At 39.4% G+C, this 72,089-nt stretch overlaps 1 long non-coding RNA gene across 1 annotated transcript; it reads right to left on the bottom strand.

The window, feature by feature from the left end:
- Positions 1–12,606: 12,606 nt before the first annotated feature.
- On the bottom strand, positions 12,607–64,523 carry LOC134298203 (uncharacterized). Its single transcript, XR_010005154.1, has 3 exons — positions 64,332–64,523; positions 63,314–63,382; positions 12,607–12,711 (listed from the first exon to the last, which is right to left on the bottom strand). It is a non-coding gene; the product is annotated as an uncharacterized LOC134298203 (long non-coding RNA).
- Positions 64,524–72,089: the final 7,566 nt, after the last annotated feature.

Raw genomic sequence — 72,089 nt, 5'->3', positions numbered from 1 at the left:
AAGCCTCGATGTGGTCCTCCTGAGAAAGAAAAACATCACCAGCTCTGTAGCACTCAAGACCATGAAAAACAATTTGGTGATGTGGTTAAAAAGTTCCTTTCATCAATGCATTCTGAACTTTCCTATTGACCAATCGGTGGCCCAATCCAGATAATATGGGTCACCTCCGCCACCAAACCTGGTGGGGAGAAATGATTGAATGTATTCATTGCACCTCAGGTCATCAGGCCTGAACAATTTCAAAATAATGAGCTGCATAGATAATCAAGGTCTTCTTGTTCAGCTACCAGAGGCCATTACCTACCTGGTGATTGAAAATGATGTGTCAAGAGTTTGGAGGGGGTGAGAAGGTATTTCCCTCCTCTCCCCCAGCCTCCCAACACATGATTTTCACGCACCAGGAACATTTGTTGGAGGGGCTTGAGCATGCAGCTAGGCCCATCAAGTAAGTTTGTGGGGAAACAGGGGGCTGGGGGGGGGTGGGTTGGGATGTCATCCTGCTACTTCAGGCTCTTGGGTCTCAAAGAACCAAGATTGCAGTGAGGATTGACCTTTGAAATTGTGGAAGTTGTTCCAGAAATCGAGCCCCACAGGGTTCACACTTGGAAAGGTGTACATTAAGGATCTTTCCAGGTGTCAAATTAATCTGGAATAAATTGGAAATCCCAGTTTACTCTGGAAAAAAAAATCAGGTTTATTTATTTATTTGTTTGTTTGTTTTTTATTTCTTATAACATTTGTATCCCACCCTTTTCACCCAAAAGGGGACTCAGGGCAGCTTACAATAAAACACACATATATAAAAATATAAAATACAATGCAAATCAATTAAAATTAGTTTTAATTTAATTGATTAAATTGTAATTAATTACAACAACATTCATAAAATACAATACTAAATAAGCAGATGGGCGCAATCAGGTTTACTTGAGGCGTCATTTGAAGACCTCAAGTAAACCCATAACAGCTCCCACATTTTAGTCCTGTTTGGAAGGGCCCCCAGTTTTTTGTTTTGTTTTGTTTTTTTTAAAACACCTCAATGGTTCTTTTCTTTTTAATAGTTTTTATTGAATTTACAATTTTTCATACAATAATTACTTTTATCACATAGCAGATATTTAATGTATCATACAATACTTGCATCATTTTTTAATATCTACTGTTGATTTTTATCTACTACATTGTTAACATTTGTCCATCTATATTTCTTCACTACTGTGTATCCCCCCTCCCACCCCGAGCCACTTCTTATGTATTGTCTAACCAAAATCTCATTTCTTCCTGAGGCGGTAGCCCTCCGTCCCTTTTTTGGAGTCCTTTCTCAATAAATTTCCCCCATACATACTCAAAATCATTTTTTTTCCTATATACCTCTTTTAACTTTTAATTTGCATGTTAGCTTATCATTTATTGCCATTTCCATACTTCCTTATACCATTCTTCAATCTGAACATCTATTATTTTTCTCCAGTTCCTTGCTATAAGCAGTCTTGCTATTGTCAATAAATTTGTTATTGCTTCTTTTTTTATCCATCTTATTGTTATTATAAATTGATAATAATGCAATACCAGGGTTTCTTTCCAATTTGATGTTCATTATATCCTCTATCTCTTTAAATATTTTATACCAAAATTTCCTTACATATTTACAATGCCAGCACATATGTATATATGTTCCCACTTCCTGACAGCCTCTCCAGAAATTTTTTGGATGGTTTTTATTAATATTTGACATTTTTAATGGTGTTAAATACCATTTCCAAATTATCTTATAATAATTTTAACTCTTATTGAAAAATTCTGCACCTTGCAGTAAGGTTCAAATCTGTTCAGGTGTCAGGCCTGTAGGGATTGACTCTCAGGACCACCTTCTACAATCCCCATTGTTATCCCAGTTCTTCAGGCTCTTGGAGCTCGAAGGAGCAAGATGGCACCCTCACCCTTCCCTCCCAGGCCCCCATTTTCACTGTAAATTTACTAGATTGTCCTGAGGATGCAGCCAGGAACTTTCTCCGAGGGAGCTGAAGATGCAGTAAGTTTACAGGGAAAGCAGGAGTGGGGGATGCTGGGTGCTCCCTAGGTCCTCTCCCCCCCCATCCCCCAGGATTATCAAAGATTTGGGCCCTATCTGTGGCCTAAATCATGAAAGAAATTTGTCCTGTCTGGAAGGGCCCTTAGACTGGTTCTACACTACATCCCAGATTCTTTGCTCTAAACTTGATTATATAAATCTACACCACAAGATAATCCAAGATAAGAAGATAATCTAAGAACAAGTCCTGGAATTAGGCAGTGTAAATCCAGCCTCATCTAAACTACTTCTAAAGCTACTTTATATTCTGGTAAACAAACAGAGCTTTCCAGGCCCGTAGCCAGGATTTTGATTTGGGAGGGGCTGGAATTTTGGTTTGGGGGGGGGCTGAGTCTGGGTGAGAGAGGATCTGCCCTAGCAAATCTTTTGTATCGTTATCCCAATACCCTCATATATATGGAATATATTGAGCATGGTGATCAGATCATGATATGAATAAACATAACAGTTTAAATAATAAATGTAAGACCTTCTCACAGACTACCCTGAGAATTTGGGGGGGGGGGGGGGCTGAAGCCCCTCAAGCCCTCCCCCTCCCCCCCCCCCCCCCGGCTACATGCCTGGAGCTTTCCATAGCAATGTAATAGAAATAAACCGAGTGAAGGAGATATATGTGGCACAGTTGCATGGAAGAACCTGTAAACTGGAATGAATTAAAACAGGAGCAAAAGCACAAGATCCCTGATCTTGTTGACATGCATTTCATATGTTTTATCACTGCAGTATCAAGTGAATACATCCATGTATAAATGAATCATAACACTACTTATACATACCTTGATTTTCAATGGAGTGAGTTCACAAGTTCAGATGTGTGCAACTATCAATGTCTGAGTAAGCAAGAATTTTAAAACAAGGTGATATGTGCAAATGAGTGTGAACAAGATTTTGCCTCTATTACTTTATAAGTAACTGAAGTGACAGGTCTTTGAAGAATTCCCACTGTGTCTCAACAAGGCTGCTTCCATAAATGGCTCCTTTCTTGGTAATGTCAGGCCACACTGAGAGCCCTGGCTATCAGAATATCTCTGCACTACTGCGACACTCCTCTTTTCCTTTTAGGATCTCAGCCATTTGAAAATGTAAGTAGAAATGTAATTCTCACAATGCATTCTGGATCACTTGATAACCTCAACAGGCAGTACCTCCTAGCCACCTCTGGTGTAACAACTTTTGGAAATAGCTACATGGGGTTTTTAATAGGGAACAAACTTTCATGTTTTGTTTATGAACTTTTCTAGATATTTGAAGGATACAGTCTGATTCCCATCTCTTCACAATTATGAATCCACTCGCAATAGACTACAAGTGAGCCAAATGAAGTGGACTCACCTTTGAACTTCTGTGGAGAATCTGCATGACATACTGTTAGATTTTTCACACAATTACAGTATCCAGACATTAACTCAGCTTATTTAAAAGCTTTCGGGAAACCAGAGTCATTCCAGTAGTTTGGAGGTGTGAACTGCTTAATTAGAATAAATCTGGCCCAATTATATGTCCTTACATCCAACAGACTCACCATTTTGCCCCTGGTCATAAGCAGCTGCTGCACAAAGGCTTGATGATAACATTACTTGTAGTGAGGTCACAACAGGGAACCTAGCTATGTGACCAAGAGGCCAGGAAACCTCTATGAGGAGAAAGCTTGTGGCTGGTGGCACAGTGGCAACAGTGTCATTCTCAACTTGCCCTCAGTTCAGCCAAACATTAAATGATCCTGGGCTGCACTGGAGTTTCTCTAGGGCACTTTACGCCAGAATATGTGAGTAGATTCAGCCACAATCTAACATTATTACAATTTATTCATTTTTTCCTTTAATTGAAAGACAGACGATCCATGAAAATATCATTTCGATTATCTGTTTCAACTTAGAAAACATAATTTCTGGAGCAAAAGTTGTGCTGGTGCATACTTGTCTGGAACCACAGTCTTCAAACTTCAGGCTTAGAATATGTGAGAGATCTCTACGATTGCTCAGTGTTCAGATGCTCTGAACTTATTCTAGGGCACTTTAATCTTTTCATCCTACATATGTCTGGGGGGTTGATTACATACACTGAAAAGAGACTCTAGGCGTTTGCCTTGGGGGATCCTGACACAAATTAATCCTTCTTTCTGTCCCTTTCCCTTTCAATAAGGATCTGAGACAGGTTGAAGGATTTTACATCTTCAATAAACAACTGCAAGCTTCAGCTATGGTGCATTGGGAAAATGTTTGAAGCTATTGTAATTCACTAACAATTGTCATGTTTCAGACATGGCAGTACTTCAAAAAGGAATCATCCTTTATAGTCAGATCCATTTCTTCGTGTCTTACATTGTCCAGACCTTAACACTGCCACAGTAAAACTAGTCTAGATTCATTCTCTCGATGTGCTAAACAACCAAATGAAGAAAGCTATCAATGATATGGAGAATGCCATGATGTTCAATGCTTTGGAGCTCTTCACTATTTTGTGACCATAACAAAGACCATGTCAACATCCTTGGTTCAAAGTCTCCAGTTCAAAGTCACAGTAATGAATGGTAAGATAATATAAGGACAAGAGAAAGTGAAGATGAAAGAGGAAAATAAGGGAAAGGTGCAGGAGGAATAAGAAAAAGAAATAACAGTAGGGGTAATCTAAGAGGGAAATTTGTAAGCCACTTCAATTATACCATGTCTGCTTCATTTCAGGTAAAAATAAAAATGGCTGAAAGTTTAGCCAAATCCTTCAACAAAAGTACATTTTTCTGTATACCTTTCCCAAGACACATGTTTCACAAATAATTTCTCCAATATATTATGTTTCTGAGGTGGATAAAGGCTTTTTCCTAACATGCACATTTTGTGCATTCTATTTTTTCCAATAATTCATTTCTCCCTCTCCTTATTTCTGTAGCCCATAGGAAAAATCAAAATATTCACATATTTATTTAACGATACACATGATATTTTCTAATTAAGATCTATTAGGAAAATGCATATTTGGGACAGTAACCCTAACATAAAAATTGAATGAATTTACTTTGAAGCAGGCATTGATGCTTATCTCTCTCATTTCATTACATTAATGAGGTTTGGAAAGCTCCATAGTTTTAGAAGCAACATTTTCAATAATGGTGAAATATGAAATCATATGATTGATTTCTGCTTAAGTAAGGCATTAAAAATCTACCACATAATAACCCAGATTCTATTGCTTAGCTGTCCCAAATAACATTGTTCTGTCACGCGCTGGGCCTGTGACTGACTGTCTGTTATGTAGGACATATGCTTTACGCCCAGCGGGAAGCCAGGGGCCTAAAAGAAGGGTCGTTGAGGAGTTTTCCTGAAAAGATGGCCTTGAAGTCTTTAAAGAAATAACAAAGTCTTTATTGACGAACAAATAATAAATCTTCAAGGAGTCTTGTCCCACAGGACAGGCGATAGGCTTTGAATAACTGTGAAAACCCTCTTATAACCCCTCCCAGGCTATCTGTTATCTGGGCCTAGCTAGTCTGGGACCCACTGCCAACTCCAAGTGCGTCTGGTTGTTGAGTGGACCTACCAGCCAATGGCTTGCAGATGTTTCTGTGCTGTTCTGTATCCTGGGACGGTCAATATCCCTGGTATTCTTTATCCCTGGAGGTCTTTATCCCTGGTATTCTTTATCCCTGGAGGTCTTTAACCCTGGAGGTCTTGAACCCTGGTGGTCTTTATCCCTGATATTCTTGAAATAGGAAGCCTTTTACGGGACGAGCTGGTTTATGTCCTACAGCTGAGCTTCCTAAGAGAGACTAACTTAAAAATGGCTCCTTCCCTCCCAGAGCCCTGAACAGGGGGCGGAACCAAACTTAATGGTGATTGGCAGGTGGCCTGTCCTATGGCTGCAAACATTTGCAGCAAGAAAGTAAAATAGAAGGTTCTGGTACAGCTGTACCAGCACAAACATATTGAATCAATTACTGGGTGGTTGAATAGTGAATCAACATATACATTAACCCTATTGAACAAACAGGCCTATTCTAGCATCAACTAAAATAGAATTCTGTTCCATGTGATTTGTAGGAGATAGCCTAAATCTTTTGCTTAAAGTTCTGACAAAAATGCAGTGGCTTAAGAATTCTTTGCTCCCCATAGGGTTTGGCATGTCAATCCACCAACACATTTCTTCTCTCTTTTTCCATGTTTGCAATCACAGCCTTTTGCTCATTTCATTAGGAAAAATCCATTGAAAAAGAAAAGGGTGCATTAGAGAGCTTTAGTGAGCAGACTTTTTTGATGAGGAAACTGTAGTTTAGTAAGTACTAAAAGGGAGGGGAATTGATATCTGCATCTAACAACCTTATCACATGCACCTATGCCATTTCGTCACTTTGTCCTGGCGACACTTTCCCCATCACATGAAGGAAGTGTCACCCAATGGCAATGGGAGTACAATATGAGAGCCTTACCATGTGGACAAGGAAGCATAGTAGGATGCTTCATACTGGTTGGAGGTGGGACCTCATCAGAAATTGAGGAATGTTGTGTGATGAATTGCATGTCCACCCATCCCTCATCTGGGGCAGAAGTGTTCTAGGATGCCAAAATTGCCCATGTATTGTTCTTATATTACTAAATATCACAAATTGACTTTTTTGTTTTCTAGAAAGAGGGGAGTGGTTTTTTGCCGAGAATCTAAGACAGGGTTTTCCATCTCAGAAACCCACAATAGACCAGATGCAAATCTTCCACAAGTATGACCATTCTAACTCAATAGGGTGCTGTGTTGTGTGCCTTCAAGTCTTTCTATTTTATGGTGATCCTAAGGGGAAAAAACTATCACAGGTTTGTTGTTGTTGCAAGTTTTGTTCAGAGGGGGTTTCCCTTCATCTTCCTTTGAGAGAATTATGACTTTCACAACATCATTCAATAGGTTTTCATGACTAAAGTAAGGTTCAAACTCTGATCTCCAGAGCTAGTCAAACATTTAAACCTCTATAACAACCACATTCTTTATTTAGAATGTGGGCCTAATTCCAAATTGTAAAAAAATAGCATTTTTAGTTAGATTTGCAACTCTTAATTGTGTTATTTTTGAATTTTGGTTTTACATAGTTTATTGAAATATATCATTTTCAATTGCTTAAGCTCTGTAACAAATAATTCACACATAAACATTAATATTATAAATAGATCAGATGGACAGCACTAACACATAGTCAACATTTTGTTTGTGGTAGTTTTAGAGATAAAAACCATTTCAACTCTGCTACTGACATATAACATACCTGTTCCATCCTCTTTCCTTCCCTGTCTTCTGTTTCCCTTGATACTGTAGTATAAACTTTGCTTACAGCAATATATGTTTCACAGAGTTTTGAATGCCGGCATCAAAGACAAAATTCAGTGGGCACATCACTCATTTGGGAAATTAAGTTTGGATATGTCATGCTGATTTTTTTCTGAATTTCCTTTTGTCTATCAGGGAACTACTCTTTTGATCTGTTTGACACAGCTGTGAGGTTACCCTTTCTGTAAAGCCTTGATAAAAGTGTATTTGTTCTGTAGACTAAAATATAAAGTCAGTTCAGAGACTGCTGTTGAATAACACAAATATTGGACTGCACAGCTAGATGTAGACCAACTTGATTGTAGTCATAGTGAATGACAGTTTGTCACATAGCAGTTCCTATTTTCGATGTGCACTTGTTTTGTAATGAATGGGAGGGGGGGGAGAAGTGAAACAGATGGAACCCTTATGGTTCAATTTTCATTCCTTATCAAACAAAAGCTATTTCAAATAAAGGTATCTGCCTTTCTTCCTCTAAGTCATTACCCATTTGTATGCATTCATCCAAGAGAGGCGGGCATCTCTTCCTTAAATATAATCTTACCTGCAGAAGTCTCCATCTGGCTTATTGAAGAGCTTGGTGAAGTCCCTTCCTTTTGAATCCCCCAAATCTTGCTGTTATCTCCCATAACTATAGTATATCATCAATTTGCCATCAGGATGAATGAAGGAAATACTTTTTTCTTCAGTTATCAACTTACCAAGTCCCAGCAATAAGAGAAAGAAAAAGCAAGAATGTTTTTCTCTACCAGAGCTCCAAGACCCTTAAACATAGACCCTGAAACTTGGCATGAATACTAAGGGGATTCTGATTATGTACAGTCAGCAATGCACATTTGCTTGGGGTTAGGGCACAGGACCCCTGTGAAAGTGTAAAAAAAATGAATAAAGTAATTGTTTTTTAAAAACTCAAAAGCCCACCTTTTTAGAAATTTCTAGGTCTCACTGCATGCCTCTGTAGTCAATGTACATTGGAAGCTGAACACAGAATCATTTTGGAGGACCTAAAAATTCCCCAAGAGGCATTCCTTCTAGAATTATCTAGTTCCTCCAGCATGACTGCATTAAGTTGACCAGAGACAAACCAGAGGGCCTAGAGCACTGATTCCCAAATTGGGCGCAATCGTCCCCTGGTGGGCGCTGCAGCGATCCAGGGGGACGGAGATGGCACCTATTAGGACATGGGGCAGGGGCCTCTTCCCAAGTGCCGGAGACAGGGCTGAACACCTGAGGCACCTGTTAGGACACGGGATGGAGCTAGAGGAGTGGGCGTGGCTTCTTCCCAAGAGCCAGAGTACAGGGCTGAGCCTCTATACTTCTCCTGAGAGGACTTTTAGGACTAAAGGGTGGGGCTAGAGGTGGGGCGGGGCCTCTTCCCAAGAGCGCGAGACAGGGCTGAGCCTCTGTATACCTCCCCTGAGGCGCTTGTTAGAACATGGGGGTGGGGTATAGAGATTCAGCCCCATCAGGCACTTGGGAAGAGGCCCTGCCCCCTCCTCTAGCCTTGTCCCCTCCTCTAGCCCCACCCCCTGTGTCCTGGCAGGCGCCGCAGGACAGGGATAGAAGCGCACCCTGCCTCAGAGCTCGTAACTCTGCCCATCCCAGTCCTGGCCACCCATTTGTGGCCCCGCCCCCTCTCCCTCCCCACCCTGCATCTTGGACTGGGGAGAGGCTCAGTTCCGCCCTCTTGAGCAGGGGCCATGCCCACCCCTCTAAGCCACGCCCTCCTATCCAGGGGGCGCTGAGTAATATTTTTTTCTGGAAAGGGGATGATAAGCCAAATAAGTTTGGGAAACACCGACCTAGAGCATAGTTCTCAACCTGTGGGTCCCCAGGTGTTTTGGCCTACAACTCCTAGAAATCCCAGTCAATTTACCAACTATTAGGATTTCTGGGAGTTGAAGGCTAAAACATTTGGGGACCTACAGGTTGAGAACCTCTGACCTAGAGAATCCTGAAGAGAATATTTTAATCAGATTCATGTATAATCAAATTTGCAAAAATCTTAAGCATGTAAAACAAGCAAAACATGAAAACAGAGAGCCCTTCTCCATGTATATTATATCTATTAAAATTCTGTGTTCTGTCTCAAACTAATACATTCTTGATCTAACTTTCATGGCCTCACATTTCTCTTCCCCATACACATTTGTGACATAAAGTATTTGCGGTTTTCTCAGAATTCATGCTAGACATTGAAGAGGATAACGCGACTTACTTCATCTTCCTCTTTGCAGCCATGATGGCATATGAAATACGTCATGCTTGATCCAGACAGGAGGAAATTTTGACCTGCCCCATAATGTCTAAGATGTTGCTTTATCAACACCAATGCAAGCAGCTATTTACACAACCACAAGCAATGTCAAAAGGTAGTGATTCTTTTCTTTAAAACAAACAAGTAAACAAAAATGTAAGGTATTAATAAGATGAAGTGTTCTGAGAAAAGCAAGATTTTAAAAAGCTAATAAATAAACATTTAATTAATGGATCTGTCATCTCAGGAGTTTTTCCTATGAGATAACTCATGCAGTTAAATGTTTCAGAAAAAATATATAAATATATATTGGGCAGTTTTTTTTTAAAAAAAAAAAACATCCTTTAATGGCACTTAGGGAATTACAATCTGTGTTGCATTAGAATGATTAATATCTTCTGAAATCTTTTCCAACATTCTCTATTAACTTACTTTGGAATTTCTGGTGTAACTTGTGAAGGTTGTTTGTTGAAATGTGGCATAATGTTTTAGCATTTAATGTACAACATAATGCATTTATGTTTCAATTATGAGTGCTAGTGGCTTCTTTAGATTGGCCTAAAGAATAATGGATTCCTGTGATATAGGTCCTTGGAATTTGTCAGTTGTTGCCATCACATAAACTCATTTCATTATTTTTTAAAAGCAGATCTGCATGATCTTTTTCTCAAACAACAGCAACGGGGACATGATTTCCTTTTATGATCTGTGCAAATTTTTTGTCTGGCTTTTTTTAGAGCCTTCCAGCTCCTGTATTGCTATTCCATTTCTCCCATTTATTTAGAAGTAGTCTCACTGAGAGTGAGTGGTAAGGGAAGGTTTGGCAGATGCTTCCGGAAATAGGGTTATGAAGAGACTGGGGGAGGGGGAGGGAGAAGGAGAGGGAGAGAGAGAGAGAGAGAGAGAAGAAGAAGAGGGAGAGAGAGAGATAGAACAGAGTTGGAAAGACAACAAAAGATGTAACAGTAAATACAAAAGTAATATAATTGTACTTAAGATCAGTACTCTAATTCCTCCCAGGGTCTGACTAACAAATGATTACTTCAAGGAACAAATGGAAGCTCAGAACTTAACTGGACTTCTCCAGGTTTTTCCCCAAAGAGATCCTTTTTTCTAGCCTCTTCTCTGTGTCCTATTTCTGGCTTTGACTTGTGTAAACAACTCTTGTTACATCTCTTGTTCTTCTTTAAATTGAAATTTTGGTTCTTCAATATTTAAGCTTGTTTCTCCAAGTCTTAAACTTAATTTCTTCAACCACTGGCTCCTTAAATTTTGATTGAGTTTTCTAAACCTTTGACTGAGGGCTCTTCTACACATACTGTAAAATCTGGAAGTAACTGGGTTAAAAGGGGGGAGTAGCTAAACTAAGTATAGCCAAAGTGCAGGAGGGATTGGGTTAAGAGGTAAAAAGTATGTGTTTAAAAAGTTCACTTAAAATCCTATTTAGCCTGAAAAAAGTGCACCTTTGCATGACTGTATATCTCTGCAGTCATGCAAAACATGTGCTTTTCTTCCTTCCCCTCTGTGTAGACTGCTCCACTGCATGTGCGATTTTTAAAAGCCTGTAACAGCTGATCAAGTGATTGGACTTTTAAATGGACACACAGGTGGTTCAAAGGAAGTGCCAATGGAGAGCAATTAGAACTCTCTGAAAAGCTTTATTTTACACTTTATAATCTCAAACAGAGGTTCAATCAAGAATTGGAGGGAGAGAGAGATCTGGTGGAAGTTTTTTTAAAAAATTCTTTTGTTATGTCTTGGACCTCATATATGCACATGCAAATCTGCTTGTGTTTATATTAAGATATTCACATGTGCACATATACAGTCCACTGCATGTCCACTGCCTGTCCTTCATCTTGATCCACTAAAGAGGAAGGCTGTGAGGATGACAGGGGATCATTTCTCAGGACTGACAGGTCTCTGTGCGAACCTGCTGTCAGGTCCTGGGACTTTTTGTTTTAGATTTAAAATACAGATTTTGGGGCTGTCTGAAAACGCCCTGTGTTTCTTTAAGCTTTGACTAAGTTTCCTAAACCATACACGTGGAAGATATTGCAGCCTCTAGGCTCCTTGGCACCCTTAGGCTGACTAACTGTAAAAGAGTTGTTGAGGAGGACTGCAATCTCTGCCTTGGGGGGGGGGGGGGGGTTCTTAAAGGGACAGGGTCTAATTAAGGTTCCCTTCCACAGAAAACTATAGATAAAGGAACTCAGCCCTTTCTAACTAAAGGGGCAGCCGAGGGCCCTTCCATGTTGCCTTTATATCCTAGGATCCGATCCCAGTTATCTGCTTTAAACTGGATTATTATGAATCTCCACTGCCAGAAAACCCAGAAAAAGCAGATAATCTGGGATCAGATCCTGGAATGTAGGGGCTTGAGTCTCAACAAAGAAAACAGTAAAAGCCTCTTTGTGAGCATGACAGTCCCCCCCCCCTTTCCCTCTGCAAGGTGGGGAAATCTGGTAATATTCCATTTCCTCTCCCTCACACTGTCATACCCAGCTCAAATGACAAGGAAGAGGAGTTACTAAAATGGCCAGCAGAGGAGATTTGCATGAAGAACACCTAGCAGTCTGCTTTGCCTGACTCAGCAATTGCTGAAGATAACCCCACAGCTGGAACAAGCACCTTACAGCAGTCTATACAAACTCCAGTGGGTGAAGCTGAAGCAAGCACATCTCAGCTAGCCTCAAGAAGGGTCAAACTTAGCCATACCCTTAAAATGACAGTTACAAAGGATAGGAGTTTGTAGGTCATACAAAAATGCTCCTTAATCAAACAACAGTTGAGATCTTGAGATGTAAATACATTCAGTGCTGAGACTCCCTCACTGAGGACAATGTTGTTAACTGGCTTGAATCCAACACCCATTCATTTCTAGTGCTTCTGACCTTGGACCTGACTGTATTGCTATTCTGGCTTGATTTCAAAAGAATTCAGAATATCTCTTAAATTCATGGCTGAAAATAATTTATTCTAGCTGCATTGCTCTGCTTCTTTCTGTGTCTCAACAGGTCTTTGCTGTTTCCTCATTAGACTCAGCCCTCAGATAAACAATCTACAGAAGACACACAAAAGGGATTGGAAAGGGAAACAGAGAAAATGAAATATTTTTTATTAATGGTCTTTAGTCTATCACAGATTCTCCCACATTGTTGTCCTTCAGACAGTTTGCACTCCATCCAGACTGGATGTGTTTGATTATATCCTGCATTTTGTAGTCTTCATTTTCCTCTCTCATCTCCATGTTTGAACACATATTACAGAACGTCTCAGTGTATAACTATAACCTTTTATAATTGTAAGTACATCTGAGCTGAAAGAAATTGATCCAGTTAGTATGAATTTATCAGCTGGCAGTCATTGTTTCACATATTCACACCTAAGCAGCCTTTATGTGGCAAAACAATGATTTCATTAATTTTCCTCAGCCACAAAGCAAAACAAAGCTTAATATAACTGGAAGATTCTATATTCTTCTTAGCAGAACTTTACGTGGAATATGGTTTTATTATGACAATGTCACATAACAAGCAATTAGTTACATGGAGGTCTATCCAAAATTAGTAATAGTTCTCTAGCCCTGGAGAGCATAGGCTTACCACATTTCATTTCCTCAAGCCAGACATATTATATAAATATTGTTCAATTCATTCTAATTGTGCAAATTACTTCCATTTGCATTTAATCATGTAATTGCAATACATTAATTGTTGCAGTTTTTTATCCTGCTATGTTTCAACCTTCATATATTTTTTAATATTACAGCTTTTCTGAAAGAATAATGCTTAAATAATGCTTAAAGTACTGGATTTGAGACAGGGAAACTCTCATCTGTTCTTGGTGCTGGAATATGCCATGTGGCCTTGAACCATCACTGCTTATCTGTAAACCTACCTTAAGATCCATTTGCTTAATCTGCTCCCTTGCTAACATTGGTCAGTGGCCACTTTCATTTCCTTCCACTCCCTCAATCACCTTAACAAACTCCCAATGTCTTTTTCTCTTTTTTGTTGGACTTTACAATTACCAATGCTCAGTTTGCCTTTTTTCCTGTTTAATCCCTCACCTCATCTACTTCTCTCAGAGTGTGCCTCAATCATCTGCGAGACTTTTCCCTACATTATCTTGGAAAATAATTTCACAGAAGATAACTTCTATATTTTGACCTGTATTGTGGTTTCTGCAAGTGTTAGAATCTTAATTTCTTTTTCTCTTTCTTTAAAGTTGAAATCCAGTCCAAACAATACTGGTGGTATGCCTAGAATCCAAGTCAAACATTACTAAGTACTAAGTGGCTGACTTAAATAACCTACACAAGCTACATCCCCTCACCCCATAGTTACAAACAGTAATAGTTTCTGGTCATTCCTGGATACCAGAAAATTGATTTACCCCACCTCCATTGCTTTTCAGTGGGGTAAATCAATTTGCTGGTATCCAGGAATGGCCAGAAACTATTACTGTTTGTAACTATGGGGTGAGGGGGTGTAGCTTGTGTAGGCTATTTAAGTCAGCCACATACCCTCATCTTCCTCAATGAAATTCATTGTATCTTGGTGACAACATTTATTGCTACCTCAGGTTTTTGTGGTGGTTCAGGGAGTGATTGGTTGTGATTTAGCTAGCTATTGGTCTGTGGATTCTTCTTGTGTTCCTTAGTTCATATGGTTAATTATTTCATTGGGATAGGGATGAATTGATTTATATATTTAATTAGACAATGGGTATATGCTTCATAACAAATTACAGGGTTTAAATTTTTAGGACTTAATTTCATTATAGCATGTGACTTTGTTGAGGTGGTAATTTTCTCTGGCCATCATTTTGTTAAGATGAGTGCCATTTTGTTTAGGTGCACATTAGTTTCCCAGTGGCCATTTTTGTCAGACCCTGGAAGATCCTGGAATAAAAGCACGCTCATAAAAGGCAAATCCTTGGAAACAGCTTTATTTTCCTTCTTACCATAGGTATTAGAAAGAGAGTTCTGACTAGTTCCCACCAACACCCCTCCCACTATCTATTCATAATGGCTACATTCCATTCTCACAGAACACACTACAGTTCCCAGGTCCCCCCTCAGTCCAGATGGACCCCATCAGACAATGTAGCTTTCCTCCCTCTCCCAACAGAAATGGCATGCGGTGGACAAAGCAGCTCATTGTAGCTGGTACGGACACATCCTGACAATTTTGTTCGGGTAGGAATGCCATTTTCTTGAGTAGGAATGCCATTTTGTTTAAACACACATTAGTTTTTCACTGATCATTTTTGGGTTTCTTACATGTGCAGTGGTCATTTTGGAATGCTACTCTAGGCCTCTTTAAGGTGAAGAGAGTGTGACTTAGTTTTGATATAGTTATCTTGGATTCCTTGAGGCAGTGTAAGAGTGACTTCTTTTTGTTTCTGAGGCTGAGAGTGTGATTTTTGAGGCTGAGAGAACGTGGCTTGCCCCAAATTATTTATATATTTATTTATTTAATTTATATACCACTCTTTTCCTTCAGGTATCTGGTTTATAATACTTGGCAGTTACATTACCAAGCCAGCCTCAGGAAATAATAACTCATAGAATCATAGAATCATAGAATAGTAGAGTTGGAAGAGACCACATGGGCCATCTAGTCCAACCCCCTGCTAAGAAGCAGGAAATCGCATTCAAAGCACCCCCGACAGATGGCCGTCCAGCCTCTGCTTAAAAGCTTCCAAAGAAGGAGCCTCCACCACAGTCCGGGGGAGAGAGTTCCACTGCCGAACAGCCCTCACAGTGAGGAAGTTCTTCCTGATGTTCAGGTGGAATCTCCTTTCCTGTAGTTTGAAGCCATTGTTCCGTGTCCTAGTCTGCAGGGCAGCAGAAAACAAGCTCCCTCCCTCCTCCCTATGACTTCCCCTCACATATTTGTACATGGCTATCATGTCTCCTCTCAGCCTTCTCTTCTGCAGGCTAAACATGCCCAGCTCTTTAAGCCTCTCCTCATAGGGCTTGTTTTCCAGACCCTTAATCATTTTAGTCGCCCTCCTCTGGACGCTTTCCAGCTTGTCAGCATCTCCCTTCATCTGCGGTGCCCAAAACTGGACACAGTATTCCAGGTGTGGTCTGACCAAGGCAGAATAGAGGGGGAGCATGACTTCCCTGGATCTAGACGTTATTCCCCTATTGATGCAGGCCAAAATCCCATTGGCTTTTTTAGCTGCCGCATCACATTGTAGGCTCATGTTTAACTTGTTGTCCACGAGGACTCCAAGATCTTTTTCGCACACACTGCTGTCAAGCCAGGCGTCCCCCATTCTGTATCTTTGATTTCCATTTTTTCTGCCGAAGTGAAGTATCTTGCATTTGTCCCTGTTGAACTTCATTTTGTTAGTTTCGGCCCATCTCTCTAGTCTGTCAAGATCGTTTTGAATTCTGCTCCTGTCTTCTGGAGTGTTAGCTATCCCTCCGAGTTTGGTGTCATCTGCAAACTTGATGATCGTGCCTTCTAACCCTTCGTCTAAGTCGTTAATAAAGATGTTGAACAGAACCGGGCCCAGGACGGAGCCCTGCGGCACTCCACTTGTCACTTCTTTCCATGATGAAGACGACGCATTGGTGAGCACCCTTTGGGTTCGTTCGCTTAGCCAATTACAGATCCACCTAACCGTAGTTTTGTCTAGCCCACATTTTACTAGTTTGTTTGCCAGAAGGTCGTGGGGGACTTTGTCGAAGGCCTTACTGAAATCCAGGTACGCTACATCCACAGCATTCCCTGTATCGACCCAACTCGTAACTCTATCGAAAAAAGAGATCAGATTAGTCTGGCATGACTTGTTTTTGGTAAATCCGTGTTGACTATTAGCAATGACCGCATTTGTTTCTAAGTGTTTGCAGACCACTTCCTTAATGATCTTTTCCAGAATCTTGCCTGGTATTGATGTGAGGCTGACCGGACGGTAATTGTTTGGGTCGTTCTTTTTTCCCTTCTTGAAGATAGGGACCACATTCGCCCTCCTCCAATCTGCTGGGACTTCTCCTGTTCTCCAAGAACTCTCGAAGATGATTGCCAGTGGTTCTGAAATAACTTCCGCTAGTTCCTTCAATACTCTTGGATGTAGCTGATCTGGCCCTGGCGACTTGAATTCGTTTAGAGTGGCCAGGTGTTCCTGGACAACTTGTTTCCCTATTTGGGGTTGGATTTCCCCCAATCCTTCGTCCATTCCATGTTGCTGAGGTTGAAGATGGCTTTCTTTTTGTGAGAAGACCGAGGCAAAGAAGGCATTAAGTAGTTCTGCCTTTTCCCTATCCCCTGTCACCATGACCCCATCTTCTCCTTGCAGTGGCCCTATCGCCTCCTTTTTCTTCCTTTTTCTACCAACGTAAGCAAAAAAACCTTTTTTGTTGTTTTTTATGTCCCTGGCAAGCCTGAACTCATTTTGCGCTTTAGCCTTGCGAACCTTTTCCCTACAGGAGTTGGCTATACGTTTGAATTCTTCTTTGGTGATTTCTCCCCTTTTCCACTTCTTGTGCATGTCACTTTTGAGCTTTAGCTCAGTTAGAAGTTCTTTGGACATCCATTCTGGCTTCTTTGCACTTGTCTTATTTTTCTTCTTTGTTGGCACTGTTTGCATTTGCGCCTTGAGTATTTCACTTTTGAAAAACTCCCATCCATCCTTAACTCCCTTGTTTTTTAATATCGGCGTCCATGGAATGCCGCTCAGTAATTCCTTCATTTTTTGGAAGTCAGCTCTCTTAAAGTCCAGAATGCATGTTTGACTTGTCTTAGTTTCAGCATTCCTTTGTATTGCAAACTGCAGGAGCACATGGTCACTTGCCCCTAAGGATCCAACCACTTCAACTGTATTGATCAGGTCTTCCACATTTGTTAAGATTAGATCAAGAGTTGCTGATCCCCTTGTTGCCTCTTCTACCTTCTGGACCATAAAATTATCTGCAAGGCAAGTGAGGAATTTGTTGGACTTTGTACTCTTGGCTGAGTTTGTTTTCCAGCAGATATCGGGATAATTGAAATCGCCCATGACTACTATATCTCTTCTTTGTGCCTGTTTGGTCAGCTGTTGACAGAAGGCTTCATCAAGTCCTTCATCCTGACTCGGAGGTCTGTAGTAGACACCCACGACAAGATCTTTTTGAGTCCCGGTTCCCTTGATTCTTATCCAGATGCTTTCAAGCTGGTTTCCCGGATTACAGTCTTGCATTTCTTCTGCAACGTAACTGTTTTTGACATATAAAGCTACTCCCCCTCCTCTCCCCTTTGTTCTATTTCTGTGAAAGAGGTTATAGCCCTCAATGGTTAAATTCCAGTGATGGGAGTCATCCCACCAGGTTTCAGTGATGCCTATGACATCGTATGTGTGGTGCTGTGCTAGGAGTTGGAGTTCGTCTTGCTTATTTCCCATGCTCTGAGCATTAGTGTAAAGACATGTAAGCCCCTGTGACCTCCCCTCGAACTGTTTATTTGGGATTATTGTGCTCTCTGTACTTGGTCCTTGCTGTGTTTGTGCAGCCCTCCGTTTAGCCTTTCGGCGGTTCCCTGTGGTCGTGGGTAATATAGTGTTCGCCAGGCTGTTGTTCCCCTCCCCCAGTGGATTTAGTTTAAAGTGCGCCTGATGAGGTTTGTGAGTCTGTGTGCAAAAAGATGTTTTCCTACTTGTGTGAGATGCACCCCATCGCTTGCCAGTAGTCCATCCTCTTGGAAGAGTAGACCATGGTCAAGGAAGCCAAAATGCTCCTCTTGACACCATTTTCTGAGCCAGTTATTGACCTGTACTATTTTTCCGGCCCTTGTAGAGCCGTGTCCTACAACGGGGAGGAGGGATGAAAAGATCACATGTACATTATACAGTTTTAGCTTTGTTCCCAGAGCTCGAAAATCATTTGTGATCTTTTGAAAAGTATGCCTAGCGGTGTCATTGGTACCTACATGAATCAACATAAGGTGGGGAGGGTGATGGGGCTTTAGGAGCCTGCTGAGCCTCTGAGTGATATGGTGTATTTTTGCCCCCGGGAGGCAGCATGTTTCTCGAGCCATCCCATCCGGTCTGGAAATGATGGCTTCCGTTCCTCTAAGGAGGGAGTCACCTACTACCAAGACCTGTTTCCTTTGAGGATTGACAGGGTCCCTTTTGTGCAAGACAGTGTGTATGTCCCCTGAAGAGTGTTCCTGTTGAAGTGAATCATGTAGGTGTAAAGTGTTGTCCTCCTCCTCAACATCCCCAGTGCATTCATCAATGACAATCCATTGAGATACATCCGAGAGCCCATTACTCTCCCAAGGATGTTCCTGTTGCTCCTGGTCTATGATTGGGGATGGAGCATTTGCATGATTACATAAGTGTGACTGTGGTGATGCACTGTCCCTGTCAGGGCTATCCCCTGCGCATTGATCCAGGATGGTCCACTGAGTGGTATCTAAGAAACTGTGGTCCTCCACAAGATGTGTTTCCTGATTGTATGTTAATGATGTAAGAATTTCAAATCTGTTGTGTAAATGCAGCTGAGCAGAGGAGTTCTGTGGAGGCTGCCTGGTCCTGCGTCTCCTTCTATGGGTGACCTCCTTCCAAGCCTGAGGGTTGTCTACCTTTGAGTTGATCTCCCCATAAGGTTCCTGATCATGGTCTTGGTGGTGTTGGTGTGATGCAGGCTGCTGATCTACAGCAGCGTGTTGTGCAGTGTCCAAGAAGAGCTCGAGTGCCTGAATGTCCTTAAGGGTCTTAATACGGTGCTCGAGCTGTTGGATCCTCTGCTCCATCAGAGTCAACTGTATTGTGTTAGTTATTTTTAAAAAATGTTGATGATAATAATCTTTAGTAGTATACTCTGCAACAATTATGCCACCTAAGAAAAGTAAGATTGTTCCTAAGGAGACAAAGAAACAATCTAATAAGCAGCCAGGCCAGGAGCTGTTAGATTTTTGTTCTGATGAAGCGAGTATAAAAAGATAACTAGTTAATAAAAGTTTCCTTTATTTCATTCTACTCCTATTACATAGTCTCCTGTTTACTTGGTTTGTCAGCAAAATTCTGAGAATTCAGAAAAGGAGACTTGTAAGGACAACTTGATGACTAAGTGAAATTGGTCTAAACATGTTCCAAAACACTGGTAGAATTGCATGCAGGAGCCAGCCAGAATGGTTGTCCAGAGGCCCCTTGGATTAAATATAAATTACTGCAAATTAACTGTACATAAGAAAGAGCACATTCAGCATTTGATATTTCTTGGAGGTTGAATTACTTGATAGTTGATCATTTTGTATAGATTGGGGTGACCTTAATTATTTCTCATTTAGTATACAGTAGCCAGATAACACTGACCAACACACATTTTGTTGCCTCAAATGTTAGACCTGTATCTGGGTATAAATGACCTGCTGATTCCAAAAATGGCACCAGTTTCCCTATCACCTCTAGCTTCTTCTTTTTTTGGACACAGAACATATACCATCTACTAGTTTCCATATGCTTGTCCATAGATGTGGTTTATATATTACAATTTTCTGAATCAGTGCCCTTGTCATGGACATCTTGGAGAGCATGGATGAGGATATGCTGGTGGAAAGCCCCGTGGTCAAGCTGGAGCCCAGCAATGCTCATCAGCTACCTAAGCCAAGCTTTAAAGCTGCACCCATGGAATTAGCTACTACTCTTAGTCTGTAAGTACAGTGGCACTTATTTCCCATGCCAGTAAGGTAATGCTCAAGATCCTGCAAGGCAGACTCCAGCAATACATGGAACGAGAGTTGCCAGATGTCCAAGCTGGGTTCAGAAAAGGCAGAGGAACGAGAGACCAAATTGCCAATATCCGCTGGATAATGGAGGAAGCCAGGGAGTTTAAGAAAAACATCTACTTCTGCTTTATTGACTATTCTAAAGTCTTTGACTGTGTGGATCATAATAAACTATGGCATGTTCTTGGTGGTATGGGGATACCAAGTCACCTTGTCTGTCTCCTGAGAAATCTGTATAAAGACCAAGTAGCCACAGTAAGAACAGATCACAGAACAACAGACTGGTTCAAGATTGGGAAAGGAGTGTGGCAGGGCTGCATACTTTCACCCTCCCTATTCAACTTGTACGCAGAACACATCATGTGACATGCGGGGCTTGAGGAATCCAAGGACAGAGTTAAAATTGCTGGAAGAAACATTAACAACCTTAGGTATGCAGATGATACCACTGTGATGGCCGAAAGTGAGGAAGAGCTGAGGAGCCTTATCACCAGGGTGAAAGAAGAAAGTGCAAAAGCTGGGTTGCAGTTAAACGTCAAGAAAACCAAGATCATGGCAACTACACCTATTGATAACTGGCAAATAAAGGGAGAAAACGTGGAGGCAGTGACAGACTTTATATTTCTAGGCGCGAAGATCACTGCAGATGCAGACTGCAGCCAGGAAATCAGAAGGCGTTTACTTCTTGGGAGGAGAGCAATGGCCAACCTTGACAAAATAGTGAAGAGCAGAGACATCACACTGGCAACGAAGGTCCGCATAGTCAAAGCAATGGTATTCCCCATAGTAACCTATGGATGCGAGAGCTGGACCATAAGGAAGACTGAGTGAAGGAAGATAGACTCTTTTGAACTCTGGTGCTGGAGGAAAATCCTGAGAGTGCCTTGGACCGCAAGAAGTTCCAACCAGTCCATCCTCCAGGAAATAATGCCTGGCTGCTCACTGGAGGGAAGGATATTAGAGGCAAAGCTGAAGTATTTTGGCCACATCATGAGAAGGCAGGAAAACTTGGAAAAGATCACGATGCTGGGGAAAATGGAAGGAAAAAGGAAGAGAGGCCGACCAAGGGCAAGATGGATGGATGGTATCCTTGAAGTGACTGGCTTAACCTTGAAGGAACTGGGGGCGGTGACGGCCGATAGGGAGCTCTGGTGTGGACTGGTCCACGAGGTCACGAAGAGTCGGAGATGACTAAATGACTGAGCAGCAGCTTAGTCTTTTAAAAAAAGTTGGAATTACGTTCCTCTGAACAGAATGAGGAAAAGATAACTGTTCCAACCTTTGTCAATATGTGGAGAGGTCTCAGCTATGCAGGTCCCTGAGATTAACTGAGAAGAGAGACAGTAACAGGAAATGCCTGTGAATTTAGGATTTAAAGAGGTCAGGGATGGCTCTTTGTTGCTGGCTGCAATGTTAGTTCTAGAAACTATGCCCTTGGACTCTTGCTATCTCATGTTCCTGAACCCTGGACTTACCTTGGACCTCAGCTTATGGAATCTGATTCAACCTTGCACTCTGGAAACTCTGGCAATCGGCTTACAACCTTGAAATGGACATTTGGCTTCTCTATTTGTATTATCCTTCTAGTGATTGTACCTCTGTTAGTCTATCAGTTTGACCTCAGACTCTTGATTAAGGCTCTGCCAGTATTTGGGTTTGAAGCTTCTGATAGCCCTAAATAACTCCAGGAGTAGGCCTAAAAACCAAGACCTCAAGATTTTTTTTCCCATTGGGTTGTGTTATCTCTGACAAGATTTAACAGCATAGAACTCTTGGAACCCATCTACACAGGCCACAATATGTAGAACTGATCTGAAGTAGCAATCATCTTGACTGACACCAGGGGCAGCTACACTGCCCATCTTTGTTCAATTGTGACAACAGAAAGCAGTTCTGATTGTTCAGTTAGGTTAGACCTTGTTCATCTCTGTGGGATAGTCTTCCTTGCCTTTGTTGTCCTTTGTCACTATGGCAGTGCTAACAGAACTTTGGAGAATCCCTGGTTGTTGCTGGGAACCTTGGCTGACATCAACAAAGATGCCTGGCAACGAACACAAGTTCTTAGAGCTTCATGGCCACTGGAAAAACAGACAAAGAACAGAAAGAGGTAAGTGTATCACCAAGCTCAAGAAAAATGGGATGACGGCTCTGACCCCTGTGAACAACTTGGCTGATTCAAATTAGGGATGCTCCAAAGCTTCACAGAAGTTACAGAACATTCCCCAACTTTTGCTAACGCAGGATAAAATCAGGTTAACCCATTTTACCCTGGGTAGGGGGCTAGAAGTCACTGGATGTCATCAAATTACTTCTGGCCAAAATTGGTGTTGTGAATGAGTCTTCGGAGGCTGTTAGTACCAATGGTGGGATCAGGAGGGGAAGGAAGACTCCTCAAGAGGAAGGCTCATTGGAAAATTTATGCAGAAAAAGGATCAGGGAAATACTTGAGGAATCCTCAGATGAGGATTCATTCGGGGATTTGGAAGGGGATCCTGAGGTGGGAATGACTGTTGAAGACCCGGTGGTCGTGGAAGAGGTTGGCATAGACTGGACACGAGCTCCGGAGGATCTTGGGGAGGACACTGGGCTCATGGATGATGGGGATACAGGAGAAGCCTGGGCACCTTCAGAAGCAGACCCCACATGGTCTGCCTGGAGGAATGACCTTTGACAATTGGGGCCCATTAGTCACACCTGTGGCCCATGCAGATGCTCAATTTTGCTTAATCATTCAATTGAGAGCTCAGATACATCATCTTATTTTTGGATTAAGAATTGAAGACACCCATTCTGATGAAAAATTATACTAGGAAATATTTATAATTGGAGCCCCCGTTGGCACTGTGGGTTAAACCACTGAGCTGCTGAACTTGCTGACCAAAAGGTCAGCAGTTCGAATCTGGGGAGCGGGATGAGCTCAGACTGTTAGCCCCAGCTTCTGCCAACCTAGCAGTTCGAAAACATGCATATGTGAGTAAAACTATAAGTACCACTCCAACGGGAAGTTAATGGAACTCCATGCAGTCATGCTGGCCACATGACCTTGGAGGTGTCTACGGACAATGCCAACTCTTCAGTTTAGAAATAGAGATTAGAACCAACCCCACAGTCGGTCAGGACCGGACTTAATGTCAGGGGAAAACCTTTACCTTTACCTAATATTTATAATTATTATTAAGTGATGCTCTATCCACAATAGGGAGGGGAAGATAAGAAAAAATACCACTTAGACACCACAAGAGGTGATAGTGATGATGAAGCCACATGGTGATAATGAGAAGAACAGGAGATAGTGGTGGCTACAGTTGCAATAGAGGTGCACAATAATGGGGACAATGGAGGAACTGACTGTAAATAGATTCCATATATCTTCTTCAATGAATCATTATCCAAATGTTTGGTTCTGAGAGATCTCTGAATCACAGACATTATGGAAGCAGCAGACAGATTTTTTTTAAAAACCACCTTTCCCATAATACCTTGATGCAAGTACTTGTCAGAGCATGACAATGAAAAAAATGATTACATCCAGTCACTCTTTAGCAAGAAGCACATTGAGACAGACAGAACACCAATTCAAGTTATAATTTTCTAAATTTAAGCCTCCCAAACATAGTTTGAAGCATAAAGCAGAAAAATTAGTATTTTAGGAAATGCATGTGTTATTGAGAGCCTGCAACAGCCCATGTCTGCACAATGTTTGCTCAAGTATAAACAAGGTCAGATAATAAACCTATTTCAGGTGCTCTGCTGACTGATGAAATCAACTGGTTGATACAATCAGGCTGAACTACAAGTCTAGAATTAGCCATGTACAGTTTATTTAAAATAGCTCGAAAATCTGATTGAAAAGAAGGATCTAGTAAAGATCTTTTATCTTATTGGACAAAATGGAACAGCTGATGTGAGCAGATACTAGGGAGAAAATAAAAGAGAAGGCTAATATAAGACTGTTTTGTAGTCTTCAATAGGAGAAGGTTATAATGAAGCCTCTCAGCCCATTTCTACATTGCCATAAAATCCAGATTATCAAATCGGGTAATCCACATTTTATGCTTTGAACTGGATTATATGAGTCTACACTGCCATAAAATCCAGTTTAAAGCAGATAATCTGGATTTGATATGGCAGTGTAGAAGGTGCCTGAGTTACTGTTTCAAACTGTCAAGTTGATAATCAATCCAGACATGCTGATACTGATGAGAGAAACAGCCAGGCTATGCTAAAATGTAATGATGTTTACAGCTATATAAGGGATGTTTATAGACATAACAAACATCAAAAATATTCATCTTTTTAATGCCTACTTAGAGACATGTAGTGCCTGAACAGATAAGATGGTATTCTTTTGTGAATAAAATAAATATACAGATGTTTATAGTTATGTAATCAAGGTTTATAGGTGTAGCAATATTCAAGGCTATTGACACAGTTAACTGGCCCAGAAGAAGAATTTCAAGGCCAGGTGCTATCTTGAAATATGTGTTTGGCCAAGTGAGCATATTTAGAGAATGAAAACAATGGGATGGAGAGTAACAAAAGATTAAACTTCAGCTTTTTGGCTTATAGCAAAAAAACCCCTATAAGACACAATATCTGCAGAATTGATATATGCAGTTTCACATCCATAGTTTCACATAGAACCCATCTACACTTACAGAAAATGTGATGTAGATGTCTCATTAGCCTGGGCTGTCAATTGCACAGGCTAATATAGAGTAACCCAAGTAAATCTTTTAATGTGGTTTACACCAATTTTCCTTGAAGATCCAAATATTTGCATGTACTGGGTTGTGGAGACAGACATCTGGGATCACCATCTGCAGTCCTAGAAACAATTAAGGAGGCTTTCCCTTTGTTTTGGGGACAAAACAAAGCATTGGAAGGGAAGGATGCTGATCCAGTATTGCCATGCTAGGTTGTATGGTCATTCCTGCCAATATGACAGGGTTTTGCCTCTTTGTGTGGCCTCCAAATGTAGCATGAACCAGCATATCAATGCCCGTTCATTCCGTGTTTTGGGAAGTGTAAAAGTAGGGTTCTCTGTACAAGCCTCTTCTCAGCACCTCCATCTTTGTAATCATATGGACCGATTCCCTGCATTTTTTTCTCTTACACTTTATTCCCAACAGTGTATTCATTTAATGTACATTAAGCATTTGTACACACACACACACACACACACACACACATGTATTTTGGATTTATATTTTTGATTTGAGCAATTTCACAATGTCTATATTATGATTTGCCATTATTGTTGTTGGTGGTATCTAAAGCCAGTACTGCCCCATTTCTCAACCTTGGCTGCTCCGTCTTTGTGATTTCACAAAAATCCCTTCCCCTGAGACCTGTCCCAGTCAAATATTGGTCCTTGTATTTACTCTTACATGCAAATAAATAATTTTTGTCAGAGTTTCTCCCAGGTTGGCACCCTTTCGGAAAGGGGCACATTCTTTTTTTCTGATTTGGATGAAGTGGTGTTTCGTTTTCAAATATGCATTAAAAAACAGAAGACCTGGCATTCTTTAAAAATATATATGATAGCAGACATCCTGCTCAGTAGTTACAAAATTGTAAAACAGATTTATGATCTCATAACTTCCGAGATTTACATTTATGGTTATTGATAAAGAACTTGACAGCAAAGCCTGCCTTTACCTAAATGAATATTTCCAAGGAACTGCAGATCAGGACACTAAGGAAAGACATGGACAATGCTCTCCTGGTTACAGGATACATTGAGAAAAACAATTGTGGCAGGATCCCAAGAGTTCTCTGCAGCAGCCTATCCTTAACTTTACCCAGAACTGGGATTGTATTGTAAAAATGTCATTCCCTAGTGCCCCAATTGTAGCTACCCAAAAACCCTTCATTCCAAGTGTTCAATGTGTTGTCGAAGGCTTTCATGGCCAGGATCACAGGGTTGTTGTATGTCTTTCAGGCTGTGTGGCCATGTTCCAGAAGTATTCTCTCCTGACGTTTCACCCGCATCTGTGGCAGGCATCCTCAGAGGCTGTGAGGCATGGAGAAACTGGGCAAGGAAGGTATATATCGGTGGAGAGTGGCAATTTTGTATGTCTCTGTAGGATTTTCAGATGTACCTACAATGTCACCTCTAACATTTTCTAAATAAAAACAGCACACTTTATCATCATATTTTCCATATTTAAATACACATTTCCAAGATCTGTCAGTCATCTAACAGCCTCACTTGTCTACGGTCTACAGCAATCTATCCAAGGGCAATTATGTGCCATTATGTAAGAGCTATGTATACTCATGCAGTGGTTGCAAGGCTAGCCTTTTTATCATAATCTTTGGCCAGCAATAAACACACATAGATTTCAGTGATAGAGTGCCCCAGTTCTAAATGAGCAACTATGCTGTGTTAGGTCAACAATTTGCATTCTAAGTGGAGTTTAAATATGTATTTCCCTGACATATTGGAGCTGTTACAGCTTACTGGGTCAATAAGGCAGTCTGCAAACACTCCCCAAATAGATATTTATCTAATCTGTATGTTAGAGCATACGTAGCTTGGCACAGACACAACATAATGGCTACTTTAGAACCACAGTAATCTGATTTTCTACTGCTTCCCCTTGATAAGATGAGAAGAAAATTAGTTGGGGTCTGCTAAGATCAGAAACAGATATAATGGAAAAGTTTCAGGGAGCAATGTAACTTTATTGTAACAAAAGCAACAGAAGATTTTTGTAGTTCCTTAAAGATGTCTCAGTTTTAGTACATTGCAATAATCTATTTCTTAAAAAAAAAAGGTTAACATGTGTGACATGTGCTTGTAAGGGGCAGTTCTAATGTATACATCCCTCTTAGGGCATTGTCTCAGGAAGTGTTTTACAGAGGTATTCCCCTCCTTTGAATTTTCTACATTTTGGCATGTTACATACAGGAATTGAAATAGATTGAATTTGCATTGTGACCATTTTATGTGAGGCACTTCATGTGCACAAGACAGTCAATGTGAATATACATATTAAATTTACTGTCACACAATAATAAAATCAAGTAGAATTGGCATTGGTCACGAATAAGTGTTCACCACTTTTGATATGACATGTCTGAAGTAACTATGGTGCCCATGTAACTGCCTCGAGAAGTCACATAATTTGTTCTGCAGCATTCTCTTCTATGGGCTTTTTGTTTGCTTGATACAATAAAAATATTTTGAACCTTCACAGTGTTGAGTGTCTTACATACATCAAGCAGTCAAAATGCAACTTGTCTCAATTGCACACTGTATTATGACAAAATACAAAAAATTTGGGAGATGGAGAGGTCAATAATTCACTATAATTATATTACCTATTTTCGAAGTTACGAAGGCAGGTTTCAGTAGTCTTTCTGAATAACCACTTACCCACTTACATTTGGTGATTTAAGTTTGCAAGAAGAGGTTGGTTTCATGTCTTCTTGCTTACTTCTGCTAGACCTTTTCTTTTAAAGCCTTCAAGGCAGGATGGGCAAATCCTCCAAAAGTTTGTGTACAGCAACTGCCATGGTTTTTCATTATTGCTTAGGTAGCTAGAGCTTATGGGAGTTGCAGACCAGCATCATCTGGAGGCCCACACATTTTCGACCTCTGTCTTAAGGCATGGAATAGAAGATTCTGAACCTCATCTAGCTTGCTTGCTCTCTTGTTTTGGATGCAATCCATAAAATTAACTCTTTTGCATATTAATCTTACATGTTCCATTGTTCCAGCAATGCTGCTGGCTATTCTCCATTTCTTCATCAGTTAATGAAGTGTTTCTGGGCGCTATTACTTTATCAGAAAACCCAATGGCACATGCAGATATAGTGTGGGAGAATAGGCATAAATAGACCCCAGTTACAAAACCAGGAATTCCACATGTTTTGCAAAAATAACAATAATAATAATAATAATAATAATAATAATAATAATAATAATAATAACTTTATTTTTATACCCCGCCCCATCTCCCCAGTGGGGACTCAGAGCGGCTTACATGGGGACCGAGCCCGAAACATACAGCAATAAAACGATAAAACAATTATTCCAACAGTAAAACATCAATATCAATAAAACCATCATAAAAATCAACATACAGCATAAAATGTTAAAAACAGGAGACTAAAACAAGGATCTGGGCCAAAGTGCAGAATATATCAAAATGGGAGAGGTAGTTTCTCAGTAAAAGTAGTCCATAAAGTGCAAAGTAGTAGTGGCAGAATATCCTGTAGTTGGATGGGCAGATAGTTCAACCTAATAATTAATCGTTGAAGGCCTTTTGGAAATGTTTTTCAAATGATAAAAAACATGATGTTGACGATGATGATGATGATAATAATAATTCTTATTATGATCATTATTTCATTTGTTACCTATCTCTCCTTGCAACTCGAGGTGGGGTAAAACAAGTAGATTGTATATTTTAAACTTTGATTATAAGTAACAGTTCTCCAAGGCACTGTGAACACTGCCTCAAATATGAATTCCTGGAATGTTTGCTGACTTTTGTTTTTGCATTCACCCAGTCAAAGCTTTGTGAAGAGGGAGCAAGTCCAAAAATGCCTGCAAGTGTCTGTAAAAACCCTCAATAAAGTTGCTCAAGTCCTCTTTGAGTGATGTAGGATCATGCATCATTTCTCTTCATGGTCTTCCTAATTGGTCAGGTTACTAACATTTGCATGAGATGACATGCACTCTTATGTGCACCCCCTCCCACCCTGTTAAATAAATGAATGAATAAATAAATAAACAGAAGTGAAAGACTGCATTCCCTGGGTTTCAGTTAATTTTGTTGCTGTTCTGGCAGGAGGGAAGCTGGCCATGTTTCACCAAGCTGTCCAATTAGAACTTCCCCAGAGTGATAGACAGTAATGAAATATAAAGCGAGGTTAATGCTGAGCTTGGCAGTGCTGTCATTGACAGTAATGGATATGGGCAGCTCCATCACTCTGGAGGACAGATGTGATTTTTGGTCCTTTCTGATTTGTACTGGGGATGTGAAGCGGCGCTACACTTTTCATTGACTATCTTAAGCAGCACATTTATGCTCCCGGAAGAGCTGAATGGCTCCGATTAACAAACCTCAGTGCAGACGGCCTGTAAAATGCAAACTAACTGACTATAAACTCGGAACTTGGATCACAAAATGAATTTGTGGGAGAAAAAATAATAAAAAGTTGTTTCACTCAGAATAATTATCACTGCAATAGCACAACAGGTTGCACATTTATTTAGAAATAACCACAATTTATATCCCATGTTTTTATCAGTCTTGCCTGATTGACGTTTAAGCAAAGTGTTGTAACTCTTCTTTAACTGAATGGAAATATGCTGTGTAGTACAACTATAAAATAAAAATACCTACCAAAAGGCACCCCAAAACAATCCACAAGTGGGTCAAAATTTGCTCCACAATCAAAAGTTTCTTCTTTAAGGGAAAATAGCCAGATGCAATGTACTGAAGGCTCTAAAAGTAGGATTAACTAAATAACAGCAGCAGAAAAGCAAAACAATTAAATTATGTGGCATTTTTTGATTTTAATAATAATTCCAGTGTATTTTGGGCTATACAAATTATTCCATATTCAAAAAAGGTTACAGTATTTTGCATGCAGAACTAATATTCCACCCAAATTTATTTATTTATTTATTTATATCCTACTCTTCTCACCCCAGAAGGGACTCAGAGCAGCTTACAAATCAAATGTACATACAATATATTATTAGCATAATACAATATAAGCATTAAATTACTATATTGTACTATATCATTATATGGTAATATTAGTAATATTACATTTAATATATAATATATAATTAATATTATATTTTATTATTAGTAGTATAATATTTATTACATTATACTATTATTATCAATATTGTAAGTATATATATATATATATATATATATATATATATATATATATAACCTAAACATCAAGAATCAGCGAATACAAGGTGTGATGAAAGGAAAACAACATCTTATATAAAATAGAAAAAAAAGTTTCTTGAGTTGTCAGGATTTCCTTACACCAAATGTTCTCCCATAAATGGACCCAACTTAATAATTAAAATATAGTGCAATATCTACTTCACTACCAAAAATAATGTATGGGACATGACATTGCATTCATTGAGACAAGAATAGAAAAGAAGAGAACATCATCCCAGAGGCAAAAATTGATGACTGTTGAGAAATTTGTTTGTAGTTTATCAAACATGTCTACATATATGTCTGCATTTAGGTTTATTTCTCTTCTAATTATTTGTGATTCTTCAACAAAACCATTACCTCAGAGTATTACAATTCTCTGTTCAGATGTAAAAGGTATAAAATCCATCCATATAGGAACATCAGGAGCACTTCAAATAAATCAAATATGGAGAGTTCCAATGGATGGACATAATCCTAGCTGACAGTTACGATAGGAATTAAAACAGAAATCAATGACTTAGGCTTGGAAAAAACACGTGGACCATACAGGAGAAAAACAAGGAAGAAATATTGGGGGAGGGGTATATTTGGAGAAAGTTAAAAAAATAGAAATGAAATATTTTTGGTTCCTAATCATTTAATGTTTTCATATTCAAAATGGGATGTTTTTTTAATGGATTGTGAGGAAAACCTGAAAGATGTTTTTCCATCCAAGTCCAGATTTTTAAGGATTTAATTCTTGCAAGTCTAGGATTGATTACTTATTCATCTATATTAGCGACACTGAATGAAAGTTGCAGCTTCTTTTCCACAATATTATATCTTTGCAACTGATTTGCCAAATCATTTTATGCCTGGGAATATCTGTATCTAATAGACACTGTCTATTGAATTGAACTGCTGCAAAAGGACTAGATGGAATCTATTTTGGAACATTTTATTATGAGATACTATATTATTGTAATTTTGCAATGATAGGGAAAAAAACTCTTGATACTTTAAAATTTATAAATGTATTAAAACAAGATTTGATTGTCTCTAGGTAGGACAATGAGGCCTAAAGATGTTCTGGTCCATCATGCTAGTTTTTAAAGTTATACAAAAGAACAGTATGAATTAATTTGGGAAGTTTCTGAAGTTTCTGTTCATCTTAAAAATCTCTTAATCCTTATTTCTTACAGCACTGACACTTCCTGACAGTGGCTTGCTGGCAATGTTGCTTCTGATGAGTTCACACTTGGGCACCAAACCATGTGTCCAGGAAATATGATTTCCCCAAATGGCTCTGGGAATGCTCCTGGACTCGAATGGGCAGCTGCAGAGTAGATTACTCCAGATTTATTGGGAAAGTGTAAAATTGTCTTTGTCTATGAACAATCTATTGCCATTCAATATGCTGCTGTATGGGGTCAATGGGAGCTGCAAGCTAATATGTCTGGAGAGTCATATCTTTGCCATCTCTGATCAAAGCTGTAATAGGCCTTTCTCCTTCTCTCCCTCTTCTTGCTCTTCCTCTTCCCCTTTCTCTCTCTTTGTATGAAATAAGGAATGGAATTTAGACATGGCTTTTAACCTATTTTAATCTTGTTTTTTATTAATATTGTGGAACTTGTCATTATTGTTTTTATGTGATTTGTTTTTTGTTGAATGGTCTGTACTGTCTATTTGAATTGTTTAGTCTATTGTTGTATTTTACGGCATTGAATGTTTGCCTTTTATGCTGTGAGCTGCCCTGAGTCCCTATGGGGAGATAGGGTGGGGTAGAAATAAAGTTTTACTTATTTACTTACTTATTGTATGAGTATGTGTAGTGAAGTTCATGTTTTATGCAGATCTGGGTTTTTTTATATAAAATCTGTAAAACAAAAGTAGTATAAAGGAATGCTTAAACTTGTTCTGAACTCAAGTACGTGTATAATTCCTTGTCAATTAAGCTTCTGTCAGCTCTCCATTCCTCATGATCCCCAGGTGTCCCCTTCTTGAAATCTTTGCACTATTGTTCTGTACCTGATGCAGTGAAATAATTCATAGTACATGGCGGTTACAAAGTAGAAGTGCTTCCAGCGCTCCAGTCCTTTGGGTTTCAAAAGATGTGACCTGGATAGGAAAGTATGCCTCGCTTACAGACAAAAGATTCAAATGTTACAGACTCATAAAGTATTAGAGTTAAATTTCCAAGATCCATATTCAAATCTTTTAGTCATTTGATTTATTTTTAAAAGTTGTCACTCACACATTCCAGACTTCAGACAATTCTGAAGTAATATTTTTTTCTTCACTCTCTGGCCATCATCTCAGTTCAGGACTTGCCTATCAAAATAATTCAGGTGAAAGCAAACCTGGAGACAGCTTGAAGCAAGACCTTTGCCATGTTTCTCTAATAATCAAAGTAGGAGACATGCTGAAATCTATGAAATCTCCCTTGTCCCCATCCCCAGGAATGTGTTCACATTCAAGGAAAATAGGAAAATGAAGTTGCTTGCGAGAGATCAGCAAAATAGAAGCTGAAATCAGGATCCTGTCCTTTTCTTTTGCCACCTGAAAAAAGTGATCCAATTGAAATATGTGTTGTAGTGGATCTAATGTTTCTGACCTACTGAAGTGGGGAAACAACAGGGCTTAAAAGACATAACTAACCACTTTCAGAAAGTCCTAAAATAGCACAGTTAAATGTGCCTGGGATATTACAAGAATTTTTCCCCATGCACATAGCAATTCCTAATTAGCAGTCTGGAGGGAAATAGAAGGAACCCTCATCATATCCCTGATCATATAAACAATTCAATTTACTTTCTGTGTAGCAGAAAATGGAAAGGTCAACATTATGTCTGGCATTTCTAATTTTCTTCAGCTCAAAGTGATTAAATGCAGGAAAGCCTCAATGAATTCAGGAACTATGACATTCAGAGGAAACATGAACTATCAGTTGCCTAGCCTACTCACTGAGGCTCTTTTTGATAATCAAGGTAGGAACTTGTGTATCTTTCCTTACTATAAGATGCACCAACTGTATAAGTAATTCATACTTCTTACCCCTCTTCCTCTGAATCTCCTAATAACATAGTTTCCTCAGTGTAGTTGATATGAAGATCAATCTCCTTTTTGTACAGGGTATCAATTGCACAGAGATTTGAGATAGATGCCCATACTTAGTAGAATGAGAAAGAAGATCCCCAAATCCAGCAACCATGAACACATTTCTAAAGGCTTAAGGATAATACACATGCCACTTTAAAAGGAAACTCATGAAACCCTTAAGCTAGAAAGACCTAACTCCACCACTGCTCCTTTTATTCATTACTTATCCTGGCATATAGCCTGCTCTAAAAAAAAAAAGCTCTGATCTTAAGATATGGAGCCAAGTATGGATGTCAATTTATTGCTTATGACAATATTCTGTCTGCACTATACATCAGTGAAACAGGCTTGCTTGGTGCATTGATCCTTGATCAACTGGAAACAACCCTGGGATGGGATTTTATAGTTCCTTTTATATACAGTTGCCCACATATGGTCTAAAAGCAATCAAGTGTGAAGTAAGATAAAGCCTTGAAAATTTCATTTCAAGATTATGTGTTACCCTCATTGGTTTTGTTAGAATATTGTTAAATTTTAAAAACAGTCTATTTTCATTGTAAGATAGGAATAGTTAGATGAACATATCCCAAACAAATTATTTTCACATATTATTACTGATGCATCACTAAAGATGTTTTTTCACTTCTGACAATATGCGAATGAACATCCTTTCTCCAGATGGTTAAGCACTCATAGTGCCATCATGGTAAGCCACTATTTTCAATGAATTTTAAAATGGCAGTCAACTGAATATCTTGGCTGAAAGTTGTTGTTCCAGCACTCATTTCCTTGAGATAACATAATCCAAGACAGCTCACTGTGGAAAAGTAATGTGAGTTTCTGAATCACCAGAGCAGTACTGGAAATGGTTTATTGCTTGCTTAGAGGTGTTTGGGGGCATATGCAATAGAAGAGTTAGAAAGATAAAATATAGACTTTACTTCATCGCAGTATTCTTGGCCTTTTTATTCATAGCATGACCTTTCTTGCAGTTCCAATGCTGTGCATTTTGAAGGGCAGCTGTAGCAACAGAGCCCAAAGTACTTTATTTATTGCCCTTTCTTATCCTCTGCCCTTGCAAACAACAGTTGCTTACGTTAACTTTCAGGTCTTTAAATTCATTTTGAGATTTAACAGCCAAGTGCAGTGTTCTAAAACTCCATACAGCCTAACATTTCAAGGATGAAGACTGGAACATATGATGACAAGCAACATCAGAATGTGATCAAGATGGCAAAAGTTTTAGTCAAGAAACAGGAGAGAATGCAGCAGTTAGCTTTGCTGGCAAAAGTAAGATTGCTTCTGTTTTCTTTTCCTGCTGAAACTGCTTTAGTGTTTTGAATTCAGTTTGGAGCAATTGAAGCAAGCTAAGGATGAAGGAAATAAGTGGAGGAGAATAGATCAAAGGAGTAAATGGAGGAGAAATCTGGAGAGCTGAAAATTAAGAATTAATCAGGACTGTTCCTCTCAGATTAGGACAGTTGTAGGGTATGAAGAGCCCATATATTTGCTATCATATATTGTAGCAATATTTTTTCATCCACATGACAAACAATAGGGGGGATCTTCCCTCCTTCTTCCTAGCTGCCCTGCTCTAATGTTAGTAGAGGGACCCACAATAGCCAAGAGCTTGGATGGAATCACGACTGGCTAGAAGTGGCAGCAGCGACACTCATGGTTGAGATGATGATCCAGCAGAGCTGATGAAGTATTGGCCCATTCAGACCATCTGTACAGCAGCACAACACTGCACTAAGTATGACTGGGAGTGCCTTATCTCAAATTTAGTGGCCAATGTGGGACTCTTCTAAATTGACATATAAAATTATCTGCTTTGAACTGAATTATATGGCAGTGTAGAATCATATAATCAAGTTCAAAGCAGATAATGTGGATTATCTGCTTTGATAATCTGGATTATATGGCAGTGTAGAGGTGGCCGTAGACTCGCCCCCAATCTCAGGATCCTTTCTTTAGCCTTTGCCAACTTGGCTCACCTGAAGTGTGCTATGCTACTATTTGCACCATCCTAAGTGAATGTGATGGGAGTTTTAGTGCAATACACATCTAGAGATAATCATTTTAGAAAGGAAGCTTTAGACCTTGGGACAATTTGATTATATTTTGGTTTCCTATTCCTTCACACTGGGAGGGGAGGGGTATTTGCCACCCCAATGAAGTGAAGCAAAATAAGTAAATAGTCCCTGCCGGGACTAGTTGAAAGTTGATCTGACCAGGGTGGTCCATGCCTTAGTTACCTCTAGACTGGATTATTGCAATGCCCTCTACGTGGGGCTGCCTTTAAAGATGGCCCGGAAACTGCAACTAGTACAATGCTCAGCAGCCAGGTTTTTAACTGGAACAAATTACAGGGCGTATTCTACTCCCCTGTTTAAGGAGCTCCATTGGCTGCCGTTTATTTTCCGAGCCCAATTCAAGGTGCAAGTCATTACCTACAAAGCCCTAAATGGTTTGGGACCCACCTACCTTCGTGACCGCATTTCCCCCTATGAACCTGCATGATCTTTTTGCTCATCGAGGGAGACCCTCCTCTCGCTCCCACCACCATCACAGTCGTGGTTGGTGGGAATGAGGGAAAGGCCTTCTCCGTTGTGGCCCCCCAGCTCTGGAACTCGCTCCCCAGGGAGATTAGGCAGGCCCCCACCCTTCTCTCCTTTCAGAAGAGCCTAAAAACATGGCTCTTCCAGCAGGCCTTTGAAAATTAATCTAGTAAGATTGACCAGTCGCCTTTCACTAATAGTCCCGTTTATACGCCTCTCCTAGCACTTTTGATGGCTATGACACTTTGGATAACCACTCCCCCCAATGATATCAACTTAACTAGCACTTTAGCCCAGTTTCCTACAGATTTTATCCATGATTTTATCATGATGTATTGTATGTGTTTTTATAACTTGTTTTATTGTTGTTTGATTTGTTTTACTGCTTGTTTTTATATTGTCATGACCGGGCTTGGCCCCATGTAAGCCGCCCCGAGTCCCTCCGGGGAGATGGGGCGGGGTATAAGAATAAAATTATTATTATTATTATTATTATTATTATTATTATTATTATTATTATTATTAAGTGGGAGGAGCACTGTACTTTATCCTGCCCCCCCCCCCTCCTTTAGCTCCTTTGTTGGAGTTGTGATGAACAGAAAGGTGGAGATGAACAGAAATGGCTTTGGAGCTGCAGGGGAATTCTGATCTCACTGAAGTCTTGAGTGTTGGGGTTGTAATAATCTATGCAGCTTCCCTAAGTAGTTGCTCTGAATACGACTTAAATTCAGGTGTCATGTTCAGGTTAGCTGAGGAATGTGTCTGGGATGGCCACTGCCTCAGCTTATCAAACATTAAGTTCAACGCCCACTTTGAGTTGTTGCAGTTCATGCAGAAAATTTTAATAGATAACAATTAATAAAAGTTTCCCATAGTTATCCCAACGTAGTTGTTTTGTCTTGCTATTTCATTATGGGTGGGCAATATGGAGACAGCCAGTATTCTATAAAAATTTAAGTGTTTAACTTGGATTTCAGAACTCCAGGGTTCAAATTCCTGTTCAACCATGAAAATACCCCCTTGGTATGTCACGGTAGGGATTGTGTTAAGAGCTAAAAAGCACGTGTTAAAAAGGTGCACTTAAAACCCAATTCATCCTGAAAAATGCATACCTTGCCATGACTGTATATCTCTACAGTCATGCAAAACACATGCTATCATCCCCTCCCTGCTGTGTAGACTTCTCCAGCACATGTGTGCTTTTAAAAAGTTTAAAACACCTGATCAGCTGATTGGGCTGTTAAATGTACACACAGGTGGTTCAAGAGAAGCACAAATGGAGAGCAATTAGAATTTTCTGAAAATCTTTGTTTTACACTTTATAATATTAAACCGAGGTTGAGTTAAGAATTGGGGGAAGAGAGAGATCTGACAGAAGTGGGCTTTGTTTTTGTTTTAAAAAATCCCTCCATTATGATTTGAACCGCATATGTGTACATGCAAATCTGCTTGTGTTTATATTAAGATATTCAGATGTGTGTATATACGGTCCAGCGCATAATGGAGGGAATTAAAAAAATTCTGTTGAATGTCTCCCGTCTGCCCTCCATCTTTACCCTCTACAGAGAAAGGCTGTGAGGATGGCAGGGGACCATATCCAGGGATTGACAGTTCTGTGTGTGGACCTGCTCTCAGGGAGATTAGATCAGCCCCCTCCTCACAAGAAAGTGAAGACAGGGCTTTTCAACCAAGCCTTCGGAAATCTGGTGCAGTAATAGATATGAAAAACAGAATTGACTAATGGAATGGCTCGGACTTTTGTTCTTTTATCATGTTATGTTAATGGTTTTAATTGTGTTTTATTGTAATTTAATGTGTATCTTAAATGATTTCCCTTGTATTTTAAACAGCATTGAATTATTGCCGCATTATAAAACCGCCCTGAGTAAATAAATAGTAAATAAATGTCCAATTTAATAATATATTTACAATTGACAATCTATTTATTGCTACCAATTCTTTTCTTTTGCTTCTGACATTTATTTTCATTAATACATTCTTATTGTTAGTTTTCCTGCTCCTATTTTTCATTTGTTCTTTGATGTGGGAGCTCATTCAAAATTGATATTCAGCTCCCCTTTTGCAGTGTAGAAAGGGCCATAGCCTCCCCCCCCCCAAATAAAATATCAACACAGAGATAAAACTGCAGTAAAAATGCCTAGTAATCAATTATATGATGTATTTCATCTTTGAATAGCTCCAGATTCTCACCTTTAGAGGATTTCCAAGCCACAGAGAATATTCTATAAAAAATAAACTGGATATCATACACCTTCAGTTATACTTATGGAGCACAATACTGTACAGAATTTTGAGAATTTTCAATTCTTAAAGGTCAGTTGACAGTTATTAAACTTTTCATATTGTATCCATGGAGAAGTATAAACACTTTCCTTATTAAAATATGGAAATTTCAGACCCTCCCTGGATAACCCCATGATTGAGAAAGCAGCTGTGGAACATAGCTTGGGAATTTTCTTCCAAGAATTTTACTTTGGTAAAAATGATCTTCTTTTATCATTTTAATGAGTTATTCATCTCTACATTTATTTGTTTTAAATTATCAATTTATACACATCTACTTATAAAGACTTTCAGTTAAAGGAACAAGAAAACCCAAGGTTCACCCTTCCTTGCTCAGTTGTAAATTCTTCTGTCTCAAAGTTTTCTGCAATAATTTCTCCTTCATTGAGCAAGGTTCCTTCTGATCTCTTATCTTTCCTCCAAATTAGTGTATTCATTCTCAATCCATTACATAATTACTCATGTGGCTTTGTTCTTTGAAATCACCTGGCTTTAGGTATGCGTTTGTTCTTACCTGATTGTGAGAAATGTCTTCCTCCTTTTCTAAGATCTGGTAAGACAATTTAATGTTCATTGACAGACTCCTTCCAGCACTAGACTGAGCCTAAAAGTCTGTGGTCATATCATTTATACATAATCTGTCACCATAGAGACCACATCATACACATTATGACATGGAAGAACTGCCAAGATATTGGTTGGTAGGCCTGACTGTTACATAGGATCTTGTGAAGGCAACCAAGATTTATCATATATTATGAGGGAGCAAAATGATAAGAAAATAAAGCAGATGTACCAATTGATCTGGGAAGTGTCTATGGAAGGTGAGATGAACTTTTTAAATTCATTTTTAGCACTATACTTCAGTTGTTTTGATAGGATATGCTTTGCATATAGGGTGCATAGGATTACACTGTAAGCTTCTCAATAGATTTTGCATTTTGAGAGATAATATTGTTTGAACTTCCCCCATGAAATAAAGAGACCAGACACAGAAAACGGATATAAAGGACCATTTCCTAACCTATTTATTTATAACTTCTGGAACCACCCATGAATGAAAACACTGTTAAGGGGAATTAACCTGTAAAGACTTCACTCTTGTGTTATTAGCCAAGTAGAGAACTGTCCTTGGGCTGGATATCACTCTCTTTGACCACCCCCAGGACATATGAGCACAATAGATCCCAAAGGCCAACCAAATTTCTTTGACTGCACCTCAGAAAGATCATCACTGGAAGACCATCCTGAGGGTGCTCTTCCTCAAAAGTCAGTTTTTAAAGAGTGAAAATCCTCATTCCAGCCCTAAGTGTAGCCCCTAATTGCATGCCCCATTCTCCAAACATATAGGAACTGTTATGGGAGTAAACCTTCACCACCTGAAAGGTAGTGCCATGGTGCCTACTAAGACTATCTTACCTTTTCAATGCCACCAATAAGGGCAGGCACCTACCTAGTCCCTTTATCCCACCAGGCTGGCCAACAAGCACTGTATCCCCTCTTTTAGGTCATGAACAAATAATGCATTCCCCTCCCCTGAGGGATGTACTCCATCAGTCCTATACAACTCTGGCCATTTAAACACAATCTTTCTGTGGGGAATCACCAATCTCCCAGTTTGCCCTATGGCATATTTAAGCTCTCGGTTGACCTCGCGCTGGGCCAAATCAAGCTTTTTTGGATTACAATCCCCCACCACCTGAAACATGGTGACAATGCCAACCAGGCAACCTTTATTCCAAACCATCAGTATCTGATACAATTGACATCCCTCAGGGCTTGCAAAATCAGTGCTTGTCTGTAGCATAGCCAAATGGGTACTCCTACTTCAGCCCATATTGTGGTGGCTCACTGCAATCCTCATTTAGTTCACATGGCTGAAGCCACCAGTGCTCCTTGGCCCATCAGTCTAGGGAGTCATATCTATGCTGGCCAATTGCACGCACAAAAGCTAACTGGCTGTCCAGTATCATCTTATATATGGTTCAGCTATTCACGCCCTATGTAGGAAATGAAGTTCTAAGCCATTTTTTTGGACCAGTAGCTTGGATCCATCAGGTCTTCCAGATGAGCCTTCATCCAGACATAATACCTGAGGAAGCAGCATTATCTCTCACAAGACAAATGACGGACAATTGGAGGTGCAGATCAGCTCTAAATAGCTTGCTGATCCACCATTGTCATGTGATGAAGTGCCACTGAAGCCTGCCAGCCCCAATCAAGTATGGCCTACTTCACAAGAGCCTTTAAGTATCCACCTGTGCCTTAAACTTCGTATGTCGACTACAGGTGGGGTATATATAAACAGGCCTCCAAACAGGACAAAAAGTAATTGGCGGGTGGGGGGGCTAAGCAGGTTTTTTAAGCAGTTCATGAAAACAACCCAAAGGGAAGGCAGACTGTTGGAAGGAGAAGATAATGGAAAAGAGTGTCTTTGCAGATGTAGAATGGAATAAACTGACCACAAAAATGAGCACTGAAATATTTTGTTGCAAGTCTGCTTACTCCCAGTAATCCAAGTTTATAGAAATTTCACTCACTTCACACACAAACAAACACACACCTCACTAAACTCACTATATTTATTGTGGGAGACAATAGGCAACTGAGTGAACAAGGGAAGGGAAGGAAATAAAAAGGGGAAGAGCAGAAGCAAGAGAGAGAAAAGAACAAGGAAATTTAAAAAAGGAAAAAGTCAAAAATTTCCTTTGAGCTATGATTTGAAAGGGTTTTTTTTTGAAAAACTAATGGACAGGTGATATTTAACTCCAGAGAGACTTTCCAAGATGTATGAGGTTGTCACAAGTAAACCTTGAAAAAGTTATCAAAATATAGGAACATTTTATCACATGCAGTGGACATGTTCTAAAGCAATATTAGAATCTGATCAACATGATGTTGAAAGACACTTTAAAACTGTAATTTCCCATAAGACCAGGACTTCATATGCTATGAAGGTTAGAAGAACAACTGGAGAAGGAACATGGAAGAGGTTTATAATACATAGCTACAGCAGCAATACCTTTGAAGGTGAAAGCACACTATTATACCAACACAAGGGCATGGATTGATGAAGTTATGAGATTTGGATGATATGGATATATTTAAACTTTTGATTAACAACAAGTTTTTATCAAAATTTAAGAAAGATTGAGATTCAGTTATCAACTTTTGGGGACATTGTTGGGACTGGTATCTGTATCAAAACATGAATAGAGATATGCTTATGATCCTTAGATACTCAATTAAGAATGTTATCACATGAGGCTTCAACAACAACTCCTGCTCCTGCAAACCTATGCTTGAGATTTTGGCATGGCTGCCTATCCCATGTTGCTATTACACAAAGCCTTTGTGAAAGTGCTTTCAGAAAGTTCAAAAGTGTGTTTAGCTTACCACAGCTAAAGAGACATAACTCCTCCCAACTCATGCATTCACCATCTTCGTCCACCCCTCTTTTTCCCCTGTAAGGATTGTGCCTCTCTGAGAGTTCGCAATCTCATAATATGGGCTTTTTATTCTGTGAGAGGTTCACAGTTGAAGCACCATCCTTGCAAACACTTAAAATATTAATTAATTAAAATTAAATAAGCATTTTGAAATTAAAGGTGTATGATTTCATAACACATAACCATGAATGAGTGGGAGGTTCTACAAAATGATCTTGTGAAGAAAAGAAACATTTAATGAAGAGAGGAAAACATATCAGCAGCTTGGTAGACCTCCTGAAAGGCACAGTTACTTGATTTTAAAAAATAAATAAAAGGAAGCACTGGGAAAGAAAGAGGAAATGTTTGGCTTTTCAACTAGAGGTTTTCTCTGACTGCCTACAGAAATGGCAGCATATTAGGAACAAGGAACTGCAACGGATAGAAGGAACACCCACAACATGCCCACAACAGATGTCACTCAACTCAAAATTGCTACAGAAACAGCTTTAGATCACCACATAGATGAAAAAGAAACCTCTGAAGACTGTTTGAATGCCTGTTCAGCAGCCCTAAAATCGGAGGTTTTTTCCATTTTAAAAATGACTACTTTAGGTGCTGCAGATTGGCTTACAATTAGTTTGCAACGATGCCATGTTATGCTATTTTTGCTATTTAGAGAGCCTCCAATGCAGATTAAAAGCCTCATGCAATAAAGTTGTAAAACATGAAGGTTTCTCTTCGGTGGGGGATTATTGAGTAAATTGATGGTTTTTGACTATTATAACCAGTAGCTGAAAAATTTGTATTTCCCCATATGTAAGGTAAGGTAAAGCTTTCCCCTGACATTAACTCCAGTCATGTCTGACTCTGGGGGTTGGTGCTCATCTCCATTTCTAAGCCAAAGAGCCGGCATTGTCTGTAGACACTCCAAGGTCATGTGGCTCCATGACTGCATGGAGCACCGTTACCTTCCTGCCAGAGCGGTACCTATTGATCTACTCACACTGGCATGTTTTAAAACTGCTAGGTTGGCAGAAGCTGGAGCAACAGTGGGAGCTCACTCCGCTTCCGGGATTTGAACCTGGGACCTTTCGGTCTGCAAGTTCAGCAGCTCAGTGCTTTAACATACTTCGCCATCGGGGTTCCCCACCCTATATGTAGTAGCAGTTAATTTCAGTTCATTGTGATTGCTTTCTTAGATGTATTGAGTGTTATATCCTTTATTTCTTGTATTGTATCTATATTTGGTCTTCCTAAATGTTGTTTTATACTTGTACCAACACTTTTCCCTCTGTGTTCATAACGTATATTTCTAAAATTCTGCAGGGAGATAAAGGAAATTGGAGTAATAAGTGAATAGAAAAACAATGGCAGAGAAAATGTGGTATACCTCACATGCCAAAGTGAGAGGTATACAGGAAAGTCATGCACAATAAATACTTTTTTTATTGAATGAATATAGAAACAAGTGCAATGGCCACAATTCTTCTGGCAAAAAAAAAGTATCAAGTGTTTTTTCTAGTGGCCCCCTCATGTTGGTTTTGCCATTTTGCTCAGTGTGCACTAGCTATAGCAACAAGCCAGATCATTGCTTGGAGGGAATAAAGCAGTGTGAAAGCATAAGGCACATGTTAGGGCCAATCTACTTTAAGCAGTGCCTGCCTCCCATATTTCTACCCAATTAATGAAGCATTTTCTGACTTTCCAACCAGCCTGGGGGAACCCAAGGAAAACTACCTGGTGGGTTAACTAGTGACATTTAGATACTAACTGAGAGGATAATTAGAAGCATTCAAGCATTGGATTTGATTTCTATTTTGCTGTTTAAAATGTTCTTTCTACATATTGTCACCGAAATGTTTCAGTATTGCTTGGCCCAATTCTTAGATTTCACAGTGATTCTGCTGCTTTTATGTGTATGATTTTGTATCTGAAAACTGGCCAGAAAGACATGTAGAGGTTTATTTTTAAAAGTCTGACATAAATAAAGTATATAGTCATCTCAACTATTCCTATAAAGCTGCACCTGAAAAAAAAGACACTGTTTATCTGATTGTGGAAGCAGCCCTACTCTGCATGTGTTAATTGCTACTCTGATCTGTATATGTTCTAAGGAACAGAAGAAAAAAAGAAGTATTTTTATTCCAAAACAGAGGAATGAATGATGTTTGGTTTATTATAATGTAAATTTCTCTTTGAAGTCTGATCAATTAGTAAGAAGTTTCTGAAAGGGAACAGTAGTTTTTCTTGACCTTTACAGTGGCAAAAATTCTCTCTGTGTTACCAATTCTTTTTTGTACGGTTTTTCTAGAAAACACAATTCCATTCTGTTAAAAATTACTGTTCAAATAGTGGTTTATGCTCAGTGTGTTTAATAATAATAATAATAATAATAATAATAATAATAATAATAATACCCATGATGCTGTGAGATACAGCATCATTAAACAAGAGATAAAACCCTATTATAAGGTTTATGTATTAAAAGATTTACAACAACATACACAGTTAAAGTACAAGTTAACATTCACTGATAGAATGCAGATTAACATTCACAATTTAAAATTGATCAGATAGGCCTGTCTTTAAATTCTGACAGCTGATCTAGCTGTTGAAGCTCTTCTGGCAGATCATTCCTCAGTTTTGGGACGGCTGATGAAAAGGTCCTCTGGGTGATGGTTAGCAGTCAGGTTCTGGCAGGCTGGATTAGATGCCCTCCAGAAAACCTCAATGTGCGGGGTAGATTATATAGGAGGAGATCTTATAGGTAACCTGGACCCAAACCATGTAGGGTTCTAAAGATCAAAACCAACATTTTGTGGCAAGCAAGCACCTTTGTTTTGTCTAGATTCAGTTTCAATTAGTTTTTCATCATCCAGTCCATTACCTCCTTCAGGAATTCATTCAGAGGAGACACACTACTCTTAGTTAGAGTTATTTTGGAAGGTATGGAGAAATATATTTGGCTGTCATCAGTATACTGCAACACTCCACCCCCTGCCTCTGGATGATCTCTCCCAGCAGTTTCATGTCAACCTTAAAAAGCATTGGGGATAGATTGGTGCCCTTTAGGATGTCATATGACAGGTTTTTTTTAAGGAGCAGCTATATCCAAGAACCACCATCTGGAACCTACCTGTAAGTGACTATCTCACTGTGAGATCATGGAATGCATTGACTGGAATGAGCTTTACAACTGAATATGCATACATTACAGTTGGGTTTCCTTTTTTGGAATGTTTCAGTAACCATTTGAAAATCACAGTCTATTCAGGGCATGACATCTCAGAGTCTGTTCCTCAACTTCTATATGGGGCTTGTAATACTGATCTCAATCTATGTGTGAAAAGCAGGATGATAAAGAGAACTGACAGGAACATTTAGAGAAGAGTTTACATATTCTATGTCATGCTAAAAAAAGAAATTTGACTCAGAGCTAAAAGTGAAGCTGTTGTACTTGGATGTGTCATGAGATGATGTCTCATTGGAAAACATCTTAATGCTTGGTAAAATGGAAAACAATCAGAAAAGAGGAAGATCACATTACAAAGCTATTGATTAAAGCCCTGAGTTTTCAAGATCTGAGCAGGGTAGTTGGTGACCAGATCCCTTAGAACTCTCTGCTTCATAGAGTTGCCATAAATTGAAGTTGATTTGACGTTAAGTAAGAACCACCACCATGCAGAGTTGTTATAGACATTAAAACAATGTTATATGCACTGTGAATATTCAAAAAAACATATTGATGTCTATTATTCTAAATTATGGTGACAATGATAGATGACAGTTACATTGCTGATCAAGACTCAAATGTCTTTTGAATTGTATCATCCAGTATTGGGAATTCTATAGTATATGTAACCTTAGTCAAAAATCTTAGTTTATGTGAAATGTAAATTTATATATTAAAATGATAGTTGCTTCTAAAATAATTTTTCTTCCAGTTTGAGAATGATAAATTGTCAACATGGAAATGATAGAAGAGGCATGCTTGATTCCTCTTCATCCTGGTTGCTCATGATCATTCATCAACACCTCCCCTGGAATTTTAAATGTGAGAGGTTAATCTGTATTCAAAGTCATGTATGAGGAAAATTAACACATAAAGAAAAAGAAAACCACTAGTGGAAAAGAAGAAAACAATTCCCCTCACATCTCTGCTGCTGTTGGCATATTCTCTGCAAGAAGCTGTCGGGGATTCAATGTGTATGTGTAAATTGCTGAATTTTTGGTTTCCGACATAGTGGTGTTTAAAATGCAGCTTTTATATTGTAGTTCAGATGCAATTATTTGTTGGCTAACACTACTCATCTTTTTCCTTCCCACAAAGGCTTTCAAATTATTTTTATGCTCTTTTGGATTATAATAGTAAAACAAACACTACTTTCAAAGCTTGTGGTGGCAGCAGATTTTTTACTGGAATGAAAAAGCTATCATGGGAAAGAACTTTGGTAATTCTGCTTATGAGTCTGATTTGGCATTTTATGTTTATTTCTGTTTTAATTTCTTTAAAGTCTGCTTTGTGCATTTTCTCCCTTCTTTCAGCCATGAAACACTCATGAGTAAACAGCTCCAAAGTGATGTTGACAGGTAACCAAATGTGAAAGCACTGTAATCAGCACTGGGGAAAATATACAGTCAAAAAAATCCTCTGTTTCTATTTGAGTTTTTACAGTTATATTTTATCTTCCTGTTTTGTTCATTTCTTCCATTTTCTTTACACAAATGATTTTGATAAATCCTTCTACTCTGCCTTTCCATGCTGAGCAGACAAGGCAATGTGAGACACAGAACTCTCACTATATTAGTTTATCAATACATGTTTCTAGGAAAGGACCCTCTTGTATCACCACTGAGAGACCACTAAAAGATAAACCACACTGCAAGGTATTGTATGGATTGAGTATTCAACTAACTGCACCTCCCAACTTCTCTGAGATAGTTTGGTTATTCAGTTGAACACTTATTTTATACATTTACCAGCCCATATCAATAATCTATTTTGTGATGTCAAAGCCTAGAACTAGGATAAACCTATATCGGGAAATCTGTCATTCCCTGCCCCCTTCTGGATTAGACCCAATTATCTTCTGTCAGCTCTTGAAAGCTATAAGACTCAAGTAGGCTCATACAGGCAGTTTCGTGGAAATGCTTTATTGAGGACCTTCTTTTCAAGATGGAAACGAAGCTAGAACTGACGTATTCCCGCCAAACCCCGAGTATATCTACCTCCTACCTACCCCACTCCCCACATTCACACGTATCTGTTATATAGTCCTTTCCCAGGCTTGAGAAACCAGAGCTGGCCATAAAACCCATCCCATGGCTCTTATCATTTAGATTATCTCCCACCCACCCCCACCCCCCATTGCTCTGGCAGGATGTGGAGAGTACAGTTGTTATGAATGCTGAGCTTTCACATCCTGACATCTTCAGCTACATTACATAGATTTATAAAGTATAGAGAATTTAAATTGTACACATTTAACCACTTGTTGCATTATCTCAGTCTATGAACTAGTGTATACTGTATTGTATAGCCCAGTTTGTTGTTGACCTAAGCAACCCAAAAGATAGTTGCATCTATCAAGTAGGAAAATTTAGGTATTGCTTATGTGCGGAGGCTAATTTAACTAATTTAAAACACCATAAACATTGTCCAGCAGTGTGCAGAAAGGAATGAGGAAGCAATCCATCAAGGACTCAGTGTCACAGTGGATGATGAAGCAGCAGCTCCCCCTGTGGCCGGAATCAAGCATACCCTCATGAAGCCTGGAAGCTTGAAAATTTTAAATTGCCTCTGTTTCTTTGTCTCTGTTTCTGTCTATATGTCTAATGGCATTGAATGTTTGCCATGTATATGTACATTGTGATCCGCCCTGAGTCCCCTTCGGGGTGAGAAGGGCGGAATATAAATACTGTAAATAAATACATAAATAAAATTAATATTTAAAAGGATAAAAAATAATCTCTGCTATTTGTTTCTTGATTTGCAAATGTGTCCCTCAGAGTTGGGAAATCCCATTAGAAAGAATAGTAGACCAATGGGAATTTTGCACAAATTTATTTGAGTATTTTAACATTCTAAAGTGTTAAGGATATTTCTGCACAAAAATTTGCATGGCTTTTGGATAAAAACAGGCATGGGTTTTTGGGCACGAACATTTTTACCATTGTGGTTTTCTGCACATGAAGCCCTTTTTGTGTAGAGATTCATGAAAATGTGTTTTCTTTACAAGAACAATGTTTTTCTCAAATTATAATCTCCAGAACACTCCATCTAGAGCAGCACATTGTTGTAATTATTACCTATTACATATGTGACAGTTGCGGCGGGCTGGCAGGTGGGGGGGGGGCATAGGGTCCCTATAGTAGTGAAAAAATTGCATGAATGCAAAATTAATTTAAAAAATCTTTTTAAGGCCTTTCTAGGTCCTACAGTGAAAATCTTCCATCAATATTCAACATAAAATTATCAGGAACCATGCTGGAAGACCTTAAAAAAGCTCAGAGAAGTGTTATTTCAAGCTATTTATAGGTTATCCTGGTCAATTTTAGAGTCAACCTCCAGTAGAGGTCCCACTGGAAATTTACCATAGAATCATGCTGGAGGGCAAGTGTTTTTTTTTCCCCAGCCACATATAAAACATCTGTGGAAACAGTGGCAAAAAGAGCAATAAGTGAATAAACAAATCTGTGAGTGCTTAACCATCACCTGTAGAAGGATGACTGTCTTCTTGCGGGTACCTGGTGGGGAGGAGGTTGGTCATCACTGCCCACTCAATTAAGAATGATGTTCCTAGTATCAAATCCATAAAAATGTTATTTTATTAATAATTTTCAAAGTCATATCACAAAACAACATTTATATAATGGAACCTTTTTAATCTGTGATGATTAGAATGGTATATCAAGTCAGGAAAAGCACCCCTATTTTTTTTACAAAACTACATCTTCACTTTCTCCCTTCACTGTTCAACTTGGCCCTCTGTATTTTACATACTATCCTGTCTGTCTAAACCAGGGGTCCCCAAACTAAGGCCCGGGGGCCGGATACGGCCCTCCAAGGCCATTTACCTGGCCCCCGCCCTCAGTTTTAGACATAGGCTCTCCCAAAGTCTGAAATAACTCGAAAGCACAACAACAACAATCCGACTTGATTATCTCATTGGCCAGAAGCAGGCCCACACTTCCCACTGAAATCCTGATAAGTTTACAGTATGTTGGTTAAAATTATGTAATAATAATAATATTACGGTATAATGGTATAGTACAATATAGTAATCTATAATGCTAATATTGTGCTATGCTAATAATATAATATACTAGCTGTGCCCGGCCACGTGTTGCTGTGGCGAAGTCTGGTGGTATGGGAAATAAACTATTGAGGAATTGGTGGTAGTTAAGGTAAAGGGTAAAGGTTTTCCTCTGACATTAAGTCCATTATAAATGGGTTATATAGTTGTGTGGAAGGGCCTTGAATCTACACTGCCATATAATCCAGTTAAAATCAGATAATCTGTTTTTTATAAGCAGTGTGGAAGAGGCCTAAGTGAGGCCTAACTCTGCCTGTCCCCTGGGCTGAGTGGGTTGCTAGGAGACCAAGTGGGCGGAGCTTAGCCTTTAACTGGCAGCAATTGGATAAAAACAATTATTGTTCTCCCTCTAATTAGGACTTTATTTTTCTTTTCTTTTTGTTGTATGAATGTAGAGGCATGGATGAGGGGTTGTGCTGCCAAGTTTAGTGTTTCTGAGATGTGTAGTTTTGTTGTTTTGTCCTAGGCCGAAATTTCATTACTCTTTTATATATATAGATTGTATGTACATACAACTTGTAAGCCGCTCTGAGTCCCCTTCAGGGTGAAAGAGGGTGGGGTATAAATGTAATAAATAAATAATTGTTGCTGGAGGGTTTTTTTGCACTACAAATAAGACATGTGCAGTGAGCATAGGAATTTGTTTTTTGTTTTTTCAAATAATAATTCGGCCCCTCAACAATCTGAGGGACCATGATTTGGCCCTCCACTTAAAAAGTTTGAGGACCCCTGGTCTAAACAGCTTGCCCTTTATCAAGGAGCTTTCTTGTAGTAAGCTGTTGCTTCATGACCTCCAATATACCACATATCTTACCTTACATATTTTACCTTTGTCAACTTGATATAGACACAGGGTCAATTCCCATCCCAATTTGCACTTCCAAGAATTTGCAGCACTTTATCAGTCACCTTGTGTTTACAATATTTATATGGTGCACCTTACCCAGTCTACTTTTACAACCTCTCCGTTTTAATCCATGTTTTTATTAGTTCTTGTCATTTGTTTTTATTGGCTAATGTTTAAATTTTTATAATTCTGCATGTCTTTTGTCTATTGTTGTGTTTTATATTGCTATTGTTTTTATTCGGGCTTGGCCCCATGTAAGCTGCCCTGAGTCCCCTTTGGGGAGATAGAAGCGGGGTATAAAAATAAAGTTGTTATTATTATTATTATTATTATTATTATTATTATTATTATTATTCCTGAACAAAACCCCACTTTCTGATTCAAAAATAGAAAAGGGGCTACAGAACTGCCCCATCTCAGAAGTCATTTTTTAAAAAAATCTTCCCTTTCCAGTTTTGAGGTAGTAAAAGAAAAGAAACTGTAATCTTTTTAAAAAAATGATAGAGTCAAAGTTGCTGAATCCCCGCAATGAGCTCCTGCCAACGAGAACTGTTTTAGTGAACCATACATCATAGGAATGACGGCACTCTGATGATGTATTACATTAATGCATCATCAGCCCGACAGAACTCTAATGATGGATGAATACTACATCATACAGGAAAAGCTCTCAAATTTGCTGCTGTCTGGTAAGCCCACTTTAAAGGGGAGGTGAGCCAAAATACTGCACACATGCTATTCATTTTAAAGCATTATAAAAAAAAAATTTTTTTTTAAAAAACCCTAAATTTATTTGTGAATATCATTTGTAAGCACTAGCAGCCATTCTCTCAGACATGGGTGGACTCATAATATTATAAGCTTAGAATGAATTAATTTGTAAGGTTGTCCCATTGTCTTATATTAGAACTTCTTCAAAGGGAGGGGATTTCTCAAGCAAGACAATATATTCTCTTAAAAAGTAGTTTGACATTCCATCATCCAGTTCTTGAGGGTGTTCCCATAATGGTGAGATTGTATCACTGGGGGAAATGGTTAAGATATTTCATGAGGAAATAAAGGCCCTGCAGTGAGATGAAACAGCATCTTTTTAAAATGGATGAATGCTACGCAGTACCAACTGGTGTCACAGTTAGTCATACTCAAAGCAACATAGCCATCTCTTCTGTGCTGCATTTTACTTTTGATCCTGTTGCAATGTAGATAGAAAGGCAGAAGTTCTGGTTTTTCTCAGTTCTGCTCCTATTGTGTGCAGCTATTGTACAGAAAGAATCAATCCCCTTCTTCAAAGAGATGAAGCATTTATTTGCTTCAGTCCAAACTAAATCACCATAAACTTGTCATGACTGACTAAAATCCATTGATTGCAGAGTGCCTACTTTAACCAAGTCTGGATCCAACTAATTGCTCTGAATAAGAGTATCTATATTTCAAGATATACAGAAGGTTTATCATTGTAATCAATTGCATTCTAAAAATAGAAAATGAATCTTATTACCTCAGCAGTGACATGAGCAAAACAGGAGGCAGCAGGAGGAAACAACAACACACTTAGACACCAGTTCTTAAACTTACAAACCTCATAACCTATTAGGATGGGAAGAGCTGCAAACATCAGTGATCCATGTGTACATGCCACTCGACAGGGGATATCCATCAATTTAATTGGCAACCAAGATCCTGGAATGGGGATACCACATAGTTTGGTAAACCACAAACCTAAGGATGGCTGTAGTCATTCCTGAGTAGATTTGATCATGTCTGCTCACAAATAGGCTTTCATTCCCTACCATCTACCAATTCGTACTCATCTCAGTCTGCATGTTTGCATATGTGTGTATCTATATTTAGAAATGTATCTATATATAGGTAAGGTAAAGGTTTTCCCCTGATGTCCAGTCGTGACCGACTCTGGGATTGGTGCTCATCTCCATTTCTAAGCCGAACAGCTGGCGTTGTCCGTAGACATCTCCAAGGTCATGTGGCCGGCATGACTGCATGGAATGCCATTACCTTCCCGCCGGAGTGGTACCAAATGATCTACACACATTTGCATGTTTTCGAACTGCTAGATTGGCAGGAGCTGGGGCTAACAGCGGGCGCTCATTCCGCTCCCGGGATTTGAACCAGGGACCTTTTGGTCCGCAAGTTCAGCAGCTCAGTGCTTTAATGCACTGTGCCACCAGGGGCCCTAAAGGTAAAGGTTTCCCCTGACATTAAGTCCATTCGTGTCCGACTCTGGGGGTTGGTGCTCATCTCCATTTCTAAGCCGAAGAGCCGGCGTTGTCCGTAGACACCTCCAAGGTCATGTGGCTGGAATGACTGCATGGAGCGCCATTACCTTCCTGCCAGAGCAGTACCTATTGATCTACTCACATTGGCATGTTTTCAAACTGCTAGGTTGGCAGAAGCTGGAGCTAACAGCAGCCGCTCATGCCGCTCACGGGGTTTGAACCTGGGACCTTTTGTTCTGTAAGTATCTATATATAGATATAAATATATTCACTTTATCCTTACATCAAATACTATATCTTGAAAAACATATGCTGTTGCACTCTAATTCCAAGTTAGTCTTAATACTTAGCTAATCTGCTTATATTCACAAGTATTTGCCTTGTTGCTATTGCTCTTTCCAATCTCACACACACACATAAAGACTGCAAAATTGTCTGCATCATTACTATATTTTAAGAAACTTAAATGTTTAATTTAGAGAGAAAATCTTTTAAAAGACTTTCTCTATTTGCAATGAAGCAGACAATTAAAATTGCCTGTATCATTACTGCATTTTAAAAGACTGAAGGGAGAGTGAAAGAGGGGAGAACCTTTTAGTGTCTTAAAATGCAGCAATGATGCAGACAATTTTAATTGGCCCCTTTCATTTAGTTATGTGACCTGCCATTCTTGAGCTAAAAAAGTGTCTTAAAATACTAATGCATTATATCTGCTTTAAAATTCTGAACATTAGCCAACATTTTTGAAAATATGACATTGTTATGAATCTGGTCTGCACTGGTATGTGACAATGTGCCTGCATAGTGCATATATATATATATATATATATATATATATATATATATATATATATATATATACCAAAGGAAGAAATATCCAGTCATCTCTGCTGAGGAACCTTGTAAACTGGCACAAGACATGGACAATGCCTAATAAAGTGTCAGCAATGTCAGTGTGGAAGACGAAATGTGATCATTACTCACAGAAAAATGAGACCAGAGTGGGTTGAAATAAAAGCAACTTTATTTTGCCCATGTTCCTTTTTTTTCCAGAGCTGAAAAGAGCAACGGTTTGGAGAACAACCTGATGTGGGTCCAGCTGAGGCCACATAAGGTTGTTCTTCCAATTGTTGCTCTTGAGACAACCCACACAGTTTTCCCTTTTGACAAATCACCTGGGCCCTGAGGGCAATGCAATAGTTGGCTTGCTCCTTGTTGGTTATTTACTGGAAGTAAAACATTGAGCACTCCTGCTAACTATGGGACTTTTATGTCAGAGTGAAATCCACAGGTTTACGTTACTCTTTCACAAACCCTCCAAGCAGTCTGATTTATAAAAGTTGTTCCAAAGTTATACCCAAAGGAGTGCCAAGATGAACAACAAAATCTTAACTCCCCACCCTCAAATTATCTGCAAGATGATAACTTATTTAGAGAAACCCTGGGCAATTGTCAAAGTCATTTAAGTACAGTTTTAGGTATAGGGGTGGGCAATTTGGGGGAAAAAATACAATTTTTGCTGCCAGTTTTCAGTGTCAATTTTTGGTTGACCCCTTTTCCATTTTTTGGGAACTCCCCAAAATCAGGAGGATGGAAATACCATTTCTTGTTCCGTCAGTTAAAAGTACCATTTTCATCCCGGGAAGATCCGGCCCATTGGCAGCAATGGGGGAACTTCCAAGAATCCCTTTTCCATCAGTTTTAGGGCAATTGAGATGAAAATAGTCACACTTGGAAAACACATTTATGACTGCAAATACTCCAAGTTTCTGAACATTTGGGTCATCCACAGATTTTTAGGAAATTCTTAAAAATTCTAGAAATAATATGTCCTTTAAAAAAACCACAAAGAGGTATCTCCTGGAATTTCTCCACAGCAGCAGTATAGGAGCAGCAGTAGAGCACCATTCCTACCAACTTTCACACATTCCACAATTTATAGGAATTTTAAAAGTTTTTTAACTAATAAAAACAAATACTGTTCTTAAGTTTTTGCATTTCTACAAGATTGTCAGTAAGTAAGTAAGTAAGTAACTTTATTTTTCTATCCTGCCACCATCTCCCAGCTAGGACTCGGGGCAGCTAACACGGGACAAAGGCTCGAAAACAATAACCAAAGTACAACAATTAAAACATATTACAAAGAGTAAAAATACAATGAAAACAACATTTTGGAGAGCAGTACATCATCCATAAAAGCTCATTTAAAGCATAAAATGAGTAACAATACAAACAATAAAATGGACCACCAATTTGGAGGGATAGCATAGAGGGGCCATTTGAACTAAAGTGCAATAGTATGGTTATAAAGTGCTTCGGGGCAAGAGCACAAAATGCAAACATATCTCAACCATTGGGGAGGGTGACAAATGTCCAAATTAATTGTAGGAGAAGAAAACAGTGTGAAGGAAAATGTATTAATTTAAATTACGATCATGGTGACTGAATTATTCAAATATGCAATGAAGAAACCAAATTTTAACTCCTTTTTAAATGATGCAAGGGTGGGTGCCTGCCTGATCTCCCTAGGGAGGGACTTCCAGATCCGGGGGGCCACAACCGAGAAGGCCAAGTGTAGTGGGACAGGAGTACAGACAAGACAGAAGGTAGAGAAGGGGCGGGGAATAAATGAGTCAGCCAAAAATATGAATGAGAGGAAGAAACAGCTTTTTTGTAATTCTTAAAAAAAATATTTAGGGGGAAGGAAGCTGAAGGACAGAGTACAGAAGCAAGAAGATAGATAGGGCTGGGGAGGGATTAAAATTGAAATACTAGTATTCTTCCCATGGACACTCAAGAGAGTTAGGCTATTCCCTCCTTTCCTTACTCCCCCCCCCCCAAGGTAAAAAATATTTTAACAAACATCCCTCCAAAATGTCTTTTCACAGCCCCTCCCCAAACACATATCTGCCTTCACCTCCCTGGAAAAATAGCAAAAACAAAAAAGAAGAAGGACTGAAATATATTAAACTAAGAAAATTTAATAAAATTGCCAAAGAAAATGATTGGAATTGAGTCAAAATCCAATACTAAGCAGTGACGACACTGAGATAGAACATGGAGCTAGCTAGCATACAATATCTCTCTCTCAAACACCAGGATACCACAGCAAAATGGAGGAGCTTGCTCTGGTATATATAGACAAGCTTGGCAAAAAGACACATGATCCACGTTCTAACTGTGGTTGGCTCAGGCAAGGCTAAAGGAGAAAAACTCATGCATGGCTGCTGCACGATGCAGCTGAAAGCAGCCAATTTCGGTCATCACGTGGTGCTTTTTGGACAAGTCAATTCAAGCCTCATTGCCCATCCCATTTCCAGAGGTTTGGTTTCAGGAACTACCGGAATTCTCAGACCCCATTTTGAAAAAAGGTACCATGCATATTAGGCATTGCCATGCACAAAAGTTCCTACCTGGCTCTGAAAAAGCCAAAAGAGGTCATACATCACTGAAGGCAGGAGAGTGGGTCAAATTTAGAATCAGAGGCATGAGAGGAGAAGTCCAGGCCTTATACTGCTTATATACCCTGCACTCCTCAATTGCAGCATTTTGACACTTGGCACCTAAGCAGAAAGCCTTCTAATATCTATCCCTGGTGGCCATCTGTAGTGAAATGCTTAATTATAGTGTAAATTTTGAATATGATCATTAAAGTTGAAACATGACCTACCTTGCAGAGCTGGTGTGCAAACAGCCATTTTGTGATTCTTAGAAAGTAGTTATATGATTGGTCATATGTAAATGAGCTGGTGCCAGAATTTGAAAGCGGAGATAGCCAGGAATGGCAGTTGGAAAAAAAACAAAACCCGAACATTCTAAAATCAGTTAGGATGGGGAAAGGTAACTGCTAGGTAATGAAAGTTGGTTGTTAGTCAGGGAGTATGTTGACAAAAGATATTTGAGGAAATAGTATAATAAGTTGAAAATAGTTGAGAGTCTGCTCCTGCATAGTAAACAAGTGAATCTTTCTGTGTATAAAGATTTGTATGGAGGAAAGCTTTAATGAAACAACGTTATTCAACCAAAGAAGCAATATACAAATGTAACCAACATGCTTTTGTTGCAAGATCTCAATAAATAAACTCAGTTACTGTTTCGTGCAGTATGAAGACTGTTTCTCTAAAACACTGAATAAGATTTAAAGAGTCCAAGAAGATCCCTGCAATCTTGGATTAGGAACAAGTGTGAGTTCCAGGTTTAAATTGGTGACAGAGGTGGGATATAAAGGAAAAGATTTTCCCACGTCTGAAGGAACTTTTGTGAAGTGGGCTTCACACCATCAAATAGGTTTCCTCCCTATAGAGTTTTTCTCCGCATCCCAGAAATGCAGTGTGGGTGACTTGAGTAGTTCCCTTATTTTCCATGCCATCCTAAGCAATCCAGGATTCACATTAAGGAGTGCAGTCCTTAGTGCAGCCAGCTGTTCTACAAACAGGCACATATAACCATCTATCTCACTTTTGACTTGGTAGACTGAGATATTTTTGATTATAATGCAATAGGTAACCCTAATGACACTAAAGTGCAATTCGCAGTTGATAATCCAGCTATGGAATCAAACATAACTGCTATTTGGGCATATATCCTACACTAAAAATGCATAGGATCTTGTCAGCGGGGATGATGGGTAGCAGAGTGAAATGCAAAAATTCACCATCCTGGTCTTGACCTCCTTCTCTCCAGACTGTCTCCCGGTGTGGAAAAAACAGCACTGGACAAACACACTCCAGCAGATGAAGATTCAGTTGGAAAATCCAACGGCAATAAACTTTTATTTACAAGACTGTATACAAAATAGAGTAAATCAGTCTTTCCTCCATGAGTGCTAGCCGAAGCGACTCATGCACACACAGCACACTGATCAACGCTCAGGAAACTCCTCTGCATTCCACAGGAACAAGAAAGAAAGTTCCGGTCAAAACAAACTTGACCCCATTGGTCCTGTGATACATCAATCATAGCAGAGTCTCATTAACTCCATAACTGCTGAAATGCCTTGCCGGAAAAACTAACACATAAGGCATTTCTAATAAGCCAGATTGATTTTAACATTTCACAATACACAATATCTTGACAGATCTTAGCCTCCCTTTTTTAAAAAATTAAAAATGACATTCTTTCTCTATTTCTGCTTTGATTTTTCTAAAATGAACTTGAAAGAAAATTACACTGCCAGGACAGAACAATGCAAATGGGCTGATGGCTTAAACCAGGTGTTCTATTAATGTAATCCCCATCAATGGAAGTGAGATTTAATGGGAGAACAGAAATCGGTCTTGATATACTGATGCCCCTTTGATAGCCTATACACAGGACACCTCCACTGTTGAATATTCCATTTGAGGGGATTTTACAATGTACAATCTCTTTGGCTGTTCTTTTGTACTAAATCCACCAATTCCCTGTCTTTAATTCATAATCAGATACTGTTAAAAGAAAGTAATGCTTTCATAATTTCCACAACAGGGAATAGAATTAAGGAGATTAATTTTAGTCACCTTTCAAGTAAAAACATGCAGATCTAGGTGTGAAACTTGAACTGGAAGGTTATGTTGAAGAGGGATGGAAAGAAATAGGATGAAAGCAAACTAAAAAATATGACTATAAAACCCATTGCCAAATATTGTAATACCTCCTCTCTATGAACAGTCTTAATATAGTCTAGATGAACAATTCTTTCAAGATTCAAAATTGAAAAAGCATTGAATAATTAATTTTTGAAAATCTAGTGAAGTTGTGTTATGATATAAATAAATCACTCTTCATTTTGCTACCTTCATAATCAAAGATGGACATCGACTGTTGGACAGACACCTTAAAGGGCCCTTAAAAAGTGGCTTCAAAACAGAGTTTATTAAAACAAAAGAAAAGGGACGCAGAGAAACTAAAATGCAGTTCCACTGGTCAAAAGTCAAAAAACCAAACCAGACCTGGTCCAAAAGGTAAACAGAAATATAATCCAGATTAACTGGATGCAAAGAGCAACAAGTCAAACAAAACGCTCTGAGGCAAAACAAAAAGGTACAGTACACAAATGGTTAACAAAAGGAGTTGCAGGAAGAGAAGCGTCATCAGCCGAAGTCCAGGGTTGAAGCGGGAGAAATCCAAAACAGCGTTGCTCCAGTGTCCTGCAGAAGCAGCGTCTTTAGCCAAACCGGTCCAGGTCCAAACTGCAGATCCGAATCCAACGTTGAACACAAAACAGGCAGCAGCAAGTCTACAAGAATCTTCACCAATACACAACACCCAGCACACGAACGCACATCAACACCTTGCCCCTGAACCCACTTTTATCTACAAATCATCATCAGAAGATGAACTGACCACCGCCCCATCACTATCCCCCGCAGCTGCTCCAAGATCTTCATGTGAATTCCCTTGCCTTTCCCTCCAATTCATCTTCTGTCAAGACTTAGATCCCCAAGACTCAGATGGATCCCCTGATTGCCAGTCTTCACCCCCAGAGAACCCCATAAAGGTATCACTAGTTGTTGGTGCCTCACAAATAGCTTGCACTTCTCTTCTCTTAGTCCAATCCATGGTGTCCCCTTCTTCTCTTTCACTCATTGACCCATCATCCCCAGAGAATCCCTCAAACGACTCCTCAATTGTAGGTGCTGTAAGTATGTCCCGGATCCTTTCTCTGCTGCTCGTCATCAGATTCCTGCTCCCGAGTAACCCTTTTCCCCCTTCTGGCACCCATACTACTGTTTGTAACGTTACTCACAGGCTCTACTACAACATCAACAATTCAAATTTGTTTAACCAACATTATTAAATTTATAGAAATGCATGATGAGGCTGTTAAATACTGATTGCTATTACAAATTTTCTGTTAGATACTCCAAAATATTAATGGCTATTGAATATTGTCCTTGAATTCAAAATTGGTAAATTGGAAAATTAGTAATGACACAATATTTGAATATAATAATTGTTATTCAATATTCCATTTGAGGGGATTATGCAATGTCTGCCAAGCAAACAGTTCATGAGTGCAGTGGTCTTCTCTTGCAGATGTCCCACCATAGCTGTCAGTAATACTGAAAGGTGAACTCTGATATTGCAGATAAAACACATAGACATCAGAAGCAGTAGTTTGCATGATATGATAACCTTATGCCCCATTAAATTGTCTTCATGCTTTAGGGCCAACCAGTGAATGACATTGAGCTTGCCATTAGATAGATAGATAGATAGATAGATAGATAGATAGATTAATGTTGTGCTTTTGTATGGAATTGCTGTTTGTTTTGTGTAGTTTCATACGTTTTGTCTCATTTTTCTATTTGTTCCCACTAATGAAAATGGGGTGCCTATACAAACAGAATTTTCATCTTTCTTACGAAGAAACGGAAATTTTTGGGCCATTGGCTGAAATGGGAGGGCTTCCAAGGCTCACTCCCCACCTCGGTTTTTGGGCTAGAGCAGGGGTCCCCAAACTACGGCCCGCGGGCCAGATGCGGCCCACCGGGGCCATTTATCCGGCCCCCGCGGCGGTGGCTCCTTCCTCCTCCGTCAAGGAAGGTGCATGTGGTGTGAAGGAGGAGGAGGAAAAGGCGATGCCTTTCTCGTCTCCCTCGCCCCACGGCACATTTCCCCAAGCCGCCAAGGAAGGGCCGTACAGGGCGAGTAAAAGGCATGTGGCTTTGCTCTCTCGGCCCACTTTCCCCCGCCGCCACCGAGGAAGGGCTGCACGAGGCGAGGAAAAGGTCTGTGCCTTTCCTCCCTCACCCCGCGGGTAGCTTTCCTGCCGCCATCGCCGAGGGAGGCAGTGGGAAAGATGCATGCGGGGTGAGGGAGGAAAGAAAGGTGCACAACTTTTTCTCATCCTGTGCGCACCTTTCCCGCTGCTGCCACTGAGGAAGAGCCACACGGGGCGAGGGAAAGGCGTGCGCCTTTCTTCCCTCGCCCCACAGCAGCTTTCCTACCGCCGCCGCTGAGGGAGGCAGTGAGAAAGTGAGGTGAGGGAGGAAAGAAAGGTGCATGGCTTTTCCTCGTCCTGCGCACACCTTTCCCGCTGCTGCTGCCGAGGAAGGGCTGCATGGGGCGAGGGAAAGGCGTGCGCCTTTCCTCCCTTGCCTCGCAGACAGCTTTCCCGCCACTGCTACCAAGGAAGGCAGCAGGAAAGGTGCGCGCAGAGTGAGAGAAAGGTTCACGCCTTTTCCTTGTCCCACATGCACCTTTCCCGCTGCCACCGCCGAGGAAGGGCTGAACGGGGCAAGGAAAAGGCATGCACTTTTCCTTCCTCACCCCCCGCCGGCAGCTTTCCTGTCGCCGCCGCCGAGAAAGGCCAGCATGGGGCGAGGGAGGAGGGAAAGGTTCATGCCTTTCCTGCCTCCTTGCTCGCTTCGCACGCTCCTTTTCCGCCTCCTCCCTCACCTGGTGTGTGCCTTCCTCAGCGATGGAGGGGGCAAAACAACAATGGAAGCATGCCTGTGGCAAAAGGTAGAGGCCTCCCGTTTTATCTTCCCATGCAGACTCCCTTCTTTGCAGCCCTGTCGTGGATTCATTTTTCTTGAAGGCTAGCAATTTCTTCCAACCCTGATTATTACAATATTATTGGTGTTGGTCAGGGGTGCTTTATGTTTTGGTTCACAAAGGGAGAAAGGGGTTGGACTATATGGCCCAAGGGGTCTTTTCCAACCATGTTTATTATGGTGGTATTATTATTATTATTATTATTATTATTATTATTATTATTATTATTATTGGGTGGCTATCTGTCAGGGGTGCTTTGATTATGGTGTGGTGCACAAAAGCAGAAGGGGTTTGGAGTAGATGTCCCAAGGGGTCTCTTCCAACCTTCTTTATTATTGTGATGATGATTAACATTGAGGTTGTATTTGTTCCCTTTTTGTTTTTTTTTGTTTTTGTTTTTACTTCAAAATAAGATATGTGCAGTGTGCATAGGAATTTGTTCTTAGGTTTTTTTAAAAACTATAATCCGGCCCTCCAACGGTCTGAAGGACCGTGAACTGGCCCCCTGTTTAAAAAGTTTGGGGACCCCTGGGCTAGAGGGTGAAAATTGCCACACACAGAGGGCATTTCAACCCCTTTTAGCCCACCAACATTAAAAATGTTTGGGTCTTCCCCAGAGTACTATTGTTATTAATAATAGTATTATTATTAACAACCATTGGCACACATCAGCTGTCATGGGGAAGTACTCCTTTCTCAGACTAAGCTTAGGGTCCCAGAGTAACTATCGTTATTAATATGAATATTACTATTATTATTAAGACCCATTGGTACACATCTGATGTAATGGGGAGGCACTTCTCTCCCAGACTCAGCTTAGGGTCCCAGAGTAACTATCATTATTAATATGAATATGATGATGATGATGATTATTGTAAAGACCCATTGGTACACATCAGCTGTAATGGGAAAGCAGTCCTTTATCAGTACCTACTTATTGTTACAGGGCTGAAACGAAAGGAAAACGAAAGCAAGCACGATGGCTTTCATTTTTGTTTCACTGCTCGTTTCCTATGAAAATGTCATCATTCATTTTGTGTAGACGAACAAAATGATAGCACGAAGGAAACGAAGGAAAAAGTTTCGCTCACATCTTATATAGCAAGAAAACATTAAACAAACATTAAAGAAACCTGAAGAGAAAAATCCTGATGGGAAATTTTCCAATTTGAAACTTATCTACATAAAATTCTACAGAAAAAAAAAATCAAATCTTTGATTTGTAAGAAGCTGTTTAATGGCCAAAAAAATATGCTGTTTTCTGTGCAAAAAAAAAATATCTGTGTGAATTTTGCACAGAATAATCTGAAACGGCACAGTCTCACAAAACAGCACTTACTTGCAGTGAAAACAGCATTTCTATTTTATTTTATTTTTTGTTTTCAAGAATATAATTAATGAGGAATTAGATTGCTGCTTGGCATTACACTGAATGAATTAAGGGAAGCCAGTATATAATAATAAATAATGACAAAAGCTCTGCATAGCAAAAATAACTTTCTTATATCTACCGTATCTACCTGGCACTCTCTTGGTGTAGGAGGGCCCACTGCTCCTCTGTTTTCATCCCTTCTTTCCCTTTTCCTTCCCTCATACTTTCCCTCTTTCCTTTCTCTGCCTTTCCTTTCTTTTTTCTTTCCCCTCTCCCCCTTCCTTCTCCTTCATTAATTTCTTCCTCTCTTCCCCTCCTCTTTCTCCCTTTCCCAGCTCAGAGGGGGCTTGTCTCTTCATTTCCCTCTCTTTATGGTTCTCTCCTTCCTTCCTCTCTTCCCTTCATACACAAGTCAGTCACCTTTTTTCCCAATGATATCACAGAGGGTTACTTTGCCTATCTTTCACCTAGGAACAGCCAATCCAGTGACATCACAAAGGGCCAATGGATTGTCACTTAGCAGCAGCCTTTGTGGTACAGAGAGACTGACAATGCATATATTGATTTTATACATATATAGATAGATAATTACAAGTTGCTCTTGCTTATTCTATTGTTTTAAACCAGGCAATAGTAATTTCTATGGGCATGGTTTCCCACTGGACACTAACCCTTAAAAAATAGGGGAAAGCATGCTGAATTCTTTAAATGGATACAAAAGTGGCTCTACTGCATTTCCTCCCATGTTTGGGTCAGTTTTTAAAACAATATCTAACATTTTTAACTGTGGATCATGAGCTATTTGGTCATCTTCTATGAAATGATAACAGACATTTGCCAATGCAAGCAATGAAGTATTTTGCTCTCATAGAGAATAATCCATGAGCAAAGAAAAACTATAGTAAATAATTGGAGCTGTTGAATTACAGATTCTGCCTAAAACAACAATGGAGTTCAGCTGCATGCAAACACCCATCCATGCCCAAATCCATAGCCTACATAGAAAAAACAACAACAACACATCTGCATTTATGAATGCAGAGTCAGATTATACATCTGTGTTATTATGAACATCATTCTGTATATTGCAAGCTGTGGATAGGATATTGGTGTATACACCGAAATGAAGATCCAAATATGTGGCTTCCAAAGAATATGCATTGGACTCCATGACTAGCTCTATATTGAATGAAATGAGTTGTGTTACCAAAAAAAAAAAAAAGCAAAGAAGAGAATGTAGTACAGTACATTGTTATCATCTTGGTTGCGTTTTGTATTTGATTTTGCATAATTTGTTAATAGAACCAAATCTATTCCTGTTCACCAAAAAGCAGTTTACATATTCAAAAGAGGAATGATTCAGCTAGATTTACATATTCTTACCTGTAAGTGGATAACTATTTCAAGTCTCAAATGCAGCATGACTGACAGGAATGAGCAGTGGTCACCAGACTGGCACAAGAAGAATGGAATAAATACATCACTGAACAAGAGACAACCAAAACACCTGTATTATTCCTAACCAACATATTTAATTAACATCTGTTGAGTTTATGGGGAGAAACTGCACATTATCATATCATTAAAGAAAACATGTTTTACAAGGAGGAGAAGGTCCATAATAACCAAATTGCTGTTAAACTACACAGTTTTCATTTCAACAGATAAAATCTGTGATAAATATTTCTTTGAAAGGACAAATTCTATTTTTAGGCATGTAGGAAGACAGATTATATATAACTTCCCATCATGTTAAAGCACACTGTATTTATGTCGCTGTAAAAGTAATGCATGAGAAAACCTCATCAATCGGAAAGATGACACAAAAACTGACCTTTAGTTAGTAGAATGATGTATATATGTGTCCAAATATGTAACCATAAAATAATCCATAAAACATATGGCAGAAACATGGTTTCTGAGCAATGTGGCTCTATTCCACTGCACTCAATTTTACTAAGCCACAAACTGTAGCTTATTTGAATTTGAATGTGATTCCACATACAGTTAGAAAAAGGCAAAATCCATATAAAGTTTACTTCTGTAGTAGGCATGCAAAACAATACATCTGTGCTCAGCAAGAAAGGTTGATTTGACATATCAACATGCCTCATTAAGATGTTCAGCCACCATGTTTTTTTCTTATTTTGCAGTGCTAACAGAATTTATTTATTAATTTCGCATGGGGGGGGGGGCTCCTTGATTCTACATACAAAACATCTATAGAAAACAGTGTGTTCTTTCATTAAAAATAGAGTGCAAATGAAGAGGTTTTTTATAAATGAATTTTAAGAAAAAATATATCCTAAATCACAAAAACTCATTGGGATAATCCAAAAAAATGAACATAGATGGAAAGAAGACATGAATATGAAAATGAAATAAGCAAAGCTTTTTAAACCTTCTTGCATCTTTTTTTGTTCTTGTTGATGATCATATGTGCCTCTAAGTTATTTCTGATTTATGGTGACTCTGAGGTGAACCTGCCATGGAAGTTTCTTGGCAAGATTTCCTGAGTATAGGTTAGCCATTAACTTCTTTTAAGACTGGGAAAGTGTGATCACCCAGTTGGTTTCCATAGCTAAGTAGGGAATAGAATCTGGGCATCTAGAATCCTAATTCTAGGATTCTAGATTCTAATTCTAATTCTAATTCTCTGCATCCAAACTCTCAAAGGCAAAGTCTGAGGCAAGGGAAGGAATTTGGACCCCCTCATGAATAGAGACAGTATGGCCCAATGGGGAGAAGCTGCCTTGAATCCTATTTCCCATGCCATGTAACATGGGCAGCAGAACTCTATATAAGCATGGCTGCTTCTTATTCTTGCCTCTTTCTTTCAGCATGACCCACCTTCCCACCCTTAAGTTAGTGTGAATTTAAGACTGATTCATCAGGGCCAGGTAGGAAATTTTCCCTTCAAGGGTTTTTACTCTGAGGCTTTCTTTTGCCTACCCCATACTGTCTCTGTTGGATTGTGGTAATTGGCATTTAGTGGTGTCATTTAAATAATTTCACTGGCATATTAAAAGTAAATGTAAAGGTAATTATTGCATTAATGCGCATCCGCAATTACTGTAATGAAATAGTAATAAAAATTTGTTAGTCTTGTTATAAAGTAAAGGTTTTACTCCGAGATATACCCCCTCGATGAATTGTCACCTTGTCGCGGTTAGGGGGCTTGCATGTTCTGATGAACCTGAGGGCACAACCACTGGAGTCATGCACTCCCAGAAGTGGCCACAGGGGAGGTTCCAGACCAAGCACAATCTGAAGACCCAAAGACCTCAACGGCGGAGCAGGCGGAGGATAACATGGTACATGTTACAACTGCTGTGAAGGCGGAAGAAGGCTGCAACAGACTGAGAAGCCACTCTCATTGTGTTAACCACACCATGGCTGGAACCTCACTCTGTGAAAACTGTGTGTTGACCGGCCATGCACCGACCTCCACACATTAAAAAAAATCACGCACAGGCGTCGTCGTCAAGTAAAGTAAAGGTTTTCCCCTGACATGAAGTCTAGTTGTCTGACTCTGGGGGGTTCGTGCTCATCTCCATTTCTAAGCCAAAGAGCCTGCGTTGTCCATAGACACCTCCAAAGTCATGTGACTGCCATGACTGTATGAAATGCTGTTATCTTCCTGTTGGAGTGGTACCCATTGATTGACTCACATTTGCATGTTTTCAAACTGCTAGTGTAAGGGGTGATTTGGGCGTCCCCCAGACACTTATACATACCGGGCGTGCCAAGCCGCTTTGAGACCACTCGGAGACCAAAGAGTTGAGGACAAAACACCTTTTATTAGGAAGCTTCCGACAGACAAAGCAACACAGGCCGTGATGCTGGCAAAAATTGTCTGCCTCGAGCCCATCGGCTCAGGGTCTTTTATACACATTTCTAGTTCCCCATTCTGAACTTCTAGTTCCCCATTCTGAACTGGGCTTTACTGGAAAAACCACAAGCACTTCCTGAGTTGTAAACAACTTCGGGATATTGCCCAATCATGAACTGTAGAATGTTTCAACAGGTGCAGCAAAAAGTACATGTATTGCATTCATTGCATAAATTTCTCAGAATCGGCCTAACCACAAGCTTAACCGCAACTGATTCTTTGCTAATCATAGAACATATGCCATCTGTCACAAGACAGTAAGTTGCAAGTTTTATCTTTATTTCAGAGGGGAGACTGATCTTCTAATTTCCAAGCAGACAGGCATTCTAAAATGGAGTCACTCTGGTTCAGTGACCCCTTCACTAGGTTGGCAGAAGCTGGGGCTGACAGCTGGAGCTCATGCTGCTCCCTGGATTTGAACTGACAACCTTTCGATCAGCAAGTTCAGCAGCGCAGCGGTTTAACCTGCTGTGTGACCGGGGGATCCCTAATACGCCACTGTCATATTAGGAATCTTAAAGTAGTTTCAGTAAGCACTATGGCACCCCCTTTGTGGATGAAAAGTGGGTCTTTGGAACAGCTTATCTGAGTTCTGGGACTTGATTTGCTAGGAACGGGACTCCCCTTGAGGCTAGAATGGGGGTTTCCCATTCTTGAAAAATTCTGTGGTTTGGGAGAAAGCACCCCCAGGACAAACTTCCAGTAAACAGTTGGGGTGAATAACCATGATAATTGGGATTACCCTTGGGGTTTGGTGCTGGCCCAAGGGTGGCCTATGGAGGTAGTCCCAGAGAGTTGACACCTAGCCTTGACTATGCCCATCAGTTGGAATAAACCCCTCTTTTCTGCAGACCAGAGCAGTTAAATAATTAAATAAATAGGTCAAAAACTGGTCCTTTATACCATACCTTGTTGTCTGGTCTATTTATTTCACAATGGGGAGGACAATCAAACCACTACCTCAACCCAACTCTTTGTATATATCTTCATGCATATTCAACAGGGTTCAAAATAATAGATATAAGCCAATAAGTATAAATCAAATGGGAATTCTGTATCTTTTGGCCTTATTGAAATTAAGGCAATCTTAGTGCAACTTAATCCTCTCATTCTTGAGACAAGAAGACATAGTGGGAGAAATCCTATCTGGCAATATAATTAAATATAATCTTAAATATGACTGTGTTCATGTGGCCCCTTCTACCCTCCAGGCCTCAATTCTTTCATGTAAGAAGATTATTTGGCCATCTTTATCCATGCATTTATAAATTTTAGCCTGCCTACACTAACCATATCCTCCAGATCAGTCCAGAAGTCGTTCTGAGATGTCTACTTGATATTCAGAGTCTCCCAGCCCCTAAAACATGGCAAATCTCAACTTTACCACACATTAACAGAAATCAGGAAATGGTACAGATCTGTCTTGTAACTGAACCATTTCAAATTCCAACTGATTCAACTATTGACATGGGCCAGTGCCATCATCCCATTTTCCCTATGATTCGTAGCACAGAAAAAAGGATAGCACTAAATGTTTATATTATACTTTGGAGTGCCTTTGTATCCCTTCGGGGAGATGATGGTGCAATACAAATTATTATTAATAATAATAATAATAATAATAATAATAATAATAATAATAATAATTGCCAATGTAGCCATGATTTCAGAGAGCCCATGACTGTTGCCGGACACCTATGTTGAAGTAACCAAAGGTGCTCATGTGACCTCCTTTTCCTAGGTCATGCAGGCACCTTTGCTGACATCAACAAAGACACCTGGTAACTCTCAAGAAACTCTCTGGACCTCTGTAGCCACTGCTGCAGTGACAAACAACAAAGTTAAGGGTGTCTGTCCACCAGGTCTGAACCAGGTTCAGCCCAACTGGCTAGCCATGAACCTGGTGCTACCACAACTTGGAAGAAGAGTGTGAAAACAACCTCATAGAATATAGGGCCAGTCAGAAGCAGCAACACTTCAAAACCAAGTCTACAATTTCATCACAAAGGCCAGGTGAAGTGTCATGTTTTGTGTAGCTTCACCACTGGACAGAGTGGGGTGAATCTGTCATTCTCTGTGTTGCGCCCTCTCAGCACATGTGGGAACCACTTTCCCAGCAGGCTCCCATGTTGGGAGAGAAGTATTCAGACACTTCCATCCCAGTTGGGGGTGGGGTCTCTGCCAGAAATCACAAAATGTCATGTAATGGCCGATGTGGGACTCTGTCCCCAAGGTAAGGTGGAAATGTCCTAGGACGCTAAAATTATCCCATCTGATGAGATTTAGATGTTTGTGTAAATGGGTAATTCTTTGCAGGCAATATTTGCATGAAATGGCTGTCCATAGGAGATTGTGAAACAAAGTTCACTTTACATTTGATGCCTTAACATTTACAAAAATTCCATGGATTTCACCAGAATGGCGACTGAGTAGTTTTCAAATATTTCAGTATCTACTCTAAATACCCACACAGCTGCCATTATACCCAATAAGTAATATGTATACAAATAATGCATGTACACCCTGGTTCCATTTCCATTTCAATCATTTTGAGAATATGTTAAGGCTCTTTAACAGGGAATGTAAAGTTCTAGAGAAAGAAGATGCATAAAAATTGCATTTGTTTATCAACTTTACAATGTACTTGCTACAAATGTATTTGTAATCGCCCTACAAAGTAGTTTTACTTTTATAGCTATAGCTTCAGCATGTAGTGAGCTGGTCTGATTTTAAACAGTTAGCCTTTCCTATACAGATGCTTTTTAAATCATCATTTTGATGTGCTAAATGAGATGGATGAATCATTCATGAACCTTATTCAGTTTGGCGTAGGCTATCTCCTTAAATTTGAGGAACGAAGTCTTGGTTCCTTTTAAAACTCTACAAATAAAAGTGACCCTACCCATTTAATTTATTTCTGGTTCGGATGTACTTGGTCAAAAGTTGAACTAGATCTACTGCTTGGCAAGTGATAAGTCTTGTTTTCACGTCAATAGAAATCTGTGATAACTTCGCATGGAAAATCAAACTGCTCTTCAGGGTTGTGATTGTGCATAATAGTGACACAATTCTCTAGAACTACAAAGAGCAGATCTAAGATGGCAGTTTTAGGAACTTTGACCTTCTATCTCTATGCTGAAATTAGAAATTTCCTCTATTTTAAAAGTTCATTATCATTCATCTAGAATACTAGAAATGATTTCTTCGTTGAAACATTCAGTGTCACTAGCTAATAAGTCACATTTTAGTTAAAAAAAAAAAGATATGCACAAAATCCAAATTGCACCATGGGAGCCATGATGATAATGCAGAATGATGCAATGGAACATTTCTGGCATTAATAACTCCACAATGACATTCTTTCAGGGACTGGATATATATGCACTTTCTCCCCATTTCTTAAGGGGGTAGGGAAATATGTTTGAGTACAGTTAAATAAGAAAAGGATCCTCATTAAGTGAAGCAAATATTAAATGGCCCAAGGGACTACATAAATGTGAGACTTTCTAATGAAACAGAATATGCTGAAGCCAAGGCAAATAACGTTAACAATGCTGTTGCAGATTTACTAATTGCCATTGCTTCCGGCAGTGACATATCAACCCACAAATAACTTAAACCATCATTTGTTCTCTTTCTAAAAGCACTTAGGAATAATTATATCATTTTACCATTGAAATTGTTCAACCTGCTTATTAAAGTGAAAATAAGCAAGAGAACTGGGATCATTTTGTGGATTTCCTGCTGGCAGTATATCACACAAGTGGAACTTCCCTTTCTTGAAAAGACAGCTCTGCAGCAAAATGTGAAACATTAGTATGTGTACGTTTTTCTCTAATTAGCTCTCCTTGTTAGTAAGTGCTTTATTGTTCCAGCAAGATGGTTTTTATGCTATGAAAGCTGCTGCACAAAGAACAGTAGTTTTTATCAAGGACAGTAGTATTTTTATACTGACAGCTCTATTCTTAAAAAAGAATAGAGAATTCCCCCTCTTATGTATTCACTATCTTCATAGCTTTCAGAATTTCAAAGATGACAATAGAGATAGTCTTGTATACTCTGAGTGACCCTGTTTTTATGCAAGTGATCAGCAACTGAACTTTTTCCATTGCTCATTGTTAAAACATTCTCCATTGGTTAGACACACAATGCTCTTTACAGCAGTGATTTGTGAAGAAAATTGTTCTCTTAACAACTGACCATAACAATTTCCTTTTTGCAAATGCTTAGGAATGTTTTAACAGACTGTTTTCACAACAGATCTGATCATAAACAGAAAGAATAACCACATATCAAGCACGTTTGGTAACATCCTCTTGGATGTTGTTGTGGTGGTATTGAAGAAAAGAAAATAGAGGTAGCGAACAGAGAAGAATTATACTGATATTTGAGAAAAGAAATGTGGTTAAGTGAAAAGAAGCAACTGGTATATATAGACAAGGGTCTTGATGGTTCATACTAGTGTGTTTACACAGCAGTGAAAAAAGAAGACAGACAATCTCCTGGTTCAAACCAGCCTATTTCTTCCTTACGTTGCTTCGTTCATGGCCACACTAGGTAAAGGTAAAGGTTTTTCCTGACGTTAAGTCCAGTCATGTCTTACTCTGGGGGTTGGTGCTCATCTCCATTTCCAAGCCGAAGAGCCAGCGTTGTCCATAGATACCTCCATGTCATGTGGCCGGCATGACTGCATGGAGCCACATTATACAGAGCTTTTTTGTCTCCTGCTGCCTATTTTGTTACAGTTTCACTGCTCAAATAATTCTTGATTCAAACATTTGTGTTTACTCAAACAAAAAATAATCACCCTATCCATGACCTATAGCAATGTAGACTGTTCATGTAAGCTCTTTTCCAGAGATTTTCTAGTTTTGGTCCACTTTTCAATTTTTTCCTAGAATTTGTGCCATAAATATTAATAATTTCAAGTACTACCTGGAAAAAATGTTTCATTATAATTATTACTGAAATTATCATCAATGATCCAAACAACTAGATTTGTGCTTAAGCAAGGAAGTTTTGGAAAGAGATATACCACACAATGGAGAAAATTTTAAACTTTGAAACTATAACTTCTTTTCTTAGGATTGTTGGTTTAGCAATAGAATAATACTAATGAAAAGGAAGAATTCTGTAATATACTATTACAGCTGCCAAACTAATCTATGCTCAGAAGTGGAAAGATATTATAAATTTGTAAACAGAAGAATGGTTGTTGAAAATATATGATCTGGATGTGCCTTGCAGATATTCTTTCAGCTGCTCTGATCTTTGGTTGACAGAGTTCTGGATCTGTTGGCAGATGGAGCTGTGGATTGTACCCAACTTTCCGGGCTCTTTACTCAGGCCTTTAGATAAAGATTGCTCATCCCCATAGCAATCTGTATCTGTGACCATTCTTGTACCGGTTTGCACTTTTTACCTTTGTCAATTTGATATAGACACAGGGTCTATTCCCATCCCATCTTGCACTTCCAAGAATATGAAGCACTTTATCAGTCACCTCGTGTTTACAATATTTATATGGTGCACCTTACCCAGTCTATTTCACAACCTCTCAATTTTAATCCATGTTTTTATTAGTTCTTGTCATTTGTTTTTATTGACCAATGTTTAAATTGTTATAATTGTGCATGTTTTTTGTCTATTGTTGTGTTTTATATCGCTATTGTTTTTATTCAGGCTTGGCCCCATGTAAGCCGCCCTGAGTCCCCTTTGGGGAGATAGAGGCGGGGTATAAAATAAAGTTATTATTATTATTATTATTATTATTATTATTATTATTATTATTTCCAGTGACCTTGAATTAGCCTTCTGCATCTGGGATGGTGAAGGATGCTTTCACATTGTCAGTGTTGAAGTACAATTCAACCGTCAATCTAATTAGCTTCTGTATACGGATCATCATCATCATCATAATCACAACTTTATTTTTATATTCCACCTCCATCTCCCCGAAGGGACTTAATGCGGCTTACATGGGGATAGTGGAGGAAATTCCATCTTACTCTTCTTTGGAATATAGATTTCTAAACATGTAAAATAAAGTCAAGGATATTATCCTTCTATGAACACATGTGAATCCATCCTAAAACAAAGTAGCTTCAGAAAATTGAAGATTTGTTTCCCCTTTGCTATCTTTATAATAATATAAGAAATAGTGTGTAAACTCTCTGAGAAATCACTGGTCACTGCTCTATAATTCAGCAGAGACTAGATCAGTGGTTATCAACTTGTGGGTCCCCAGGTGTTTTAGTCTACAACTCT

This window comes from Anolis carolinensis, chromosome 4, assembly GCF_035594765.1.
Source record: "Anolis carolinensis isolate JA03-04 chromosome 4, rAnoCar3.1.pri, whole genome shotgun sequence".
In the NCBI taxonomy this organism is placed as follows: Eukaryota; Metazoa; Chordata; class Lepidosauria; order Squamata; family Dactyloidae; genus Anolis; species Anolis carolinensis.
Note: the sequence above shows the minus strand (reverse complement) of the source record. Positions and strands in the feature narration are given on the sequence as shown.